General features: G+C 41.9%; 1 protein-coding gene across 1 annotated transcript; it reads right to left on the bottom strand.

The window, feature by feature from the left end:
* Positions 1 to 19,901: 19,901 nt before the first annotated feature.
* On the bottom strand, positions 19,902 to 58,222 carry SH3BGRL2 (SH3 domain binding glutamate rich protein like 2). The gene is made up of 4 exons (XM_072332426.1): positions 58,043 to 58,222; positions 38,427 to 38,612; positions 22,231 to 22,311; positions 19,902 to 21,359 (listed from the first exon to the last, which is right to left on the bottom strand). The coding sequence occupies exons 1-4, from the start codon at positions 58,085 to 58,087 to the stop codon at positions 21,351 to 21,353; spliced, it is 321 nt and encodes a 106-aa protein (XP_072188527.1). The 5' UTR covers positions 58,088 to 58,222; the 3' UTR covers positions 19,902 to 21,350.
* Positions 58,223 to 58,699: the final 477 nt, after the last annotated feature.

Here is a 58,699-nt window from a genome sequence, read left to right as displayed (position 1 = left end):
ATACTACAGGGCTGATTTCAGGAAATATATGAAATATAGGCATTTTGAATTAGAATAGAAATAGGTGTTGGAGTAGGTACTGTGGAGTAAACTTCCTTTTTTTTTTTTTTTACTACCTACTTCAGAACTAGGATATTTTACTTGAAATAAGATACTCTTTGTCTTTCAATGAAAAGCAGGCTCCAACCTTGCTACTTCTTTGTGACTGCACTAAGAAATCCTCACAGGAGCAAATCACCCAGAGAAACAATGTGACTGTTTTCCAGCAGAGATAACACATGCTAATAGAGCAGAGCTTTCAGTGAAATGCTAGGAGCCGGTTGCATCCCCTGGCTTTATAAAAGATACCTTTCAATCACACAGCTTACTTTCCTGCTGCTTTATCTGTGGCAGTCAACTAAAAATCATGCAAAATGGATTAGAAGTATGGCGTAGACTCCTTCTGAGAAACTACTTTGTGAGTTAGTTGCCAGAAAATGGAAGATAGAAGGAACAGTAAATGACAACTAGATTTAGGACTTCAAAGCTGTAATTATAAAAGATGAATGCACTTGGAAAATGGAGAAGACTTTGATAGAAGCCTCTCTCAGAAGAGGAGAAAGAAATGATCAGCAAGCCTGCAGGTCTGCAAGTGTTACCCAAAGAAGGACAGGAGATGGAATGTCTAAAAGTCTATCATGAAGAGAAAGGGAATTATCCATTCTCGTGTCTATAGCGAAAAGGATGAAGAGAATGAACCTTAGCCATGGGGAGCTGGGAAGCTGCAGCTGAGAGATCAGGAAGAGCTCTCCAGCCATGAGGGTGGTGAAGCCCTTGCATGGGTCACCCAGGGAGCAGGAGGGATCTCCACCATGGAAGATTTTAGGTTATCGAGACCTCTGTCGAGAATACTTTGGGTATGCTGGAGGGTGGGGTAAATGGTCTCCAGGGAGAACATTTTTTTTAGCTGTACATTCTTAATCCTCACTAGCTACAGTAAATCTGAGTTCATCACTGGAAATCAAAAATACAAAATATATCATTAATTTTAGCCATCTCAGAGCTGGTACTCAGTCATTTAGTATCTCAGGCACGAGGGACAGGACTGATCTAGAAGTTACCATATTGTCCTCGCAAAAGACTCACAGTAGCAATTATCAGAGGCACAGATCAGTCCTGGAGATCAGCCCACACTGTGCTGCCCAGGCCACAGCTAAATTCCATCCCCTCATAGAGCTCAGGCCACTCATTCAACCTCTGTGTTCAAATTTAATTTGTGAATAATAGCAACACATAATTCTTAAACATGGCTCTCATGCTGCATTAATCATGAAATATCTTCCCATACTGTTGAGGGGCTGAATTCACAGTTCTCATTCTCACATGGCCGTTACCATCTGCAGAGAAGGAATTTTATACCTAAGGCCTATTAAAGCAGAGTATGTTTTTTTTTGCATTACAACAATAGTTATGGAGATCAAATGAGAGAATGGAGACAGAGGATTGGAAGAAATATGCGGGTAGACTTAATAATACGAACTCTTATTAGTTAATATTTCTACTCTTCTCTGCCCAGTGATTTAAATTTGTGCTGTGATTTTCTAAAATACATAGTTTGGGAATCTGACTTCATGCCTCCCCTACTGCAATGGATGCTCTTGGCCAGTCCCTTCTGACAAACCATTTCACAATCAGCTTTGATTTACCACTCAGTATATACTAAGTCATCCACAATGTGCTGTTAGTAGTACCTTGATATGGAAAAATCAATTCTGTTCTTAAAGTTCCTTCGATTTAGAACTTGAAGTAAACATTTTTTCTTTCTTTTTTTTTTTTTAAAACTGTATATCTGTTTGTGCTCATCTAGTCCAGAAACTCCTTATGCTTTGAAAAATTGCGCAGTATTCTCCATTTGCAAATACAATCAGCGACACTCACTTTTGGGAGTTTAACAAAAGCCAGGTTTTTAACACTTTATCCCACGAGGTTTCCTCAGTCTGGAAGTGAAGGAGCAGGCCTGGCTGCCTGAACAATATAACACAAATAACTTCTTTGCCCCTTCGCTTTGAACGCTTTCATCAATTACACACAGTGTTGAGAGGCAAAACTGGAATTTTGTGGAAACTGACTGGTTAAAGACAGGAAAGAAGCAATGCGGAGAGACCTAGACTCACCATTTATCCTCTCCATCACAGACTTGGCAGAGGAGAGGCTGAAGCATACATGTGTGGCAGAGAGGAGCTGGGAGCAAGATTGTGTTAGTTCTGCCACTGCAACATCGTTTCACTATAAATAAGAGATTTCTGCAACAGATAGGAGAGGAAACCAGAGGCGTATTTCTAGAAGATAAAAACAACTACAGTTATAACCAGCATTGTCAAACGCATACTGAAACAGAAATTATAGAACAAGGGCTTGAAGTGCTTACTTTGGCTTTAAGACCTGCATTATTGATAAACCAGAGATTTAAAATCTGTTTATAAATGAGATATCATTATATGGAGGAGAAGCACAAGTGCCATAATATTTACAACAGCTCCACACACACTTCTTACCTAACAAATATTTTCTTGCCTGTGCTGGAGAAAGTGGTGACATCACACAGAATGTTTGCAAAGCCCCTTTTGTTAGATAAGAAACTGTGAAGTTGTACATCAGTGAACAAACGAGTGCCTACAGGAGTTCAGATAAACTCAGAAGACATTCCCAACTCTTGCAGAAAGTCTTGCATAAACTGCTGTGGACATTGCCTACGGGAGATTTTGTTGTGCCCATTTTGTTCTCTCCTGATAACTGATCTGAATGCTTCTGAATAACTCAAGTTTTGTACCACAGGAGAAACATAATCAGGCATTACTTACACCAGATTTTAGATACTGAATTCACTACCCTGAATGTCATTTCCTTTTGATGCCAGGGAAATGAAGTACAAGAATATAAAAAATAGAAACTGAGAATGTTTTACATTGGAAGGAACCTTAGGGACCATCTAGTTCCAGTTCCCATGGCATGGGCTCTGATGCCTTCTACTAGATCAGGTTGCCTAAAGCCCCATCTAACCTGTTCTTGAACACCTCCAGGGATGGAGCATCCACAGCACCTCTGGACAGCCTGCGTCTGTGTCACACCACCTTCATAGGGAAGAATTTCCTCCTTATATTACCTCTAAATCTACTCCCTTCTAGTTTAAAACCATTACCCTTTGTCCTGCCTCTACACTCGCTGATGCAGGGTCTTCTTTTAGGCATCCTTTAAATATTGGAAGGTTGCTATTATGTCTCCCTGGGTTCTTCGCCAGTCTAAACAACCCCAGCTCTCCCAGCTTGTCTTTTAAGAGCTCCACATTCTTCTCTTTCTGGAGGTCCAAGAGCTGACCGCAGTACACCAGGCAGGGTCTCAAAAGAGCAGAGAGAGTAGAGGGTAAGAATCACAGAATCACAGAATCACAGAATTGTAGGGGTTGGAAGGGACCTCCAGAGATCATTGAGTCCAACACCCCTGCCAAAGCAGGTTCCCTACACCAGGTTGCACAGGTAGGCATCCAGGTGGGTCTTGAATATCTTCAGAGAAGGAGACTCCACCACCTCCCTGGGAAGCCTGTTCTGGAATCATCTCCCTTGATCTGCAGACTACAGTGCAGGCCAGGATATGTTAAAAGTAGTAATCAATGTGTAAATTTGGTCATTATCTGCAGGGGAAAAAAACTATTGAAGCTGCTAGAAGAATTCTAATGATCTAGACCTACACACATACAACACTTTCTTCCCACTGGATATTTAGGAAGAACTGTACAGTCTGTCTGCAAGCAAAGGCACATTTACCATGTCAAGACATAGTATATCAGAACACGTAGAGTTAGTAAAAAATAAATGATTAAAACGAACTGATCCATATGCTTCTCTTCAAGTGTGGATCTTAAACAAACTCAGGGTCTGTATATAGCTGATAAAATCAGAAATTCCCATCACGGTTTTTTTGGTTGTTTGTTTATTTTAAGATCTGTGTGCAGACTCTCAGAGAGCTACATGAAGTACACATCAGCAATGCCTTTTTCATCTCCAGCCTCTCACCAGAGAAAGTACAAAGGATCACTGGCCATCAGACAGTGCCCCAAAAATGATGAAGGTAGTACCATTTGTTTACCCACACAGTAGTGTCTTGTACTGTTCAAGGTATCACAGGATGTCTGAGATGCCATGTGGTGCTGCTAGCAGTGGCCCAGGACTAGGGCAGGTAAAGGCCTGGAGCATCCTGACACACTAGACATACCTTTATAGGCAACCAAGCCAAGGCCAATCTGTTCTGTCAAGCCAGAATAGCATGAACTTGAGAAAAAATGAAGTCTGTTCTTTCAGAGAAGTGAGGATTCTTCAGGAGGAAATCCATTTTTGCAGCAAGCAAGGCAGTCTGGTTTACTCGGCTTCTCAAAAGCTTTCAGTATTCCTGTTGTGAAGATGCTGATAGAATAGAGCCCAAGAAAAAGGACACGATTTCAGAATGGTGAGAGGTCTGTTTAAATGGGAATCATAGCAGGTGTCTGCCCCTTCATATTGAGATGTTTTGAACTTCTCTTCTGGACTTAGTACAGGTTTTCCCCACAGGGACCTGTAAGGAGTTCTGTGTTAATGTCTGGGCAAGTTGGCAGAAACAAAGTTTGCTATGAGCACAAGTAATTCAATCTGTTTTCAGAGGTGAATGGATGAGGCACAGCAATGTTTTTAAATTGGGAATGGAGTTACAATTCTTGTAAAACCGTGACTAAATCTTGCCCAAATCTTTGCCAAATCCAGCTTAAAAACAAACAGAAATTCAAGAATTCCTGGCTCCCAACATACGGAAATCTGTCCCCATTCTCCTCTTCCCACACACGCTGGTTTCTCATTTCTCATTTATGTGTAAGATGAGAAATAGTGTATGACTTCATTTCACAGGAGCATTATTTTTTTCCTTCAGCTATACTTCAAAACTTCAAAAGGTCTGTGGCAACTTCATCAACCTCTGGAGAAGCCTCTGATCCCCTCTGACCACCAAACCACCAACCTCTGACCACCAAAATAATTGTTTCACAGTAGACTGGCTTCATACAATACTGAATTGTCAGTACTCTTCAGACCCAAAGACACTTGTCTAGGCCAATATTCCTCTTATCCAGACCACATTCTTTCCCCAGTTCTGCTATCATTCACTAAGGTCCACGCTATAAACAGATGAGGGAAAGCTAAAAATAAGCCAAGTAGCAACACTATGCAAGTGGCAGCAAACTGTAGTGCCTGAGGGTTGGATGGGGAAGCCAATAAGGTGAGCAAGTGGCCTCAGGGAAAGGCATTTGGATGGGAATTCTTCAAGCCAGCATCACAGCAACAAGAAATGCATCCTGTAAGAAGCCCTGTGAGATGGCAAAAAACTCTGAAAGGCCCTTCAAGAACCACAGCAGTGTGAGGGCCATCAATGCACAGTCCAAGCAATGCAGGGCCAGGGATGGATCTGAGGGTTTCAGTCTACTGTTCTCCCATAGGAGTGAAATGTGTGCCTCTGTAATAATTTGTGCCTCTGGAGAAAAGTCATAAGGATGATAAGAGCAAGAATATAAATATTTTTATATTTTTATTGGAAGAAAAACAAGTGATCAAAATAAAAGAAAACAAACAAATAAATCAAACAAAAACAGATAAATGAAACATTTCAGAGACAGAAAAAAAATGGTTTCAAGCAGGGAAATATTTCTGCTGAGTGTTTCTAATCCATGTTGATCAGCTATACAAAAATGAAGTCTCTGCTGGAATATAGCTCAGATGGAAAGAGATGTGACAAATTTAATCCCTCCAGAGCTGGATCCAGTAAAGTACATAAAGTCAACAATAGCTATAAATGGCTTTTTAAAGTGTACTAGCAGCAGAGGTGACGTCAGTATAAATAATATAGGTTTGCTGATGAATGAGAAAAAGGGCATAGAAAAAGCTGAGTTCAGTGCCTTATTTCCTTTGCCTTTACTGGTAAAACCAGCCTCAAGGAGCCCTATGTCCTCAAAATTCTGGAGCAAGGCTTCACCTCCATGGAGGATGATCAGGCTAGTCAATATGTCAACAGACTGGGTATACACAGGTCTGTGGGACCTGGTGGGATCTACCCAACAGTGATGAGGATGCTGGCCAATATCAGAGCAAATGCCAGTCTGGAATATTCTTTGAAGAAATTATTGAGTTTTCTGAGGACTGGAAAAGAACAAATGCCTGTTGTCAAAAAGAGTGACCATCCAGAGACCTATAGGCTGGTCAGCCTCACCTCAGTCACTGAGGAGATGAAAAGAGATGAGGCACTCAATGATTTCTCTTAATTACTTGAACTTTATTGGTAAAACTGCCCTTCGAGAACCTATGGGATTGAAGGCAGCTTCCTCCATTGAATAGGAAGTAAAAAAACAGGTCACTGGTTCCTATAGCTTACACATCTGAGGTATAAATATCTAAAATAAGGAAATAGAAGATCAGAAAGTGTCAGATTTTCAGTAGTAACTTGAACAATGATGTAATAATTTCATATCACACTGAATTTTCAAGAACCATAGCTTTTTTCACCCTAACCTAACTGCTTTGGAGGTATAGCTAGCCAACAAGTTAATCAGCCCCCTTGAACTGGATCATATGTCGATATGCATTTCAACTTTGTGTTGATTTGCTAGTCAATTTTGGCAGCCTCCTCGAGCTAACAGCATGACTTGCTGTAGCAGGGAGGTACCTGCTTTAGCAGGGGGGCTGGTCATGATGATCTCCAAGGGTCCTTTCCAACCTCTACAATTCTGTGATTCTGTGATCATACACACATTTCTCCTAAATGCTTATGCAAGCCAGAGAACAGCACGTCTCTGACTGATGCACTGGTAGCAGTTCTGAGCCACATTTGTGCAGTATGAGACTCTCCTAAAGTTGTGTGTGGACTGAGATGACCCTCTTGGCAAGGTCAGCAGGAACTCTTCTGCCTGATTCCAGACCAGCTTAATCAGTAAGCAGATTATGGGCAAGCTTGGAGAGTTGGAGTTAACCCAATGAGAGCCTTGCAACATTTTGCACTCACAGATCCATTTTGATGTGCAAAACTACGGTGACATTCGTGTTGTTGACAAGATGATGTTGAGTGTTGAACCATTATCTGCCAGAACAGCTGGTAAACAAGGAACATGCTTTGTTATTTGTTTACCAGCCAGATCATAAATAACGGATGCTACTTTGACGCTTTCTAAATGCATTTATGTTTCACCATTGTTCATGGTAAAGAGAAAAATCCAAATTAGCCATGTATCTGTCAACAAACGTTTCACCTTAGCTGTCTACGCAAAAAGAAGTCTATGTTGAATGACAAGATGGCTTTTTCAGAAGCAAGAAGGATCTTCGAAACCCTACAATTTTTTTTCTTTTTTAAATAAGTGATATTACGTTTTTTCAGATTATTTTTTCCCTTTTAGAATGGATGATAGCACTATGATTCTGCAGTGACTGCCAACAGTTTTATTTACCGATCTGTGAGACTGAAAGCGCTAATGGGAAGCTGCTACTGTGTGGCAGGTCGTACCTCAGCCACTTCCATTCCAGTTTGTCCAGACTTGAGATTCACCTGCCGACCCTCAGAAGCTCTGGGCTCCCTGTTCTCAGCTTTGTTTAAACTCTGTATCCCCCCCTACATCTGATAGAAGCTGCCTGCCTCCACCCTGCTTGTGCAAAACTGCTTCTGCTTTGAAATAAAGAAATAGTTTGTCTTTACTGCTGACTTGTATGCTTTTTTGCAGGGGTGCTTTACAGACGTTAGGCTGGCTGGCTTACTGCTGCCTCAAGGGCCAATTCTCCCAACTATTTTGCAGATTTGAGAGATTTTTGAGAGGCAATAATGCTTATTGACTAACCATCACAGTACTAAAAATCTAATAAACCAATTACCTGATCAACAAACTAATAAAAGCAGAGCATTTTCACTGACTCAAGTTCTATCAGCCTTTACAGTGGTACATGCAATTTCTGAATTACAGTTTAATCACCTTCGTACTTGCTCATTAAGCACAATGACCACTGAATCCCAGCTCTGCCTTTCACATCAGACTGCTGCACTCCTCTCTCTGATCTTCCACACAGGTTTCTCAAACATACCTGATGGAGAGTCCAGCAGCTCACCCAGGATTTTCCTCCAGTGTCCCAAAGAGCATTGGATGTGCCCATCAGCATCAGTTCATATCATATCATAGTATCATAGTATTGTGCGAGTTGGAAGGGACCTTAGAGATCATCGAGTCCAACTCCCGGGATTCGAGCCCTCTGTGTAGCAGAGCGGCACTTCTACCCCCTGCTCCACAGGGGGGATTCGAACCCGGGCCCCCTGGTGTTGCAAACGGGAATTCTACCTCTGCGCCACCGGGGCACACAGTTCTTCATGTATGAATCCACACTCTCACCATGAACTGTCCTACCTTTTGTTCTATAGCTGATTTAGAACCATAGAATCATTTGAATTGGAATAGACTTTTAAAGGCCATCTAGTCCAAATGCCATGCGATGAACAGGGACACTTTCAGCTAGATGAGGTTGCTAAAAGCCCCTGTCAGCCTGACCTTGTATGTATCCAAGGGTGGAGCATACATCACCTCTCCAGTCAGTCTGTCCCAGTTCCTCACCCCTGTTACTACAAAAAACATATTCTCTAATATCCAGTCTATATCTCCTGTCTTTTAGTTTGAAACCATTTCCCTTTGTACTATCATGGCAGACCCTGCTTCAGCATTATATGGCATGAAAGATTTGGTTTCCTAGGCATAGCTGTTCTTGTAAGTCTTTACACTTCAAAATTGCCTCTAAATTCCCCCTGGTTGGTTTCACATTGCTTGTATTATATGCTTTCCGAGAAAGAGCATACTACTTTGGCCTTGATGCCTCTGGTTGGTTCCAGTTGAATTCAAGTACAGTATTTCCTCATATGCAAACCAGCCACATGTCAAAGTTCATCTATTGTGTATTTCCATTCTTCTTGTGCATCCTGCTCTCCCTCAGCTTCTCCATCACAAATAATTGCCTCAGATACGTTAGTTGGATACTGTCCCACTTCCTGTAGATGCATCATCTTGACTGAGTTTGACTAAAGTAAGAAGTAAAACATCTTTCCATATTACTTGCCATCTGATGAGAGCAATACAATTCTCCTTTGTATGTATCTGAGAAAGGTATGTTTTATTTGCGGTTATTTTTCTCGGCTTGTTAATAATTTATTACAGCAATTTCAGCTGGAGAATAAGCCTTGGGTGCCCTCCCTCATCCCTGCTGATCAGCAGTGACCTTCTTAGCAGGGTGATCCCACTGATAGCGAATTTTAGACCAGCAGTACGTGAAGCTGAAACTATCATTAGATAGCCAATGGGAGAGTAAAGAGAAATGTAGGTGAGATTGGGCTTCCTTTGAAGCAAAACTGAAGTGAGAAAAACAAAAAAAAAGAAGGCAGTGATACTTCCTTTCCCAGGTGTGGGTGGGAAGAATTTTGTTTGACTGCTCTTATGGAGAAACTTTATTCCTATGCATCATCATTTATAAAATATTTAATGAAGGGAGTTGGCCACTGGGAAGGAGCACTTGCTCCATACACTTGATCTTCCTTCCCACCAGGTGAAATTCCAGCTCTGCCCATGTCAGATTTTTTTAGCACTGGTGTTATTTCTGCTTGCCTCTCCTGTTCCTTCCTGTTGCTACTAACGCACTGTGGAGAGGCAGCTCCATCCCCAGCAATCTCATCCAAAAGGAGATCATTCTGTATTGTTTCCAGTTCAGTTATACACTGTGGTAACAAGACACAGACAGTGGCAGTATTTATAGAGGTAGTTAGAAAAGGGAGATTAATTAAAGGTCATTTTGAAAGGATGGTCCCACTGCTTTGAAAATATAGAACATGCAGCTGTAACTGCTCAGGAAGCTTTGCTTCCATTTTTAAGACAGATGTGTCTGATGTCATTTAATCATGAATGAACTGGAATGACCGGATGCTATGGGAAATCTTCTGTAAAGGCAGGTGTCTGCTGGATTGTTTCAGTTCCTACAAAGCACTTGTAAACTCCAGAGGGTTGTGGCCTCTTTTAGTCGAACCACTCAAGAGTCATGCATTGTTTATGTTGGTGTGAGAGCAGCAGGAGGTGAAAGTCAGTCATTCACAGTGTTATATGGATATACTCTTGCATTTGGCATTGGCAGATTTTGCTGGCCAGTACCCTTTCATAGGCCATATTTGGTTTTTACTGATGATTATTTGAAGAAGGTAATGATGACGGGGCCTACTTATGAAACACTGCTGAGATAGAGCTCCATTAGATAAAAATATGCAATGTTTGTGAATATTATAAGTGCAAAGTAAATTAACATTTTCTGAACTTGACTTGAACTTATTTTATCTTTATTGATTCTTTATTATTATTATTATTAAGAAGATGTAAACATACAGGTTTAGAGAAAATCTTTTGAGAACAGGTAGGGCTTTCAGAGTTCCTGCAGGTCAAAATTTGGCTTTGGATAGCCTATTATTCTATGCTAATGTTAGGTTTCTTTTCCCCTTCTAAAATACAACCACTGGTAAATCTTCTCAAGCCAGTTTTCCTCATTTCCTTTCACCCCCAAGACCTCCCTTCACAGCAGCTTCACACAACAGCAAATGTTAGGGCTTCTATAGCAGAACAAGCAGAAAGACCTTGAAGGTCTGGAAGCTGCAACAGCAGATGCTGCCAGATGGATATGGGATAAAGTGCAGGAATAAACTATCTTTCCTGTGGAAAGTGGGATTTGGGTTCAGGTTTAGATTCAGGCAGTTGAACAAAGCTTTCTCCAGAAGTCCACAGGCTGTGATGGGAACTTCGTTACCTTGCTCATACATAAAAACATGCTTTTAGATATCTCAGTACGGAGCTAACTATTTACAGCTTATGAGGTAGGAAGATCATAAAATCATACAAACATGAATGACTCAGTTGGAAGAGATATCAAGGATCATCATGTTCAGACCCCCATGCCGCAGACAGGGACACTAACCTCTGGATCAGGTTGCCCAGGGCCCCAAACAACCTGGTCTTAAGCACCTCCAGGGACTGGGCATCCACAGCCTCTCTGGGCAGCCTGATCCAACACCTCATCACACTGCCAGTAAGGAACTTCCCCCTGACATGTAAAGTAAATGTTCCCTCCTTTAGTTTAAAACTATTCCCTCTTATGCTATCACTACCCACCCATGTAAGAAGTTGACTTTCCTCCTGTTTATTATCTCCCATTAAATACTGAAAAGTCATAATGAGGTCTTCTCAGAGCCTTCTCTTCTCCAAGCTGAACAAGCTCAGTTCCTTCATTCCATCTTTATAGGAGAGGTACTCCAGCCCTCTGCTCATCTACACTTTCTCCTTTGGACCACCTCCAAAAGCTCCACGTCTTTTCTATACTGGGGATCCCAGACCTGGATGCAGATGGGGCCTCACGAGAGCAGAGCAGAAGAGGACAATCACCTCCCTCATCTTGCTGGCTACCCCACTTCTGTTGCAGTCCAGGATATGGGCTACAAGTGCTCAATGCTGACTCGTTAGGTTTTTCATCTTCCGGGACACCTAAGTCGTTCTCAGCAGAACTATCCCCAAGGAACTTATGCTGTCACTCCAACATAGAATCCACCGGATTGGTCAGGCATGATCTTCCCTTGGAGAAGCCATGCTGGCTGTCTCGGGTCATCACGTTCCTTAACACGTCTTCCAGGAGGATCTACTCCATGATCTTCACAGAGGTGAGACTGATTGGTCTGTAATTCCCTGGGTCCTCCTTCCTCTCTTTTATAAAAATGGGAGTGAAGTTTTTCCAGTCCCTGGAGACTTCACCTGACAGCCACAACTTTCCAAATGTGATAGAGAGCAGCTCGGCAACCACATCAGCCAGCTCCTTTAGGACCCTGGGATTGTGAATGCATTTACAGATTTGCTATGATCGTGATTGCACCATTTATGTTCAAGGGAAGTAACAAATACTTAAATATCTAAAAAGATTGAAAATTGTGCTAGTACCATGGTTTGATTTAAAGCAACTTCATCCCTCAAGTTCTGTTGGATTTGTGTCAAACTATGCAATTTTAGCCTGATGCATCTACTAGAAGCATCACTAATCTCAGCCTAATCTGCTGCCAAACAACAGCCACAATATGATTCTCAGGCTGTTCCCCATTTCTGTGTCCTGGTACAAGAAGAGACCTCTTACACATGCTCAATTATAATTACTCTAGAAATTTTATTAGCTCTCTGCAATATAGTTTACTCATCCTTTTGCTATTCTACTCACACTCTTTTATCAGGACACCTTGTTCCTGAGTGCTAGAAAGAAGAAAGGCATGGGGTAATGCACTGACCTTTGTGAACTCCCCAGTTGCTGCAACTTGGCATGATCTAAGAGCTGCTGTGCTCGTGTTCCCCCACTCTGAACAGAGAAGTGCCTCCTTGTCCTGGTGAGACTACTGATCATCTCCTGGTGCAAAACCAGCCCTCCCACCTCAAAGAGCTATGAAGAGTTAAAATGAGACACCAAAGCTTTCTGGAAATTGTACTAATCTCTGCTTAACCTCTTCTGTTGTTTCCCACATCCGCAAAATGTAGGATAAAGACATGAAGAGGTGGCCTGGCTATAAAAACTTTTGTCTTCATCTTAGGTGTGCCGTGAAGAGGACCCTGCTGTGAAAATATGTCTCTAAAATTAAAATTAATTTCCCAGGAGCCTCCCTACTTATTTTCTTTCATTTGAAAAGCTCACTTGGCTTCCATTAACAGAGGCTTCAGCAATATATTCTCTTAACTGTTACAGACATTTTATAGGCAAGCGTAAAATATGCCAAACAAAGAGGTGATGACAGGATCTCGCAGCACTCCTGGCTGCTGTCTGAGACAGTTTCCTCTTCAACTTGTCCTGCAGCCACCTGCTGACACCATGCTCAGCCCATGGTGCCAAGCAAGTGCACACAAGATCTCCTGGAGTTCAGTGTCCATCAGCCAGTCATGTGAAGCCCTTCGGCTTTGGGATCCTGATGGATACAATTAGAAAATGTCCACTGGTGCAAAGTTGGTTTGGCCAGCCTCTGACTTTGTGTCCTTGTCCAGAAGAGGACACTGAGGCTGCTGCAGATCCCTGGAAGAAGTAGGAGTGCTGGTATCTCACAGGCCAAGAATTGTAACATCAGCATTTTAGGTGGGATGCTTAAAGGCAATCTGAGCACCAAAATGGCTTTTCTGTGGCTGACCACTCACTCATGAGAGGATGATGAGGTTCTTAGTGGCAAAGCAGAACCTGAAAAGTTCCTGTGATCAAAATCCTCACCAGTTTATAAGTTGAGAAAACAAACAAACAAACAAACAAAAAAACTGAAGTAGCCACCATTTGGTCTGATTTTTAGGTGGTGCTGTGTGGAGCCAGGAGCTGCACTCAGTGACCCTTGTGGGTCCCTTCCAACTCAGGATATCGAGGGGCCCTGTGACTCTATTTATTTTAATGGTTTATTCTTGGTGAATTTGGAGGGCATCTGCTACGTTATTTTTCTTGGTTATTATTAACCATGAGAGGCCTTTTTCTATGGGGTTTGGAGAGGACAAACCCTACTGCACACTGCAGGCAGTGACATATCTGCTTCATGGGACATCAGCCACTGCTTGGTGAGAGATGATTCTGATGGATGGTGCTCTGAAATGGCCACCAATTATCCCAGGAAGAAAGTGGTCAGTGTGCTTAGTACAGTTTTGCCTGCCGGACACCCCACAGCATCTCACCTGCCTTCATTGCCTCCCAGCTGGTGATGCCAGGTGGGGAGATGGGCATGCAGGGTGACCAAGAGGCCTGACCACCACACAGAGGCTGGATTTGAAGCCAGGACTGAGAGTGAAGCAAGGGAAAGATAGAGAATAGACCAATAAACATTCTGGAAGCCCACTTATGAGATTAATACATGACAAGAGATGTTAGAGTAAACACAACAAGAGCAAGAAAAGAAAATACGGTGATTTTGGCCTGACAGGCAGGCAGACATGAAGCGAAGATGTCCAAGGAGTGGGAAGGGGCAGAGCTCCTCACAGCTTCCACCGACAGCACTTGGCTGCTGTGAGAGACACAGGTTTGGTACATGGCTGGGGAGAGTGGAAGGGCTTTTAAAAAGACTGCTGCATATTTCAGGTCTTCCCAAGGTCTTCGTTTTAGCCCTGCAGCTGGTGTAAGTTCAAGGAGCACATCCCTGTCTATTGATTTTTCTGACATCTCGAATTAATCAAAGGTTAAAGTGTGTCAAGAGAATGTTTAATTCATGTATTTAGCAAGTGCAGCTCTTTCATCTGCCCACACAACATGCCCTGGAAATATGCTAAACTGGAGCATTAGCTCAGGCAGAGCTAAAATGAGTAACTGTTAAGTGACAAGGCTTCTGCCAAACATTGAAAGCAAATACCAACACCGTCTCTGTCTTTGTTTCATCTCTAAATCATGAATTCTGCTCTCTGCAGTAATTAAAGCACCTGCTTTCCCACTTTTTTTCCTATGGAACCACCAGTGATTTTTGGTAGTGCACACATATTTTCTTGCACCAGGACCAGAGTGTGTGACATCTGTAATGGGCTGAGCCACCAGAAGCAGTGACAATTGCCTTCAGGTGGGCTTCTTAACACAGGCTGTGAAATGTTGGTTCCCTGAAACATAGTCACTCTGCAGATGTCCGTAGGTGTATGATGGTCCCCAAACTGCTCAGAGGTCCATAGGACTGGAAATCACCTCTGAGGGCCGAAGTGTTTCAGACCTGCTGGAGCAGCACTGGTGCTGCAGTAAAGTGCCTTCGTGACGCAGGAGTGCTCTTCACAGAAATGCTGTGCAACAAATCTGACCTGAAAGACCCTTCACAGCTTGAACCAAAATGTGTGCCACTCACTGAGAACACCTAAAAGGGAAGGCACAGCCAAGAAAATAAAAAGGAAAATGGAAAGAATTTAAAGGATATGAAAACCCTCAAGAGAAAGCATGGTGAAGGAAATTTATATCACTGGTGCTAGTGATTATAAAGGTGGGCTGGAACACCTCTCTTATGAAGACAGGCTGAGGGAGCTGGGCTTGTTCAGCTTGGAGAACATTCCGGGGAGACCTCATTGCTACTTGGAACAGCAAGTATTGGAAGTACTTGCAGGAAGCTTAAAAGCAGGAAGGGGAATCACTTTTTATGCCATCTGGTAGTGATAGAACAAGGGGGAAAGGCTTTAAAGTAGAAGAGGAGAGATTTAATCGTTAGGTGGTAGGAAGGAATTTTTCATTCAGGGTGTGATGAGACCCTGGCACAGCTGCCCAGCAAGCTGTAGGTGCCCCATTCCTGGGGACACTCAAGGCCAGGTTGAATGGGCCCTGGGCAGCTGAGCTGGTGACCTGCTCTTGGCAGGGGGTTGGAACTGGGTGGATTTAAAGTCCCTTCTAATCTAAGCCATTCCGTGATTCTATTATTCTATGATCATAATGTGCAGTCCATACCAATGGGTCACAGCACTGGAGACAGCAGACCCCAAGGGGCATCTGAGAGACTTCAGCATAGCAAGGGACCAGCAATAAGCCACAGGGAAAGTCCTAACACCAAGCAGCCTCCAAGCCTGCTCACACCGGCTCCCTGAGCAGCTTTGCTGTGCCATCTGGGTGCCAAAAATAATTCTGAAGGCTTCTCCTGCTGCCACCACCACTCTCTAAATCACTCTGTGAGAAGCGTGCACCAGCAGGTTGGTTCTGCCAGACTTGTTTCACATCTTGGCTTGTGTGAGCCTGGGCTTTCCCCACACAGAGAAAGAAACTTAGTGATCAGGAAAAAGCTGTGCATCTCCTCTGCAACGCCCATCCAAGCAGAGAGAATTGCAGTGTGTAAAGAGAGGGCACTGAGAGTGTATTGGGAAAGGAAGTTGAGGCATAAAGTACTGATAGGACAAGGGGAAATGATTTCAGACTTGAAGGTTGGAAGATTCAGTTTGGTTATAAGGAAGTTTTTTATGATGAAGGTGGTGAAGCACTGGAACGGGTTGCCAAGAGAGGTGGTGGATGGGGCATCCCTGGAGACATCCAAGGTCAGGCTGGATGGGGCTCTAAGCACCTGATCTAGCTGGAGGTGTCCCTGTTCATTGCAGAGGAAATGGACTTGATGACCTTTAAGGGTCCCTTCCAATTCAAACGATTTTATGATTCTATCATAAAGTTATATCCTCTCCAGATATAACTTTAATTAGAAAGTTTATAATTAAACGATAAAAAATGTATATATGAACATATTAGTATGCTGCTCATATCGTGCTTAAAAGCGACTGAGCGACATTAGCTCCCACAGCCAAAAAGCCAATCGGTACATCATCCACCTCTGCCTCTTCACAACCGCATTCTTCCCTCCTCTTCTCGCTAGCACACAAATTAAGAGCAGCAAAAAGAAAACAAGCCTTCAGCTATACCTCCTCCAGGCACTGTGGCACAGCGAGGTGCCGCAGGCACTCCCAGTACAGCTGCTGGCCCAAGCCACCCCACATTTCCATAGTAGGTCAATTATCCCAAGCCGCAGCACCGGGCTGTCACCAGAGGGAGCTGCAGCAAGGACAAAGAGCGGCATTTCTCCATCGTTTTCATTGGCGCACACAACACAGCCCAAACGCCTTTTCCGAATTACATTTTTTTATTATTATTATTAGACGAACACAGTTTTAATACATAATTTAAAACTCCACGTGTACACAGTCTAGGATGCAACGTGCTCCCTCCCGCACCGAGATACACAACACCGAGGCCGTGTCGAGGTACCAGCTCTGCTTTTGCAGTGTTACAAGCAGTGGGGAGCAGGAGCTCTGCACACAGGTCTGCACAGGATGGGATGAAGCATAAGAGGATGAGGCAAAGAACAGGAAGAAGGGAGTGAGGTGGATCTGCCCTGGCTGAAGGAATGCCCTCAAGAAGCTGCTCTCCATTTCCCCTCCCAAATTCCTCAGGGTGAAGGGGCGAGCAGCCCTTGCTTACTTCTCCCTGCATCGTTCACACAAAGCTCTGGTGAAACCAGCGGGTAAGTTGCTTAAAAACCGATGGGATTTGGCACAACCTGGTGAAGATTGCAGTCTTGTGCTCCTGTGAAGGAGGTTCTCTTGCCACAAGTCACTGCCTAAAGTCTCAGGCTCCCACTTTGCTACCATGGGATTCCAACAGGAACTGGACTCCCTTAATGAAAGGCCTGACTGGGTTGTGGGGACTGGGAGGAACAACCAAGAAGCCCACAATGGAAAGAGCTGGCAGCCTCTTTCCGTTTCAGTGATAACACTCGGGCTGCTCAATGCTTCCATAAGAGAGTTATTTTAAAGCATAGAGATGGATTTAGGGGCTTTATTCCACATCTGCTTCCTTGAAAGGTTTGATTCTAAACAGCCAAAGCACGTGGCCTCTTGACTCAGGCCACAAAATCAACATACTGAATGATTAAAAAAATAGAGATAATAGAAGCTACCCCTTTGTGAGTTCAAAGCTGAGCACATCTGAGAAGACCCGACAGTAATAGTCCCCTCTTTGGCAAGGCACTATCCAGCAGTGTGTGGCACAAGCAAAAGCATCTCTATAAAGCCACTGATACAGTGAATGTGTGCGTGCACATAAGCCCACACAACGACTTCAGCTAGGTATAAAGATTTAAAGTGTAGCTCACACTACCCTCTCCTCTAAAAAGTGGGGGTGATTACAAAGATCAGCTAAAAATTGGGATCATTTCATACCTTTGTATGCAAAATATTTTCAACAAAATTAGGGATTTCCTATTTCTTTCAATAAACGATTCATTTCCACAGAACTGCTCCATTATCTGACAGCTACATCTCATTATTACAAAACTGGTTTAAAAAATTCCAGATCATCTTGTGTAACAAACTAGAACTCTACTTGCTTTAATTACAAAAATAAGGCTGTTGCACAACAGACAAAAATCACATTCAAGCTACATATATACTTTCTGGCTTATAGCTAGCCGCTTGTAATCCAAAAGCAAACATTCTGAGGGACTTACACTGCCAATCCATGCAAACAAGCAGGATATCTTTGGAGCTAGCGTTGTCCTCCATACAACTGATTATACCCACAGGAATGCTCCGAAGTAAGCTACTTTCACCTTTTGACTGCAACAGAACTCGTTCTCCATTCAGCTGGAGATTTCGATTCTACAATTACCAAAATTCAAGAGAAATTCTGTAAAACTAATTTCATCCCTGGAGAATTCAGCGAGATTTTGTCTGTTGCAACAGACAGCTGGGGATTTCCCCTAGGATTACTCAAGTGGATTTACTCACTTGTGTGAATTTTTCAAGAGCGGGACTTCAGGCAGTTTTCTAAGTTTACAATATATCAAGTACATGATAAATCCAGGATGGCTTCTCTGTAATTAACTGAATTTGTGTAATTATCTGAATTTCTATCTGTATTCTTTTTCAAAGTTAAAGAATCTTCAACTTAAAAATATATCTATATTACATAGAACTTGTTAATGTACAGCTCTACCTCGTGTCACACTCCCTTCTTATTGTAAAGCTCAAGTCTCATGAAAATATGGGATTGGTGACAAGAGTGAAATAATAACTTACTACATACAACATAAATCCTAAAAATGCATGTACACATACTTGTATACACAAATACATACATATGAATGTTATCAATCCCCATTAAAGGGTCCTCTAGAGAAGGTGCTCTAACCAAGACTTTGACTAGTAAATACAGCCATGAACACAAAATCTGTGTGTGTGCTCTTGCTCCATCTAGCCCCTCCAGCTGAGCTGAGGAGGCACCCAAGGGTCCAAAGAGGGACCAGAGGGGGGTCCAAAGATTTATGGATGGATATCATTTTAAAGCTTAACGTCTCCTTTTATAAAGCTTTCTTGCCTTTGTGCTAAAGGGAAAAGTCACACAGCTGTAAGCAGCTTGTAGCTGAGACAACACCAAAAGGAAAGTAACCTGTTCTTTAACTGGTAGTCATGAACATTGTTCAGGTCATACCTCTATAGTCTTCAGTAGGCTCTTGTCCAAAACCCGAGAGGCTAAAGTTCTATCAGTCAGCATCTTTGGCAGGGAGATATTGGAGAAATATCTGGTGTGTATCCTCAGTAAAACTGAGAACAACATAGAACTTCAGAGGCTGTTAACAGCTGGCAGAGCTTCAGTCCAGGGGGATCTCAGTAACCATGAAGACTGGGCTAACAGAAACCTCCTGAATTTTGAAAAGGACAAAAGTAAAGTTCTGTCCCTGGTGGAGAGGCATCAGCACAGGCTGGGAACATCTGACTGATACATCCACTGAAAGAGACTGGAGGATTTGGTGAAAGTCAGGTTGGGCATAAGCCAGCAATGCACTACTTGGTACTGATGAGTGCTACTTCTAAAACATTTTATCCACTTTTTCTCCAGCTGAAGAAACTGGAGAGAGTAGCCCTCCATCAAACCAAAGCAGCCAGGGACCTGAAGCACAGTCTATGAGGAGAGATTAACAAAGCTGTGTTTGTTTAGTCTAGCAAGGAGACTAAGAGGTGATCTAATGGTATCCTATAACAACCTTGGGGGAACAAAAAAGCAGTGCCAAACTCTTCCTGTGAGAGCTGGAAAGGGAAGCAAAGGAATAGCTGCAAGTTACTACCTGGGAACACAGGCTGGATGCTAGGAGATTACTGCAGCATCAGCATTGGTTAAATACAGGGTTATGAGATCTCCATCTGTGGATCTTTTTTACACTGCTAAACAAACCCACATCTGACCTGAGCTAGTGTTGGTGTTAGTCCTGGTTTATAGAAAGCTGGATCAGATGATTGCTAGTTGTCCTTTCCAACTAACTCATATAGGATGGCATGGTTATTGACTTTAATACAGCATGAGATTTGCTACACAGACAGGGTTCATTTCCAACACCTTTTAGAAGAAACTGGGCTTCAGAGATTCTGTGGTTGCAGAAAGGCTTTCCTACATGATTTGTTGTCCTTCATTTATGCAAAGACATGCGGATGTGTATTTGAGTAGCACTATCCAGTCATTATGAAGTCACTTGAGAATCAGACAGTTTACAACATAGCTCTTATTTTAACAGCCAGACTTGATTCAAAACACAGAAAGCAATTTGACTTCTTTCCAGAACATGTTTTGTGATGGTTATTGGCAAGTCATAGGCCTTGCATCTACTATGTTTGTCAGTACAGTTCTACTGAAACAATCTCCACCTGGCTCCTGTTCCTCAGTTGAGCTGACTGTCATGGCCTTGTCCAGCAAAGTACATGCTCAGCTTTCTCACTGTCTTTGAGGCACCTCCACATTTCCATTAGTGGGGACATAAGAAGGACACCAGCTGGGCAGGTTAGGTATGCTGTCAGACAATGGCATAGTGTTTACCAATATAGGGGACTGAGTGCTCTCTCTAAAAGTACCTCTTTGACCCTTATGTGGCTAATGGTGGAGCTGTGTTTGATTACAGGTCAACTCAAAGTTTTGGCAAAATTTCATTTTTAGACAGTTCAACTATAGAGCTCCAATTTTGGGTGTTAAATCTTTCTCAGAGAAGAGTTAACATGTCATCTTTTGCTATGAGACCTGTTCTTTTGAACTAACCAGTACAGTTTCGCCTCATGATTTCACATGCATTTCACTTTCATTTCCCATGTCAAAATATTTTACTTTGGCACCCCATTCATGATAACAACTGCTTTTAAAGAACCGGTATCATGAGGAAAATCAAGTTTCCATAACAAATGTTAGCAACTCATGTTTCTTACAATAAAAATGATCTAGCATAAACATAACAATAAATAAATGTAGAATAAAAATACAGCAGTTCTTGGCTTGAACTGAGATCTTAAGATGTTAAGACCAACAGTTTTTAGTTTCTGGATAGTAGTTAGCACAAACATTCTAATAACCACCAGCATTTTAGCTGTGCTGATGAGGTGATCTCAAAAACAGTAGTTGGTAGAATTAAAAACATAAGGAACCTGTCTGTATGAATTTATTCATGACAGAAGCCCTGCACTTCCATTTCTTACCTTTAAACCCATGTGTCTATTAGAATATCAGTGCTAGCTGCAAAAGCAATCTGAAGATAAAAGTGATACTATCAATGAGTATTTTTAAAAAGGAAGATGCGTAGCCCAGCCTTAATCCTATTTCACACACATCTTATTAACTCCACATTGATGGGAGAGCACCGTCTTACAGCAAGCAGACTACTACTAAGGATGCATGTTTGCTCTATCACAGTGATCCATAAGTGAAGCTGTCATGTGCTAAAGAACGGGGTCATTCATCCAGAAGATGCAGTTGTTGATACTTCAGAGAGGTTTTCTAGGGTTATGACTCCTATTTAAAAGAAAAGAGAGGGGGGGAAAAAAGAGATAATTAATGCTATGAATACATACTCATTTTCTGAGTCTGTGACTCTCACAGATAGGATGTTCCTACCCCTGGTACACAGAACAGCTAAGGGGACATCCCTCTGAAACAATACCAGACTGATAGAGTGTTCTAGCCAAGCTAGTAATGACAGTCCTCCAGGTTTATAGCAGGCTCCTTCCCAGGAATATAACTGCATACAAGCTGCTATTTCTGATTGCAGTAGAACATCTTTTTCCTAGGACTAATTCTTCAAGATCCAAAGCAAGGCAGGCTGCCAAAATAACCTGCTTTTGTAGTTCTCTGATGAAGTTCCCTCCTACTCCTCTCCTCCAGGCAGTCCAGAAATAAACTCCCAACAAAAGTGTAACTCTGTACATACCCAAGAGCTACCATCCAGGCCTGAAGCAGCACTGCTACCAACCACAGCTACATTACAGCAGCAAAGGGAAGAAAATCCTCTCCTATGTTTCTAATCTAATGCCCAAAGGCACTCTATAAAGCCATTTGAAAGTATCATTCAGGCTTTTAGGTGGAAATAAAATTTCATTTATTATACTAGCTAAAAAAGCCAGTTGCTTTCAATTTACATTGATAATGCGACACAAAAATATACTTCTCAAACTTCATTTATGTGTGGATTCAAATTACCTCATATATGTATGCTTATTTTTTATTTTAATTGCTTTACCTTTCATTGTGACTATTTCAGTTACCTCACTGACATGAATAGCCACCATGGTAGCTGTGCATCTAGATGCAAAATTCATTCAGTTTAAGGAAAGTTCAGTCTCAATATTTCAAGAATTCCTTGAAAAGTCTGCCATATTATACTGACCTTCGATGCCAAACTAGGTTTCAGTCCAAGAAAGGAGAAGACTGTGTTGCTCTCCTTCGATTCAAAAAAGCCATCATAATCCTAGAAGAAAAAAAGAAAAAGAGAGAAAAAAAAGAGAGTCAACATCTGTATTCATGTGTTCCTGCTTGATATTCCCATACTCTGTATCAGAGCAAAGGATGATATGTAATAACACTCAAAAAAATACTGATACTTACCCATTTTCACCTATGCAAACTTATTCTTTAAGGTAATGATGATGCCAACTCCAAAAGAAATGAAACAAACGCATACGTTCTCTAACTGAAACACCTTTCACTACTTTATTTGATAGAGAAATATAAGCATGAACAAGAAATCCATTGCGGATATATTTTAAAGTAGTTAGGTGCCCAACAATGCAAACAAGCTCCTGATGAGGTTTCCAACTTGCATTTCGGCAAACAAAATACAAGCATGGAAACCTCCAGCTGACCTCCTCACTTCTTCTACGGTGGAACAGACTTCACTACCACTCTTGTAAAACTACTACTCTTCTATCATCAGATAAGCTGAAAGACTTCAGTTTTTAAGAGAAACAGTGAAGAACAAAGCACAACTTAGTGAACTGTTTTGGAAAATAGCAAGAAGCCAGGAAGTTTCAGGTTCTCTTAGCAGTTTAGTAAAGACTTCCTCTATGGCCACTGGCAAACAATAAAAGCACCCAGTTCAGATTCCTCTCCTCCCCCACATTACTGTAAAGTGGAAATATTAATCCCTACTTAACTGTTTATGACATGTAAAATACTACGTAAGTGTTGGGAAATTCCAGCTATGTGCTCATCGTTATATAGCAGCTATCTCTAAATATCTAAAACCAGTCATTACACTTAAAAGCATTCAGTAAGAGAAATCCCTTTAAATATTGACTGTACACACATACACTTTCAATACAGAATAGTAGCAGGTAGTCTCTGGACCTCCACATACTAGCCATCTGTGTGATGGTGGTTTGCAATGCTTATGACCTCAAAAGATAGCGCTCCTTATCCTCTGATCTTGTTAGTTTTTGAGACTGATTTCTCACTGTAACAGTTACAGGTGCTGCTTTCCCTGAAATTCAACCTCATTTTTTGCCCAGTAATATCTGCTTTACCCACTTGTTTCCCTCCACTTCTTCTGCCTCCTCCTAAAGCTGTAAACTCACAAACCACCCACAGGGAACATGTAAGTTAAGCAAAAGAAGCTCTAGTTGAAAAGCAGAAATCATTCTTTGACCTGGCTGTTGGTGGAAGGCCATAACGGTGTGTAAGATTAGGAACCTTCTATCTTCCAACCAAAGTTTACTAAAGCCTACCCTACAGTAACTCATGTCTGCATTTTGCCTTCTCAGCTCCTAAGTGAATATCACCTACTTACTTGGCCCTGTGAGAAATGCTAAGTTTATTTGCTTTCACTGCCAAATGCTTGAAGGAATAAAGCCATGCCAGAGCATAGGAAGGTACAGTCTCCTGCATTGATTAGCATCATGGATTGGAAAATAGACCTTGCAGACAGATGCTGCTTATCATTTGAGCACAGAACTATTACCGTTACATTTTAAAATGCTAACATATGGAGATATTCAAGACAGTAATAAGTCCCTTCTTCGTTACTTTTACGGACAGTCTGTTCTACCCAACTTTGACATTAAACATACAATTAAATAGAGGAAACAGATACATGTCTATCAATGAAAAATCCTTGAGGTGATGAGCTGATGCTAATTTCTGATTTAACATATAACTAAAATTAATAGGCACAAAGTAAATCCAGATAAATTTGACAGATCTCACAACTAGGCCATCGCATCAGCTGAAACGTTACTGGAAGCAAACCCAACAATGCCACGGATAAAAAGAGAGCGATGTAATCATTATATACCTAGATGAGTAATAAGCAATACTGAAGCTCTGCCAAAAGATGATCAATTAAACCCTTGACCACTAAGAATAAAAACAGAAAATTACACGGATGCTGTTAAATCTGAAAAGGATCTAGCCTGGCTCTGCTAAAGCAGATGAAAAGCCATGAGGAACATGAGCTGCATAAGCAAAAACATGCGAAGATAGCATCTGAACTGAGAACTAGCCTTTATTTTCACCTTGGGTTTATCCTCACATGTGTCACACTGTTTCTGGAGCCAAAGGTAGGAAAGCAGTGGATGAGTACGACCCACAGAGAGAAAAATAAAGGCATCCTTTTGGTGTTTGGGCAGATTTAAATTGGCTTACGTTACTCTTTATAAACCTGTAGACCGTAAGCAATCAACCTGCAGGCAGGCAGCTACTGCAAGCATTTCTGCAGCTGCGTGGCCGAAGGCAAACATCATTTTCACCACCCACCAGGAGTTTTCCTTCCTTTCAAGAGTACAGACAGTTTTCATGAGCCCCTAGTGCCCTGTTTACCTCACCAGTGTCCAAGAGAAGACTGTTCAGTTGAGTCATCATCTTGCATCACCATTTTCAAGCCATTTATTTTCCCTAATCCTGATGTTTCAATTAGCTTTAAATCCATCACCACTCTAAGACCATGTTCTTTTCATGTTTTCATAAGAAATGTGGAAGAAAATCTGGGTGTGCAAATAGTCACAGCCTAGGATTAATAATCACAAGGATCAGAGCCACATTCCTCGCTCCGACAGTGACTTTGTGACTGGCTCTTGCACCAGTATCTATGAACATTAACCCTCAGAAACCAACCATCAAAAGCTTTCTGCAAGTGCTAATTATCAATCCTTTCTTCTAGAAGAACACTTACATTTATCCCACATTTTTGCTGATTATGAAATCTGGATTCACTCTCTGAAAGGACCCCGAAGATTAACTAATGAGCTGAACTAAGGGTATGATTGCAAGAGCACAAAACCCGATGCATTCATTTGTTTTAAAATGAGCAGATCATTGAACAACCAAAAGGTGATCAGCTGGAAGAAATATCTCCCATGTTTTGAAATATCTGCATTACAAAGCTCACTATAATGCTATCGACACTTCTGTGCTTTACTGGGGGTTAGAAAGAAAAAAGCACCACACTTCCAAATAAAGCAGCAGTAAAATTTCAAACAGGAGTTTCCTTATTAATGTCTGCAATGAAAATATATTACCTCAAAATACTTTGAAAAAAATGTTATATAAAAATGCATAATAGCTCTATAAAATTTGACAGAAATCACTTTGGTAAGGTAGTTTCTTAAGTGATTTTTGAGAAACATGATCTCAAATACTACAGTCACAAGGACTCATCAGTTTAGCTTTACTCCTGTATGTGGCAGGAGTTCAAAGTAAATATCTCTGGCTTTCCTGGTTATATATGAAAGATAACATATTCTAAACACCCCACCTTTCACTTGACGTTTATAAGGAGAAGGTCTGTGGATATTTGTGCAAAATAGAAAGACCACGACTGAGGCTGAGAAAGGAAAACGGTGCCAAGGTCATGCAGGAGCCCAACACATTTGCAATCTAAGGGGTTCCCCCTGAAAAAACTCCATGGGACACATTGTCTCCTACAGGCTCCCTGCTTGGCACTGGGCTTCACTACCAGTAGCAGGTTACTTCCATATCCTCACCATCAAGCCCACAGGCTGTCTTGACCGTGGTACACCCATGCCCTGGAGGCACTCAGAAATCAGCTGATAAACTGAAACACGCACAGATGTGGCAAACTTGCACTCATGGCCCCACTGCAAAAGGCAGCTATGTGCACAGACAGAAATGTGACTGTATTACTTACTACAATCCTTGTGCTTCCCACAGCTGCTAATTACACTTTATTAACATATAAAACCATGGCAAAATTAGTAGCAAATAAAACAAAGGGGACAGAGGACATGAATAATCAATGACAGAGATGCACAATTCCTCTGGAAAAGTTGAAAAGACACAAAAATATCAGTGATAAATCATGAAGATGAGGGTATGAAAGGTTACAGACAATAAGGAGCACTAGACAGGATAAAAAATATATCTCTGGGTGGTCTGAGGGGATAGAGAAGTGATGGGACAACAAATGAGGTTTGTAAAAGGGTATTTCAAGGCAGAAAATGCTTCTTAACAAGATACCAGCCACATGACTGTTTCAGATTTGGCTTCTCACCTGCAAAGGAAGCAACAGCTTGATCACTACATAGTCTGACCAAGATACAGCCCCTCTGTTTTACCACCAGGGCAGTTATAGCAGTAAAGATGCTGGAAGAGCTACTGGAGGACAAATTAGCTGACATAATGAGCTCTCACTTTGTTGAAAATAAACAAAGCTAAAATCACTTAAGTTTCAGCTGCTCACCTTCAGAGCACCGCAAGACCTTGCTGGCCTTTCATGACTGTAGCTTACAGCTCATCTTTGCTTTCCCTGCTCCTGTTGAGTGACTCCAAACCAGGATAGAGGCAGACTGTGGCTGAAAAGATCTTCAAAAGCAAAGTTGCCTCAGCTGTTAATTTACATTCACTACCCAAATGCCACCACAAAGCAAGAGCTGCTTCGTTTTTGACCTGGTGGACAGGAATTCTGGCAATTGGGATTTGATGCTTTATTACAATAAAAATGCCTTACAACTTCCTGGCATTTATGTGGGTTTTATGCCAACTTATCCTGGTAGGAAAGCTGCTGGTCCTCAGGAATTCTCTGCTCTATAGAAGTTCTACTTACAGGGCAGCTCTTGCTCTGTCAGCAGCAACTACCAAGTTGTTCCTGGCTGCAGGAGCAGATGCATCTTGCCTATGATACAGACTCCTTATGTGTGCTGTATTCCTATTGCTATGAGACCAGGTAATTTCAATGATGTGATTACAGACACTGCCATAAGCAATGTGGCTGACTGTTTGTTAAGCAGGTAGACTGAGACTTGTTTAAATAACACTATCATTGCTACTAGAAAATATTTGCTGCACAACAGAGTAAAAATTGATGGTACTGTAGATCAGCGTAAATAATTGTCCTTCAAGGACAATAACAAAAGAGTGATGGCATTGGGCCAAAGTAAAACATTAGCACAAAGCAAATTCATCTACCAGTCAGCAATTACACAGATACTGTCTATACGTTAATGCAACTGAGAATAGAGAACATTTTACCAACTGCAGTTTCACAGACAGTGAATAAAATTGTTTCCAGTAAGTTCTTTTAAAGGAGCAACTTGGTTCTGTTCACCTTTGCTTTAAATTTGTAAGAAGAGAAAGGGGGAACTTGTTAAACATTTCAGATGGATTCTTATTGTTTACCAGGTGTTCACCACACAAAGAAGTAGAAAAACAAGCAGCCTACCCAAATGTAGCCTGCTTTGCTTTTTGAAGCAGATTTTTTTTAAATGTAATCATTCATTGGACAGCATATAAAGAGATCTCTATTGCCAAGCTTTTTTAACTTGTTTCTCTTTAGCAATCAGTTCTTCTATATATGACCATGACTTTTCTATTCTTATAAAAGAGGCAAGGTACTCTTACAAGAAATAATGGACAATTCATAATTTAAATGCATTGAATGAGCGCTCTGCTACTGACCAAGTGAATACTGTGGGCCATTGAGAACAAGCTGTTAGCATCCTTCCTAAAAAGGGCAGCTCAGTTCTCTGGGACAGATGACATTCATTCACTGATCTGATTAGGATTACAATAGAAAGCCTTAGTCAGCACAGCTCTCCTAGGAGAATGAACATATGTGCACATGTATTCCCAGTATTATAAATATAAATAAACAAAAATAAGAAAATAAGAAAAATTACACACAGTACAGTCTAAACATTAGTTTTCCATTAGCTAACTTTCTCATAAGATCTCTGGACAGGATTTTTGAAGAGCTTATATAACTGATTCTGCAAAGTAATTTGTTAGTCCTCTCCCGTGAGCTAAATACTTATTTCAGTAATCTCTCCAGTTGTAGGCTTCCAAAAACAAAGGCTTTTATAAAAAGGAGGCCCATGTCGGCTACAGCTCTATTATTTGGACAGTTACATGCTAAAGTCAGGCTGTTGTTATGTTTGCCATTCATTCAACAACCACAAAAGGATACACAGTCATCAAATACCCAGGAACTAACGTCCCTCACCTCTGCACAGCGAGTCCAAGTGCAGAAGGGCTTCTCAAAATTAAGATATCAAGGTGTCAGAATGTCCACCTGGGCAGGTAATATTTGAGTGTGCATCCAAGAAATATGGATGACAACAGGCATGCCACTTTTGTGCACCTTCTAGCTAATTTTTTTTCCAGCTCCTTTACAGATAATCTTAAGTGAGACCACATAGCATGAGCAGGACAGTTGAGTGATCAGGCCTGGACAGAACAGGTTCATGAAAGGCAGGTCCTGCTTGACCAGTCTCGTATCCTTCTATGATCATGTGATCCAACTGGTTGATGAAGGGAAGGCCATTAATGTAGTCTACCTAGACTTCAGCCAAACCTTTGACTCTGTCATGGTATTCTACTGCAGAAGTTGGCTGCTTGTGGCTTGTGGACAAGTAGACTCTTTGCTGGGTAAAGAACTAGCTGGAGTGCTGATCCCAGGGGCTGGTGATGAATGGAGTTAACTACAGCTGGCAATCAGTCACAAGTAGCATACTGCAGGGGTTGGTATCGGGGCCAGACCTATTTAATGTCTTTATTAATGACCTGGATGAGGGGTCGAGTGCATCCTCAGTATGTTTGCAGATGACACCAATCTGGGAGGAAGTGTTGATCTGTCTGAGGGTAGGAAGGCCCTACAGAAAGACCTGGACAGGCTTGACTACTGGGCCAAAGCCAACGGCATGAAATTCAACAAGATCTAGTACCGGGTCCTGCACTTTGGCCACAACAACCCCAGGCAACACTACAGGCTTGGGGTAAAATGGTTGGAAGACTGTGTAGAGAATAAGGACCTGGGGATCTATGCTTGGCTGAACATGAACCAGCAGTGTACCCGGGTGGCCAAGAAGGCCAATGGCATCCTAGCTTGTATCAGAAATAGTGTTGCCAGCAGGAAAAGGGAAGCGATCATCCCTCTGTCCACAGCTTTAGAGAAGCTATAACATGTTTTGGGCCCCTTACTACAAGAAAGACATTCAGGCCCTGCAGTGGGTCCAGAGAAGAGTAATGAAGATAGTGAAGGGACTGGAGCACAAGTTTTATGAGGAGTGGCTGAGGGAACTGGGATTGTTTAGTCTGGAGAAGAGGAGGCTCAGAGGAGGCCTTATTGCCCTCTGCAACTTCCCAAAGGGAGGTTGTGGCTAGGTGGTGGTTGACTTCAAGTTGCACCAGGGGAAGTTCAAGCTGGATATCAAGAAATACTTCTCTGAAAGAGTGGTCAGGTAATGGAATGGGCTGGACAGGGAAGTGTTGGTGTTCAAGAAATGTGTAGATGGGATACTAAGGAATATGGGATAGTAGGCAATATTGGCAAGTGGACAATCAGACTAAATGACCTTAGAGGTCTTTTCCAACCTTAATGATTCTGTGATTCATCATGTTGTTAAGCTGTTTGGACAATCTGAATACTATCCAATCTGACAATGACAGGAGTTTGAAAGGAGAGAGAGGCTGAAACACCAGCGAGTGAACTGTAGTAGTCACCCTCTCACAAGAAACCACGACTAAAAGACATAAATTAACCATCCCACACAGGAACTCTGCATGCACATATTTCAAGTTGGACATGTTTTAAGGCACCTATAACTTTACAATGGACATGCCAACTATATCTGTTGATTTTCCTCTTAGAACATTTTATCTGTACTGAGATCAGGTGACATCTCAGAGCACTGAAAGAAAAATAATAGATTCCCCTCTTCCATTTGTTTCTTTTGGGAATGAGACTGTCAGAAACATCTTTCAGCCTTTTCTTTGTTTTCTTTGGTCTTTGGAAGAACAGAAATGGCAAGGTATTAAAGAAACAAGAAAGTCACCAAAATTATAATGGGACTGCAATGAATTTATGTAATGTTTACTTATAAATGGACTACAACTGCTTTCAAAGTGTTTCTTATAATTTTATTTATTACATTAGCATGATTACAAGTGGTGGTATAACGGTGTAGTGAATTACTTTTCCTATCCATCTCCAAAATGTATCAAGTCTTTGACAGCTATTACCTTTATATGGTGGGATAATTCACAGGAACATACCTGCTACTTTACCATGAAACAGCTATACATAATATTTAGAAAGCAGAAAGTTCAGGCTAAAACTGCAGTGCTCAGCAGAAATTTACTACTCCACTACAGTAAAGAAAATTTCAGACATTATATGATCTCTGAGCAGTTCACTTGAACTTTTATCTAGAGTATCACTCTTCTGAAGGGTAAACTGGACCACAGTTACTGAGTTGGATAAGCTCCATGCAAGGGTGTAAGGAACCGTATGTAGCCTTGCCAGATACCACATTAGGCTTACAACTGCCCTGGCACCTGAACTGAAAACCCTACAGCAGTCATGCTGGAAGGGCATTATGTCACTTTGCTTGAGGATCCAAAGAAACAGCATTCAAGCTCTGCATAACAAATTCCACAGTGACAGACCAGGGTAGAAACTCTGGAATGATATCCAGCCAGTTTTCTCAAATCCTCTATTTTTCTCTTATTAGAGAGTAGTTACCAGTTCGTCATTTTAAACACATAAAAAAGAGCATCGTAAAAAGAAAAAGACAGAAATTTAACAGTACAAAGAAATCACTGCAACAGTATTTGCCTGCACACTGAATAGTTTCTTGAGAACACTGTCCCCCTTTCAGCAGCCTATTTTATTTCTTTCTTGTTTATAGGCCCTCACTGTTTTGATGGAGTTGATAGTCACATATTGCATTTCAGGGAAGGACAATAAATATCAAATATCTCTGCCTCTATTGCTGTGCCCACTAGACGGTCTATCAGTGCTTACCCTAACACTCTAAACCATCTGGACAGCTTCCAAGAGGAAGAAAAAAGAAAAGAGAAAGAAGAGTCAGTCTGCTTAGTAAATATTTTCTCTTTAACTCCTACCTGGAAACGTATTTATTTTTAAGTTTGATTAGCCTAAATTTCAGACTGTTTCACATCAGTGGCAGATTTTCTGCATAGAAAACTATCTTGAACCTTTATAAGGTTAAAATCAGAGTGCAGCTTCACTGGGAAAGGGTGATTTCTAATCTCCTGTACAGATCCAGGATTCTCTTCTAGCCTGCCTAAGCAGGTTGCGAATTCAATTGTGGAGATATCAGAGAACAGAAGAGGGAGGTGTGACACACAGGACATTCAGACACCACTTTTTCAGTCTGTCTTGCTTGCAACTTTAAGAACCCTCCACGCCCAGTGTTCTGGCTGCTGCTGATCCTGGTTGGATTTGTGTAGCTGTGGCTCCTCACCAACCAGGCAAATAAGCTAAAGTCCTGCTCAGGATCTACAAATTTCACTTCAGAAGCTACATACCCAAAATTAAGGCATTTCATTTATTGACATCATATTATAGTCCCCCCTGTGACTTTGCCCCAAATGTACCAGTTCTGCAATGACCTCTCCATCCGTCTGGACTTTCCTGTGTCTGTAGAAGAAAGATAGCACTAAGCAGGGTAATTACTTATCCATTCATTTTTTAAATAGTGTTTTTATCCTTCAAGAGTGGAGGAGGAAGGTACTGGAGCAGGTCCAGAGAAGGGAAATGAGGCTCGTGAAGGGCTTGGAGAATCAGCCCTACAAGGAGAGGCTAAGGAAGCTGGGGCAGTTTAGTCTAGGGAAGAGGAGGCTGAGGGGAGACCTTATCACCCTCTTCCAGTACCTGAAAGGTTCTTACAGTGAGAGTGGGGCAGGTCTCTTCTCACTGGTGACAAATGACAGGACAAGGGGAAATGGCCTCAAGTTGTACCAGGGCAAGTTTAGGTTGGATATTAGAAAGAACTTCTTTACAGAAAGGGTAGTTAGGTACTGAAATAGGCTCCCCAGGGAGGTGGTTGACTCACCATCCCTGGATGTGTTTAAGAGCCATTTGGATGTAGTGCTCAGGGATATGATTTAGCAGGAGGTTTTTAGAATTAGGGTACTGGTTAGGTTGCGGTTGGACTTGATGATCTTCAAGGTCCTTTCCAACCTGGGTAATTCCATGATTCTATGATTCTAAGACACCAAATTGTTAGTGCCAGTCTATGCTATCAGCAGTTCTTTAGAAAAAAATCTGAATAAGTCACATGCAAATTTACTAATCTGGCTGTTAGAGAAATATACAACGAGAGGCAGAGCATTAGAATTTTTCTTATACTTTGAAAGCAAATAATTTAGCTAGGAAAACTTAGAAAATGAACTACAGTCTTTAATTTCTCGTTTTCTTTGGGTATGGCCTTGATAACGCACCAATGTTCTGGCTATTGTCCAGCAGTGCTTGCATAACATTAAAGTCATTGTTTCTACCTCTGCAGTGAAGTTGGGAAGGGACACAGCTGAGACAACTCCCCAAGCTGGCCATAGGGATATACTATACCATATAACTACGTACTCAGCAATAAATACCAGGGAGAGTTGTCCTCTAAGGCAGCCATTGCTCAGAGACTTGCTGGAGATTGGTCTGATCTTGGGATGTGGTGAGTGACTGTGTTTGCATCATTTGTGGGTTTTTTTCCACCTTTCCTTCACTTACTAAACTGTCACCCCTAACCTACAAGTTCTTCTCACTCTTGCTCTTCCTATTCTCTCCCCTGACCTGCTTGGAATATGCGATGAGCAAGCAGGTGTGCTATTGCTTGGCACTCACACATCAACCCATAGAAGTCTGCTTTGGCTCCTGAACAAGGACACAAGACAGTTCAAGACAGCAAAAGACTTGATAACAGTGTGCTAGAATAAACTTAAAACTCTTCATGTAGCTGTTACTTGTCAGGCTATTACTTGCTGCTGCTGGTCACAGTGCTGACTCATCTGTTCTCAGCATTGTTTTTTTCCATTGCTTGCTCCATTGCTTTTTCCTTTTCTTTCTGTACATCAAATGCAAAGGGTTGTTAATGGCTGCTTTCAGTTTTTGCTGTGTTATCACTTAATTTTGCTATGCCTGGGGAAGTTATGATAAAAGCATTGGCCTCCAGCCTAATCTAGTATGTGGCTCCTGCACTGCTCCCATCCCAGTACTCTGGGAACCATTTTGTAGAGACAATTGGCAAATAGTTCTTTCTCCTCTACTCCAGAAGCCTCTTTGTGAAAGAAGGAAGAATGAAATCTGCTTCTCCAGGGCAGATGCTCCCACCCACGTCACAATGGCCTCCCAGTTTCTTGAATACCCCTATGTAACCAGATTGCTAAGTATTATTGCATGCACTGAAGCTGATTATGACTTGGCATAAAATTAAGAAGCCAGTTGGAAATGCTGTCCACGAACATGACCTGAGAAAATCAATTATTGGGCATCAAGGTGTGTGAGTCTTGTAAAGGAATGGGTAAGTGTGCCAGTGACCAAACCTGAGCTAGTTTTGGTGCCCCACAATCCAACCCTACACCTCTCCTAAATGACCACCATAACAGATGGATTCCAAGTCATACAAAAATGAACTGAATGGACATCTGATGGGGATGGCCCATAGACTAACTGAATGATACTTATGATGCATACATAAAAAGACTAGGGTGGAGGAGGGTGTTGAGAATGTATTGGATATGGGCAACAAATAGTACAGAATAAGGAATAATCTGGCTGGCATAGGGTTGTCTTCATACTATGATGCTTTGTTTTGGGTCTGTGACTGAAATAGCATTGATAACTCACCAGTGTTTTGCTGTCGCTCTACAGTGTTTGCACAGCAGCCAAGCCTTTTCCATTTCTCATTGTGCCCCCTTCTTACCTCCCACAATGAGTGGGCAGCAGGTTGGGAGCATACACAGCTAGGACAGACAATCCAAACTGCCCAAATAGATACTGAATGCCATACAACACTGTACTAAGCAGTAAAACTGGGGAAGGAGTGCTTTTCTTTCAAGAAAGATATTGCTTTCAGACCAGGTTGGCACTGATTCCCTTTTCAAAGTTGTGAGTGATTGCCTTTGCACTACTGTTTTTTTGCTCCATCCTTTCTCTTTTCCTTCACCTATTAAACTTTCTCTATCTCAGCCCATGAGTTCTTTTACTCTTGTTCCTCCCATTCCACACTCACTTGCCCTGGGCAGGAAGCTAGGAGAGGGCAGTGGGAGAAGGGGAGGTGAGTGAGAAAGAATCTGTGTAGGTTCTTAGATGCTAGTGGAGGGGGAGGAAGTCATTGTTCTGTCCTCCATTACTGGACACAAGGATTCCAGTAAAAACTCATCTGACAAATAGTAGAGAGGGATGTTTAATATAAAATTATAATGTCATTCTACACTCTAGCAATGGAGAGAACTAGAATCATGCTGCCGAAAGGCCACATGGTGCCTTCTGAGGAAAAAAAAGTTCAGCTTTTATAGCTTTTCCAAAGCACCTCAATTTTACTTTTCCATATGCGAAGTATATAAGGAGCGTGCACTCAAGCGCTGACATTTCCTAACCCTTCCATGATACTAGCTATAGCAGGATAACTGTAGTCATCTCAGATTTATACCACTGTAAATTAAATGAGGTTTGTGTGTACGGTCTCTGAGATATAGACTTCTCTCACAGACATACAATGTTACAGCAATGTCACTAAGATGAAACAACTGATTGTGAAGTCACAAAAATATGCAAATTATCATAGTGTCACTGCTATGACATAGTACTGGATTATCAGTAAAATGATTTGTGTTATTGTGGGCTCTCAGCTCTTATCGAGCTTGCTCACAGGAAATAAGAAATGATTCACACTGAAAAAAGTTCCTTTTTCAATATCCTATTAGCAAAGCTTTGTACGGAAAAATTGGAGAGTGGATATTAGAAGATTAAGAAAAAAGACAAGATAGATTAATGATCATATCTGCAATTACATCAGCGCAGAAAAGCGTCACTGTCTCACTTATGCTTCAAAACATGGAATTCGTCTGCTAATGTCAGAAAGATCCCTCTCCCTGTGTTCTGTGTGTTTGTCCGGGGGAGCGTCATCTTTTCAAACCTTTTTCCCCTCTATACCAGCTATCCCATATTCAAATGGACAACACCAGCACTTCAGGGGAACTAAATGGAAACACTGAAGACAAACTTCAGTAATGAAGTTTTTCATTTATCTATTCATTTTATTTATTTTCACAGAAAATAAATAAATAAAGTGTGGCTATGAACATGCCATAGAATCATAGAATCATAGAATTACACAGGTTAGAAAAGACCTTGAAGATCATCAGGTCCAACCGCAGCTTAACCATAGTACCCTAACTCTAACAACCCTCTGCTAAATCATATCCCTGAGCACCACATCCAAATGGCTCTTAAACACATCCAGGGATGGCAATTCAACCACCTCCCTGGGGAGCCTATTCCAGTAAAAGTACTCAAGGCTCCTACGTCATACTCTCAGGAATCTCTCTTGAAATTGTGAACAAATGTATATTTTGCTTTTCTGTGCCTAGCCTTCATATTTTTATGGAAACAGCAAAGGATCTGACCAGTCTGCATTCTAAGTCTGCATTGTCAGTGATAATGTGCAAGTAAGAATGAGTACATGGGTAGCTCCTGGTAGTATGCTGAGACTGTAGAAGTGGCAGGGAGAGAAACAGACAGTGTTGGTTAATAGAGCGTATTGGATTAGAAACTGGCTGAACACAAATCAGGAATTATAAGATTCAATTTAATAGAATTTTTTGTAGTTATTTTTTAATTTAGTTTTTAAATTATATAACAACACTTTGTTGCTGTTGTTTCTCATTATGTAAAGATTAACCAATGAAAATCCACACTGTGGAAACTGAAAAGGAGACATGATGTGCAATGCACATTGGTTTCATCTAACTTCTACGGTATTATGAACTTCTTTCTAACACTGACCTCCTTTGTCTCCTACCTAATGTTCTGCTTCCCCTGTTACCTGAGAACTTCATTAAGTAAAGCAAGCAGGATAACTGATGAACTTTGGAGATCCAGCACATACTTTTTCCTTCATCCCAGAAAATATGTATATTTGTTTATTTGTTTTTCAAAGTATGTTTGCTACTTGAAGGGGTTCATGTAGCCAATGAGATCTAGTAATAGGATTAACTCTGCTCAACCAAAAGAGCTATCAGCTGAGCAGATAGATTAACAAGATCATCTTGCATGTTGCATGACATCTTCTGCCTTGATAATTCCAAACTGCAATTTCTAAGACTTGTTTAAGACATACTATAAAGAAATCTGCAAAGCTGCAGAATGTATATGAAACAACTGCTTAGAACACTGTATTACCCAGGTTCACTAAATTCACACTGAACAATATGAATGCTGATATCCACAGGTGAGGAGCTGCTACAAGAGTATAAAAATCTCATCTATGTCCCAGACAACTTTCTTCAGACAACTTTTTATATCCGGAAGTAGGAAGGTATGAGTCAAATAGCTGAGGTAGGAGGTCCTGCATTGGCCTTGTTTATCTAGCAGAGAAATGTCAAATATCTTGCTTCAAAAAAGCCAATTAGCTGCTAATCGTATACAATTTGGTGAAAAGACTGAGAGGGGATCTGGTTAATGTTTATAAATATCTAAAGGGAGGTGGGGGGCAAATGGATGAGGCCAGTCTCTTCTCAGTGGTGTGTTATCAATAGGAATGGCCTAAAACTTGAGCATAGGAAGTTCCATACAAACATGCGATATTTAAGACACATCTAGGTGCCTACCTGTGTGACCTGCTGTAGGGGACCCAGCTTTAGCAGGAGTGTTGTTGGACTCAGTGATCTCCTGAGGTCCCTTCCAACCCCTGCCATTCTGTGTAATTTGTTTATTGCAGAGGATCCTGAATCAGTTCTTGTGCTCTTCCTGCATTAAGCTAGCCATCACAGTGCAGCTGACAGGTTCTCAGCAGATCTGAATGATCCATCAGTCAGCAGCAGCTTACTTGCACTACAGTAGAGTCAGACAGGAGTAAGTTAGAACCAGCTTGGATGTTTCTTCATCTCACTGTATCCACATTTACCTTGGTTCATCTACTACAACCCAGACACAAACGTTCTGGTTTCATCCTCCTGTTGAATTCACATACGAACCTTACAGAATCACTTCTTGACGTATATAGTTTGACACACCAAACCTCCCTGTCTCCCACCAGACAGCTCAGTAAATACCTTAAAACCTGCCTCCTGAAGGACATACAAATCATACAGTTGAAGTACAAATGAATGTAGCAAGGCAGAGTGGACACAACTATGATCTTTTTACACTTTGTTCTAAGGAGAGTCTAAGTTCTGGGAAGCTTTTCCCAGACTACAAGAGCCCCTAAGACTCAGGGCTGCAGCCTAAGTGGGGAAGTAAAACATCCATACGGTGCCATTCATTATGTATCAGCCCAAGGTTACTACTTCAGCTTTCACTAGCTGATGGAGATGTTATTACAGCTCACACCATCAGAGAAATAAGTCCACCCATCAATCTGTTGTCAGATTCACAAGTGCTCAAGATTATTAGTTTTTCAGCAGAAAAAGTGTCAAGCTGCTTTTCCTAAGGGAAAAAATAAAACTATTTCACAAATCAAGTAGCAAATAGCATTCGTTTTTTCCTAGAAACACAGACTACAAAGGCTCTCTGGGCATAAATGAAACGCACACTGTAACAGAAACACAGAGTGAGATTAATTATAATGACAATATGATTCAATCTAGTCAGTGTTCTCATTTGCTGTACCAAAGATTTCCTTCTGAATTTTTTGCTAGCCTCAAGTAGCAAAACAAGAAATCACCAGATTCTGGTGGTCTTACAAAGGAACTTTACCACCAACAGGTTGCGCATTAATCCAGGTGCTACTGAAGAAGCTCAACAGCAAATTTTGCCTATTTAAAAGGCCAAGGGTATACAGTGCCTTTGATGCGGTCCCACACTATGTTCTTATTTCTAAGTCAGAGAATTATGCATTTGAAAGTTTACTGTTAAGTGGATAAAGAATTGGTTGGATGGTTGAAGCCAAAGGGGTTGTAGTCAGCTGCTCTGTGTCCAGGTGAAGGGGCCTTGGGCAAGATGTTCTGGTGCCTGATTTAGTAGTCAGCGATCTTGCCCATAGCAGCAAGGTTGGAACTAGATCATCTTTAAGGTCCCTTCCAACTCAAGCCAATCAAAGATCCTGTAATTCCAGCATACTAAGGTACTAGGGTATACAACCACACTGCCCGTTGACAACTGTAACTGCTACTTACTCCACAGTACCGATCATCACTGAATATCTGTGGTGGCAATGGATTGCCTTGCGCAGGCTGCCTGTCCTCAGGAATGTTTTTATACATCCACTGTCTTTTCTCCTCTGACATCGTGATATCCACTTCTTCAAACTCTATGCGATTGGCTTCCAGAAACCTCACCACATCTTGTTGCCTCTTCTTTATCTAGATGAAAGAAAAAAAACCAACACATCAGAGCAAGTCAACCACAACCCAGATATGTTTACAAACCTGAGTGCTTCCACATGACAGCAAGTCAAGAGCTCAGGAAGAAAGAGGGGAATTTTTATTTGTCAGCTTTAAGTTTTTAAGCATTAAACACTGTTTCTGTGCTGTTTCTCTACAAGTTGACAAAGGTTATACCTCCTCATCCCATTTTTATCAGGCTGTCTCTCCAGTTCCACTGTGGAATTTTCAGCCTTTACTCCCAAGATGAATCTTTAAAAAGATAAATAAATGAACTGTATGAGACTAACAAGTTGAAGTTAAAAGGTATAGTTAAGTTTTCAAAACCACTGGGGGCGACATTTTTGAAGCATAAAGGCAGACAGAAATGTAAGGTAAGCAACTTTGGCAAGTCTGAGATGAGTCCAGTCCTATAGGGGACCACTGAGATAGATATGTTGGCACACATGAAAAAAAAAAACCATCGGTTGTGCTTGTTTGTTTTCCTTGACACCAAGATATCTTTTAAAAATGCAGCTCCATGTTTCCCTGAACAAGTCTTGTTGAGTCTTTCATTAAAAGCATCTGTCAGCATAATGCACGTGTCTAAAAATAAGCATGATTTCACCTCTTGAAAATTAATTTCATCACAATAAATAAATAAATAAATAAATAAATAAATGCATTAGGTACAGACTAAAGGTATGGAGTTTATTCCTTCCAAAGAGATTATCATCTTTATACAGAAGCCTAAAAGAGGCAAAACACCAACAGTTTTTAGCTCATTGCAGCTAACTAAGGTCAGCTCTTAACAGCTTGTAGGGCTTCAAGCAGATCCATCAGGTGAAAACTATCTCTGCCTCCAACAGGATTTGATAGCAAGACAGCAAGCTTTGAAAAGGAAGTCTGCAGGCTGAGGAAAACTATCTGTGCTCATTTGTCTCAACCTGCCCTGCATCCTCTTCAGTTCATTGTGTATTTTCTGCGTCTGCTTAATGAAACAATTTCCTTCAGAAGGAAGCTATATGCTATGTTTTTACAGCTATAAACAACAGCATTATTTGAAGAAAAAACCAGCACTTTAATAATTTTACAGTATTCCTGGAGTGTTGTATCCACACAGTTGCTGACTGGCATAAAGCCCAGGTGGATGAATCATGCCTGCGGGCATCATATGACCCAAATACTATTTGGAAATCAGGATTTTTAAAGTGCACGTGCTAGCTGCTCTTGTCACACTGCCCACTGCATCCACCTAAATGTAGCACAAAAACACACAGCTTTTGGAGGTAACAGTGATGGTATCATGGCTCACTGGAACAAAGAGAGTAGCCATCTCAATAAACCAAGTCTTACTGCCTTTCTAAGTGGGCTTGTACTTGTTTTTTTCGGTTGGTGTTTTTTTTCCTCCCTTTCTTACATAAGCTGTTTTAGTTTTTAGGCATACCATAAAAGAATCTCTTTTTCATACAGGAGGCAGCTCCAAAACTCATATGAAAGTAATACTGTATCAATAACAGGTAAATTACTGCATCGTCATCACTGCTGGCACCAAAACACAGCTTCTATTGCCTCCCTAAAAACTGTGATAAGGAAATCTATGGTCAACGTAGAAGCAAAGCTTCAAGAGAGGACCAAAGTATTATTATTATTTTATTTTAATTGTGATTATGAAGCATTTATTAAAAAAGAAATTAGACACCTAAGGCAACATGTGGAGCTGTCATTTGTTTGCAATGGAAGTACTGCTACAACCAACCTGATTTCTGCCCCTATGGCATTCATCAGCTCCACAGGTTGGGCTAGCCAGCAAATGACACATCAAAATCCCAGTGCAAAACAGCATGCCCTAGCCAAAGCTTTTGGACCTGCACTTCTCAGAGTGGTCGTGCACTGACTGTACAGCGGGGACAATCCCTGGCACACTGTGACATGCAAATCACTGCCATAAGCTGTTTGTGAGGCTAAATCAGCCTTGGGCAAAGCTCTCCATGCCCAGGCCGCATTCTGCTGTATATGTAACCATTTCATCTGCTGCCTTCCAGTACACTATAAAGTGAACTGCAGCTTAGTTTTAAGCAGTTCCCTCACATTTTACCCTTCACACCATAAGAATTCTCCCACAATCACACACTTCATGATCTCTCCCTTTTATTTTTATAAAACTAATTAAGATGTTGAAGGGAAATAAATTGTTGGGGGTTTTTGAGCCAGAGGCTTTGCAATTCTGCACACGACATATGCAAGAGTTATCAGCTGTGGATGTGCCAGCTGTATAAATTGAAACAAAATGCCTTGAAAAATTTTATGCAGAGAAGCAACATCATCTCCTACCCCAAGTGATTTGATTGAAGTTTGTAAACTGGAGCAAGAGAAATACTTACATTAGAAATCCTATTAAATTATGCCTTGTTGTTTAAGATTGATGCTCAGAGTATCTGCCACAACAGAAGCCAGCTGATTGTTCCCCAAGAAAACCACAGGATCTTTGTCTTCCCATACAACTGGATCTGTGCCCCAGGCATGCGTCAGCCTCACAATCCTGCCTGTAGTTCTTGTTTGTGATTACTCCAAGCTAAAAAAGCCTCCAGCATTCAACAGAATGAAGCCCTCAGCAGGCCAACACACCCCAAAGGCCAATGGTAATTCCTCCTACCTCACTAGCCTACACAGAGGACCTGAGCTCCTGCCCAGAGCTCAGGGAAGATCAATGCAGCCTCATATAACAAACTGTCTAGGTGCGTGCTTTAGTCCTCTTCATACAACTAAGCTTTGCACATTGCTTCTTCCTGGCTTTCCAGAGCTTGATGCAACTTAGAGGATCCTGATAAAAGTGTTCATACAATCAGAAATACCATGATCACAAAACCTCAGTTTATGGCTATTTATACAACAATTTGTGAAAGCATTTGTATTCTTATACAACAGTCCGCCTTAACACCAAAACATTTTGCTTTTAATACATCTTAAAGTAGCAGAAGATGCTGAAAGATAAACCATCAAAATAAACACTCACTGTGAAATCTCAAACTCCTCCACACTTCATTCCATATTCCATGAGACTCCAGCTTCCATATGAATCCTATGCACCTCATCTCAGAGGGCAAAATTCAACATAGATTTGTTCTTTTATATTCCCTTGTAGTCATAAAATTAATGTTATCCATAAGTACAAACAGGAACAGGCACTATCATCTCTTTTCATTAAGCAGCAACATTGATTGTGAAACAAAATCAGTGTCCCTTTGCATGATGTTCTCTCTCTATCACGATGGAGAAAATTCTAAGCTAACAGTCTGCAATGATAATCCAGCAGCTGTCTTCTGTGTTCTAAGCAGGATGATTGTTTTCTGAACTGTTTTCATGGATTTAGTCTTGCTTTCAATTTACATTTCTGTTCACAAACACAAGGCAGGAAAGAAACACCCAAAGACATCTCCATTTATCCCTGCACTGGAGAACAGTTTGCTTAGGTGGATTAAAAAACAGCAGTAATTATCTGCGTGTTCTGATATACATAACTGATGGAATCAGTTAATCACTAATTCAGTAGCTCAGTCTACAAAGGAAGCCCACCTCAGCTAATGTACACAGGCCTCCTCCCCTAGCTTTTATTTCTTTGTGCTGATGTTAAGCAAGTACAGGAGACTGCACCACAGTCTGCTTTGCAGAAATGTCTCAAAGGCATTCTCAGGCCAGACGGGACCATTGGGATTATCCAGTCTGACTTTTAGCATCCAAGAATTAATTTCTCTTAGAAGTAGGAAGTTTCTTGCAAATTGTTTTCCTCTAAGCTCCATTCCTGAACCGTAAATGACAGAGAACCTACCATGTTTTTTAAATTGTTCCCAAAGTTCATTGTTTGCCTTTGCTTAAAATCCCTGCCTGTTTCAATTCAGAATTCACCTCACCTGCAGAGTTCAGTCACTTCCATATTTTTTCTGTTAGACTGAAAAAACTCTTCTACCATAGGATTACTGCTTTCCATACAACTTAAATGAGCTCAAGTCACTGCTTAACCATCTCACAGATAACCTGAACAGTGAGATACAGTAAAAACAAAATACCTATTTTTCCCTTAACAGCAGAATAACAGAATGAGGATGTTATCATCACAAATCATGCCCAGGATGGTCTAGAAATTCAGCAAAATTAGATGGGGGACCACAAATGCACTTTGGAAGTCTGACAATTAAAGCAAGTCCATTGAGATCTGGGTATCTCAAGACAGAGTGGGTCCTGCTGTTCCTTCCCTTCTCCTCAAACCCCGTCAGTCTCTCCTGATCCATGCCCTTACCCCAGTGTGCTGCAGCAGCCATGCTGTGCCCTCACTGACTCAGCTGAGAATGGAATGCAATGCATTGGGCAGGGGCACCTTCAGCATGCAGCATGATGACACAGCTAAGCAGATAGTACTGTTGGCTGTCATGGAGGTGGTGCAATATTGCTCCCTCCTATCCTGCAGCTCCTACATCTTCCCCTGCAGCAGGGTAATGTGGGAACCAGTGGGACAAGAGAGAGAGGCAGTCAGGTCCATACCACCATCTGCTCAGTCTTTATCAGTAGCAAAACCACACCCCAAGAATATGGCTCAGCAGAAGCATGACAAGCAACATGTCTCTGAAATACAAACTGAAAAAGGAGTGTTTTGTAACACAATAACACAACCCAGCTCCCTGCCATAGCTGAAAATACCAGATGTGGAGCCTTTGCCTTTTTAAGTCACAAAAATATACCCAAAGGGACTGTTGCACTGAGAAGTAGTCTCACTCTGAGACTAACACGCAGATACTCACAGTTCCACTGTATTTGCAACATGTAGCAGCTGACCTGCTGAACATCTCTCTCTGCCTGGCTGGAGAGCACAAGTAGCCCAGGCAATTTTTATTGCAAAGAGATGGCAGGGCTGCGACACAAAGATTAGTATGATTAATTCATTGTTCTTGGCACAGGAAAATAGAGCTCAACCACATACCTGGGGAAAAAGGTGCGGAGCAACTTTGGCTTGATGGAGGAGGAGGTGGAAAAAAAAAAAGTAAGTCAGCATTCTTTGCTGGTGGGAATACTTACCTAAATGGCTAACAGCCATAGCAGCTACTGCGTTACACATGATAGAAGAGTCTCATCAGAACAGACCCCCACAGAGCACAACATTTCACCCTGAAGAAAAGCTATATATATTCATATTTCAAAATCCTAAATATTGACCCCAGAATATTTCATCCTGAAAATAAATAGAGCAGCCCCTGAGCAGCAGCCACATGCAGCCTGCAGTGCCCAGGGCTACACTAGCAGCAATCAGCCGCTTGCATACAGAGACATAATTAAGGACATACCATATGAAATACTTATGAAGCTGGGAGGACAATCTGCTCAGCTTAATGTAAAATTAGTCTGCAGATCCCTGGGAGCTGCTGAGAGGCTGCTTTGCCAGGCAATCTGCACACCTTCACCTGTGCGCAATACACAGTAGGCTACCTCTGCAAAAGTCCAGCATTTCCAAAATGCAATTACTGTTTGAGCCAGGTTTGGGTTTTAAGACTACTAGCCTCATCTTCATATTGTTAGATGTGGAACTGTGATAAAATGCATTTAAATTGTAGAATGGCCTGGGCTGAAAAGGACCACAATGATCATCTAGTTTCAACCCCCTCCTATGTGTAGGGTTGCCAATCACTAGACCAGGTTGCCCATAGCCACATCCTGCCTGGCCTTGTATAGACATGTTTCTACTAAAAGTTGAAGGCAAAAGTTTGTTATTTAAATCATTTTGTAAGGAAATTTTATTCTCTGTTCAAGTAACGCAAAGGAGTCTTCAAAACAATCGAAGGTGAGTGTTAGCTCATGGGGGTTCCTTATTTCAGTGTAGAGAAGCAGAGATAGATAGAGACCAAGCAGAAAGGGGAAAGACCAAGAAGAAAAAAAAGAGAATCATAAAATCACAGAATCACAAGGTTGGAAAGGACCTGCAAGATCATCCAGTCCAACCATCCTTCCATTACCACTGCTACCACAAGCTACTAAGCCATATCTTGTAGCTCCTCATCCAGAGACCAGAAGGTTCTACAGAAATACCAGCTATCAGCACTGCCATGCAGAGCAACTTTCAGCTGCATGTAACTGAGAAAGACTTTCAAGTCAGTCTCAAGTCAACTTCTTTTGATTTCTTCTGAGGAAACAAGACTTATCAGCGGTGTATGTGAATGAAATAATTGATTCTATCATTTCTTCTCACAGTAGGAGCAATGTGTTCCTGTACTGTTGAAAATCTACATACACATAAATCTGTGACAGAGCCAATGAAACTAGATGCTGTGAGACTCAAATCTTGGCTCATTATTGGTCATCATCTGGATCAATCTTCCAGTTAATGACATGAACTTGTATTCTGCTTCATCTGTGCAAAACCAGAAAATACCACTGCTTGAGGAAATCAAAACTGGCTAATACAAAACAAGACCTGGAGACTTTGCAACAGGAGCTGAACCAGATCTTGGAAGTCCCAGTGACTCTGGGGTCCTGGTGGCCAGCACAGAACAGAAGACAGCATCAGTTGTTAGTGAGCACGGTAGGGATGGGCTGACGGTTAGACCTGAGTGTCTTAGCAGCCTTTTCTAATCTTAATGATTCCATGGATCTATGAGCAGCCTGCAAGATGTTAGGGATTCATAAAGCATGTTTTCAGCTCCGTCTTCCAAAAGAAACCATCCTGCAGGACTAGAATAACTCATTTCGAAATACTAACACTCCAAACCATGGCTGGCAGCTAACTTTGTTCAAGAGATAGATGTTTTTGTTCGTGATTTACCATATGTTTCAGTGATTCAAGAGACTGGTTAAAATGAAGGCTCTATTTCCATGCATTCTTCCAACAGACATCTCGCAAACATGCCAGAGAATAATTTGGAACTCCTGTTTAGTATTCTACATTAAACTTCTTCTCTTTTGTCAAACTGACATGTTTATAGCAAGTTTTTTTTTGCACTGTGAAAGAAACTCTTCCAACAAGAAACATCCATCTTCCTTTTCAAAATGTAAGCATAAACACAAGTATGACAACTGAAATCCTTAGTCATTCACCTCTCTTTAGCGACAGGAGAGTTTGCCTCCTAAGAAAATGCAAGCTGTTCTCTGACCTTCACATTACATCGTGTTTATTCACATGCTTTTTTCTTTTGATTTCTGTAGGTAGATTCTGGAGGTTATCTTTTCTTCCCAGTAAAGTCCCAGTTCAGTAAGGTAGTTGAGAATTGCCAAGTTCAGAACTACTGTAAACTCAATCCTCAGCCTTATAGCACAGAGCAGAAAAACTATCTTTGAATCTCACAGGGTCTCCCCAAGTTGGTAAAGTAGGGAGAGGTCTGGCGTACAGAAGTTGAATACTGCTGCGGCTGAAAATCTGTAGAGTTTTAGAGGTATCACTTAGTGTGAATCATGCTTGTTTGGTAGAATTATGATGTATTTTTTTGTGTGGAAAATAAAGCATGATAGCTATGTCTAGTTTATTTTCTTAGAATGTACTAAATATCTGGTAGTTCCTTAGAGTGAAAAAGCACTGAAGAGAGCCGTTTCATAAGCGTGCTTTGGAAGGCATGCAAGTGTTGTAATGCTCAAATTCTACAAAGAAAAATTAAAGTTTTTACTTTAAAAAACACAAAATAGTCCCCTAACAAATTCATAGATTCTTCCTGTTATGTAATATGTTTATCACCCAGACTTTTAAGATGAAAACAAACAATTGCCTTTCCCCACCTCCCTTTTTTTTTGTGTGTGTGTGTATGTGTGTGTGACATGGTGAGTCAGCAGAGCACAGAACTAGTTCACAACAAGTTCAATGTATTTATCAGCCACATTGTTTTGTAACAATGAAGAAAGCACTCCCAGCTGTATTTTCTGTATGTACTGCAGATGAGATATAAAAGCAAACTCTTTGGAAAAGAACAAAAAGTAGGTCACATTTCTTCCTTCTCATCAAAACCCAGTGGTGCAGGAATATTTATCTATTAGAACACATAAAGGCACCTAGGAACACCCAAGGTGGAGCAAGTAATTAAATTAGCTTTGTTTGGTCAGGGCGGGGTCTCTGGATCTCACCACTCAGGACCTGCAGTGCAGCAACCAGCTGGAGCTCTCACTGTTGCTCATCAGCTCGCTGTTGTCTCAGAATGTGGAGCTACATAATGTCATAGACAGAAGCATCCTCACAGTCTTTTAGAGTTTCAAAGAGACATTAAGGCAAGCTGCAAGACCAGCAGGCCTTTTCAGCTTAAAGTACTGCCTAGCCCAAAAGGACATGCTGGGTTTTATGGAGAACCCTGCTCCCACATCAATACCAGCCTGTATCTGCACACACAGACACCAATCCTCTGTCCAATCAAGGGCCTAAGTCACCTCAAACACTTAGAAAAGACATCTTGCCTTTCCCTCTGAAAGACAATGCTTGCATTTATTTGCTTTCTGATCCTGAGAGATCAGAGACATCAGGATCCCAGAATGCTCCCAAGAATGTCAAAAACAAGATTGTGCAATGAAGTTGTCTAGTCCGCCCTTCTCTTCTGAAAGACACTATCCGCACAGCACAGGCATGCCATTGCCAGCTAGATAAACACACCCCTGATAATGCACTTTGAAGGGACAGCAGCAACAGCAGCACCAGTCATTTGTAATTGGTTGAGCTAAGTTTTTAAGGATATTTAAAGGTTTTCCCAGCAGTATATGGAATAGCAACAGAAAAATGCATTAGTGGCTCCAGATGAATGTCAGGTTTTAGATAAAATAGGGTGGCATTACTGAAAAGTTCTAGAAATATGCTTTCGTGAGGCTAGGATGATGGATTTTGTTGATATCAGTCTCTAAATGAGAGCTGATTGCCATTGCTGTTATTCAGATCAATAACAAAATTACCTCTGTTTCAACTGAGAGCAGAGTGAGGCTCATAACTTTATTAACAAACATCAGTGCTTTTTCTCTATCAACAAACACAGCTATGCCCACATTGCTTATGTCTTCTTAGAGCTCCTGGATGTGCACACAGATTTCTCTTTTATATGCCTGCAGATCCCTTTCTTGATCCCCCCCAACACAGCAGCCACCTGATTGCTATCCCACAAACTGCAGGTACACCTCCTGTGAGGCCAGCTGGAGTCATCTCCACACAGCCGAAGGTATCACTCAGTACAACCCAAATAGTTTCAGATTCCACAGGGCCCAGTGCATGGCATCTTTGTTACAAACTAGTCCTTGCCACAGGCAAATCAGCCTCGCTGAGCAGGAAGGACTTCCTTCCTTCTTGCAGAACAAGGCCATGAGGCAGCTGCCTTCTCTGATCAGAGGCTAGTTCTGCTTCTCCTTTCTAATAAGCATTGGCTTCCTACAAGGCTCCTCCTGAACAATTTGATGCTATCCAACTCCTTCAAATGCTGCTCCTGCCTCTGCTTCCATATGGACATATCAGGTCACTCAGACAGAGATGGTTCAGAAGATTGTCTGACCTTAGGAGATGCAGATCCAGATCAAATGTTTCATGCATGCTTTTTTGTTTGGGTCAGATGGGTGAAAACTTCACTAGCCCCACAGTGACAGAAAAAACAGGTTTTGGTTGATAATACTTTACTGTTTATCAGATCAAAGAAAGCTTTCTTTCAAATTGGCCTATGAAAACTCATTTGCCTTTGTCTGAAAAGCAAAGACCCAATTCAACGATTAAGAAACAAGTCTTTAATTAATCTGTAAGCGTTGAGTTTGAAAGTGTTCCAAATATTCACTCAAAAATTTTGAGAGCACAAATGATACCAAATATCTTACTCGGCAGCGTATGAAAACGTCAAGAAATAAAGTAAACTAACTCATGATCATTGTGATGGAACTTCCATCAATGAAAAATTGCAGATATTTTTCCTGTCATGCTCTCTTGCTCCCAGAGGGATCCACCTGGTTAATTCAGGGGATTTGTGTTAAAAGGTTGGTAAAAAGGATCCCAGTGGGCTATAGGTCCTGGCATGCAAAGGTAAACAAAGCTTTATCTCTCTGTAAAAGCTTGAAAAGCCAAAAGCAAACAGGAAGAATTTATCAGCATGTGTGAGGGACATATACACAATCACGTGTTTTGATTTGGATTTGACACATAGTACATGTTTGCGGTTTCAGAGCTCTGCTTACAAACAAAAACTCCAACAGAAACTCTGCCAGCAGAGTTTGTGACAGAACAGTCCATAAAATGGGATGTTCAGAAAGCCAGATGCCGTGGTTGTTGATGGCTTTGTTGCAAGCAGAAGCTTACTACTCCCCTCTTGCCAACAGCTATCACTTACGCAGCAGTGGCAAAGCCGGACATGTCTTTGTACTCGGATGCTCAGTTTCACAGCTGCAAGTGTTACCAGCCCATTTTCAACAGCCACAAAGGCAGACACACAGGGCTGCAAGCAAAGAGACATTTTTTCCTCTCCAGAGGTTTTACAACAGGCAGAAAAGCAACTCTGAAGTTATCAGCAGTAAGGTCTGAAAGTGCCACTGCTAGCCCTGTCAGAGCTCTTCAGAACCCTGAGATATCCTTTCATTAGAGGAAAGGAAACAGTTATGCCGCCATTTGTCCCAACCAGCCACTACAATTACATTGGTGAATACTTAAATTTGTGTAACTTCTGTGACATTTTGAAGATGTCTCATTTTCTGAAATGAATTACATAAGAAAAGCTCTTAAGCACAGGCCAGACACTCAGAATAATAGGGCTGAGTGAACATTTCAGCTTTAGCACTGTCGTTTACACAAAAGACATACATCCATTTACAATGCTACAAGGTTTAGCCATTCAAATAAATGAATGGTCATTTTTGGCAGGGCCCGGGCAGATACTTGTGCATTTTTGGGCAGTCAGTGTGAGGCACAGCAACACTGTTGTTTTCACTCTTCTGTGGATGTAAAAAAACTGTTTAGATTTAACTAAGTTATCATCTATCATACATATACACCAGGCTAAGTTAGTCTCCATGCAGAAATCCACACTTACATATAAATACTCCAAAGGTAGATCAATAGATTTGCAGAGGTTTTTCCTAGGCATTAGCTTCTACAAGTCTACTCCTTGTACTGAAATGAGAAACATCCTACAGTTTTACAAACTCTCTTAGCAAGAGTGATGGAGATTTGTTCTTTTACCTCAGGATAACTAAAGTACCAACGATTCCTGGAACTGTTAACTGCCAGGACAAGCTCTGTTGCTACCCAGGGGAGATGGGCAGAAACAAAAGGGCATGCTGTTACTGATGATTAACATGAGTCACTGAACAACCTGTGCCTCCAAAGAGCTTCTCTTCACAAATTAGCCAGCAACACAGCTACTCTTTTCTCTGCCAAACTCAATTACTTTGCAGTGTCATACAGTATTAAATGTAAGTGAAACACGCTTGTTCACTGATCTAAAATTCAGTTGTTTCCCTCTTCCATCACTAACAGGAAGACAGAGATAACTCATTTTTGGAAAGTTTCTCATCACTACAGCACCAATCACCTGAGAAGTATGACATCTACAAGCTTTATTCTCAGCCCAGTCTGATTGGTGATGAATAGCTCTTGGAGCAGCACATCCAAATGGAAGGACTTCCATAGCCTTGCAAGAATAGAATCCAAAAGATTTCACCCCAAGATGTTGATCCAAAAGACAAAGAGCTTTGCGCTCACGGTACCTCTCTCTGAAACAAACACCGTGTTCAGTGAGTTCCCATGCTGCTCTTGCACCTCAGTTACCCCCTCCTCCACTCAAAGCACTTGAAGTTGGCCAGCATCTCAAGAAAAATCAGGTCATACTGCTCATCTACAAAAGTCCCACTGAAATTAATCTGATTTTCATTTTCAAACATTAGAATCAAAAGCAATTGCAAACTGCTTTTATTGACAGGGATAAAACATCATCACTGCCTCTATGTTTCCCTTCACTTCACCAAGAATGAAATGTGCCAGCTTCAGGGACTTGCTAAATGTTAACTATCTAAATGTTGAGCTGGTAGAAAAGGCTGACCTGCTGAAAGTTGACAGTGGTTTTGGACACACACAGTAGATTTTAACTAGGGATAGTTTCCAAGCGCTATGACATTTCTGCGTTCATTACTTATCAAACTTACACACCACGTGCAAAACAAAGATCACAGTATTTCATTTGAGACAGATCCCCTCAGGAGCCAGCACTGGAGGCTGCAGCTGAGGAAACCATTGCCCTTCTGTGAATTTGCTGGTAAAATGATACAGCCTAGATTACCAGCTTAGTAACAGCTCTATACCTCCAACTTGACTCAGGCTCCTAGCTAAAGACAAAAGAGGTCCTGACTGTCTGCAGCAAAGAATGTCCTGAAATGCTGATTATTTCTCCACAAATCCTAATTGCTCTTCAGGTACATATGAGTATGAACCATCTGAAATAAATAAACTGGAAAAGTAGAAGAGAGAATCTAAGAGAGGGCAAGTGACAGGATGCATCCTAGAATTGATTTCTGCTTTGATACTCATTAAAATCAATAGCATTCATTTAACAAGTGAAATGGACTTATATAACAGTGAGCATATATAGCATACACATATTTACCTCTGACAAGAACCAGAATATTCAATATATACATTAAAATGCAGATATATATATATATATATATATATATATATATAAACACTAAGTAGTACTTTCTTAGTAACTGCAAGTACTTACAAGTACTAAGAAAGGTTTGAATACTTTGATACTTTGAATAAGTTTATCCTCTTGCAGTGCGGAGATTTGTTTTCTGAGCTTTGGTACTACTATTAACTTCAGCTGTACACTTAACTTTACTAGCATGCCCTTCTCGTTTCTTGAAGTTTACCTATAAATCTTTAAATAATAAAAGTGGGGAAGTATTCAGGAATGCGGAAAACGTGTTTTCACAAGAATTGCAGTTATTTGTTTCTAGTCTACCAGAACACGCACTTTACAGGAAATTAAGGTCTCCTCCAGAAGGAGCCCTGTAAATCACGCAACCAGCCCTCCCTCCCTCACTATGCTTTGCACATAGATAGAGCCTCAGTAGCCCAATACAGCCTTCCCACCAACACTCCAATTCTTTCATCTTAAACAAAAGATTACATCCCCATTCTGCTAGTGTTTGCACTACATTGTTTGCAGATGGTATTAGAGCAAATCAAAGCTGGAGCCAACAGCATTGTATAAAAGTAGCAGAATTCGGTTGAGAGTCCCCTGGCTGAGTGGTCTTTGTAGCAACAAGAAGAAAAACACCGAGCCTGTAGTAAACTGCACGTGGAAAGCTCACTGCCTTCAGTCTGAATTCACCAGATGAGCTTATCAAGTACCAAGAGCTCCAGTTCAGCTTCACTGAAGCAAGCAGTTACAGTGATCCAATATGTTCACAGCATAAGAGCTGCCTGTCCCTTTCTTGGAGCTTGACTCTGCAGGAGCAGTGCTGGCAGAGAATTATGTGATGATGACAGTTGTAAGTGTGGCAGTTTACAAGCTGGTGCCCTAGCACCGGATAACAAAACAAGGATGCCTGAAGAGTGGCATGTGCTTCATTCTCTGCCTCTCCTCCTGGGCTGTGCTCTATGGAGAACAGGCAGGTGAGTCGGGGGCACCAACTGACTTTCAGATCCCAAAACAATGCAGAAAATAAAACATTCCAAAAGTCATTCATACCATTAAACTGCACGCAAGTTAGTTATTACGTTAGTAAATTCAATTACTTCAACTTAATTAACATAACCAGATTCTGCTGTATGCAATCTCCTGTGATCACCGGTACTATGACCAGAGTTATAAGAAAGCTTTTCCAGGCTTTGATGGTATAGCTAGAAGATTAAAGAGAACAGGTCACTATCACTTTCACACTGCTATGCTCTATTAAAAATTAAAATAAACGAATAAAGGGGGGCAGGGGAGAGGAACTTCTTAAAATAAGCAAGTTACTATTTAATAATTTTTCTTTTTTCCTGACAATTTGAATATATTTAAAACAGAGGGCTAAGTGTTTGACGAGAATGGCACTATACAGCAGTTAAAGGCATTTAACCATATGTCTATACAAAGCAGATGAGTATATGAAGATCCAAAGCACACACTCCAGTCCTCGGAAACCCCATCAGAACAATACCTCCTTTGAAGTTTTATTACAGCTACAATAGCAAACAAAGGTCAGTAACAGTCATGCTGCTCACGTTAATATGTAGTTAGTCTCAAGAATTTCTACGAGGTAACGTTGTTTCTGACATAATCTACCTGCCAAGTAGAAAGGTAAATATTTGAAAAGCACTGGAGCAGCACAGAATGGCGCAACAGCTGGGTAATGAATACCACATTCAAAGGGTCTGAATTCCGTATGTATTCTGGTGTCCAGGGCTCTTGCTGGGCTCCCTGCTGTACACATTCCTCCAGGTCTCTGAACCACTGTTTGGAGGCTCTTGGTGCTCTCCATTATAGGGAAGGAGGGTGCACCTGGAACTTGGGCTTCTCTGGGATACAGACTTGAGGGAGATCCACAGAAGGTCCTTAAGGTGAAGACCAGACGGAGCCTTCAGTCCTGGTGAACAAGAAGCTGGACATGAGCCAGCAGTGTGTGCTTGTAGCCTGGAAGGCCAACTGTGTTCTGGCCTGCATTAAAAGAGGAGTGGCCAGCAAGGAGAGGGAGGTGATTGTCACCCTCTACTTGGTTCCTGTGAGGCCCCACTTGCAGTACTGCATCCCAGCCTGGGGCCCCGAGTACAGGAGGGATGTGGAGCTCTTGGAGATAGTCTTGAAGGGCCACTAAGAGGGCTGGAGCACCTCTCCTATGAGGAAAGCTCGAGGGAATGGGGCTTGTTTAACTTGGAGAAGAGAAAGCTCTGGGAGGACCTCATTGTGGCCTTCCAGTACTTGAAAGGAGCATATAAATAGAAATGGCTGTTTACGAGGGTGGACAGTGATAGGACAAGGGGGAATGGTTTTAAACTGAGACAGGGGAGGTTTAGGTTAGATACTAGCAAGAAGTTTTTCACTCAGAGGGTGGAGACGCACTGAAACAGGTTGCCCAAGGAGGTTGTGGATGCCCCATCCCTGGAGGCATTCAAGGCCAGAACCAGGATGTAGCTCTGGGCAGCCTGGTCTGATGGCTGGTAACCCTGTACATAGCAGAGGGGGTTGAAACTAGATGATCGCTGTTGTTCTTTTCAACCCAGGCCATTCTATGATTCAGCACTGACCTCCCCATCTGGCAGAAGTCAGTAATGAGCTCTCAGGCTCCCTCAGCCACAGCAACCTGCGGTCAGGAGTGACAGAAACCAGTAAAGCCATTTGCACTTTTTGGGGATGCAGAGGGGCAAAAACAAAGCCAAAAAGATGGTAAATACTCTAGAAGTGACACATTCTACATCAGTACTGCATGCCACTAAACAAGTACATTCTTCCTGAGAAGTATAATGAGAGATGTGGAGTTACAAGGACTGCACAAATAAGGGTGGAGATGAAAGTCCTCATTATCGGTAGGAGATAAGCTGCACTTTAAGAATGTTAGCTTTTGATTTGTCTCCAATTACATTATCCAACCAACCAAACATGACTGTGATTGCTTTGGCACTCTGATGCATTATACTGTAGTTTAAAATCATCCCAGAAAGCAAAAACTCCAATTTGTTTGCATTTATACATTGATCTACATAATATGCCTAAACAAAAGGAGAGTTGTAGTCTCATAAAACTGATATTTACTATAGAAACAAAGTAACTACAGCTACACTTATCAAGCTTCCTAGTTTATATATATATACCCATAATTCTCTTCAATAACAAGAATCAAAATTCAATCGTCTATCATTCTTTAAAGCCCATTTTTTTTCATTGTATCATGCTGTGCTTTTTCCAAACTTCCAGTTCCCCTAAACATATTCTCATAAAGAACATACCTGAGCAGTGCTTGCTCTTGTACACTAAATAGAATTGATTTCAGTTGTTTTGTGTTCTTGAGATGTGAAAAAAGAAATTTTGATAGGAAAGTGTTTTGGAACTCTCACTAGTCAGAGTAGATTCTACTGTCTCTTCTGCTATACTGGTAACTCCCCTACAATATATGTTCAGCTTAAAGGAAGCTCTAAGGTAATACATTATTACCAGAGAGAAGAAAGTACAAGAGCGACAGTTTTTTTGAGGTTTGTCCATTGAAAGCTCTTCAACAACACTCTTTTTTTACCTGAACTTGCAGTCCTCTAACTGCAAGAGGACTGAAGTCCCCTCCAGTTTAGTATTTCCAGACAGCTGCAGGGATTCCAGGCAGAGTTTGGTAACCTGCTTCCTGTCAAAGGTGGACCTAGCTTTAAAACACTGAAAACCATTTAGCCGAGTCAATACATACTGCACTGTGGATTTCTATTGGTAAATGGAAAATGTGAAGTGGATTAAATTACAGTCACCTCGGAGTTATTTGGTGAAAAACAAGGACAAACTATTTCCTCAAAATATCGAAGCACTGGTAGGAGAGAAAATAACTAATTTTAAAGTGGCTTTTCTCCTAAACACAAAATAACACTCATTCCTTTCAGTAAAGAGGAGCAGCAAAGCCTGCCACCGGAGCCTGCAGTGTGCCTGGAATTTGAGACCCAGATGTCTAGAAACAAATAGAAATTCAGGTCAGAAAAAGCAGAAGATGGTAAAGCTTGTAAAAACATACCCGTCTGCCTAAGCAGAGGCTTCCCACTGTGATTCAGCTGGATCCTTCTAATGCACGCTTAAAACAACATGGTGCTATTTACAAGAGTACACGTACACACAATGCCTCATGCCTCTCTCCACAGCGAGAACCCAGGGACTTTCCTTCAGCATCCACACAGGGTAAACCCACAGTTTGCCCTCAGAAAGCACTGAAGAGGAATGTTTTCATTCAAACAATAACTAAATAACTAGGTTTTGTGAACCATGGGCTCTTTCAAGCTCATAACAAGTTTACACTCACAAGTGTTCTTGTAAAGCAATACTAGTAGTATTAACCTCTCAGTGATCTAACAGCTTTCAAACGTGAGGAAGATGTTGCAGGGAGAAGGCACGACCAAAGGGAGGAAAAGTTCACACTGTTCTCAGTCCCTCCCCATCCACTCCAATAACTTCTCTTCCTCATTCTCCATAATCACTCGCAAACCACTTCATGCACTGAACTCTCAGAACTAGGTACATCTATCACTTATGTTTACCTTTAGCTCGAAACAAACTGCAGCAAGCAACTGTATCAATAAACACATCAAAGTTGCCAACAAAGGTCATACTTATGTTAACAGAAGTGTTTGCTGACTCCAGGACTAGTATATTTCTTAGAAACAGCACAGTTAGACACGTATCATCCAACCTGAGTATTCAAAAGACTAGAAGAGTTAATATATTTACTGCTTCACTTATATTTACTGCTTCAACCCTTTCTCCAGTAGCATAAGGAAATGGCTGTATATTACTTTTATTTAAGTAAACAACATCTTCACCCCTCCCTTTTTGCAAATACATCCAAAGCAGGCCTATTCCAGGCATGAAGAGGAAAAAGGATAGAAATACATCCCTGGTTCAACAGCACACTGAAGGTAGCATGGGAATCCAAAAGCTTGCTCTAGAGACCAGGTGAGCTTTCTGTCTTAAAATAAAGAGGAGTTTAACAAAACATCTCTAGTGAGATTAGAAAAATCCTGTCACTATGACACTGCTTTTAGTTTATCAGCAAACATTGCACACAATTTTCTGGTTACATACTGAAGTCAGATAACAAACTCAGTTACATCCACTCTCACAAACAGCAGCCCTACAGTTTGACACAAGCTGACCTACAGGTAGAAGTTAAACCATAGACTACAACACTGATTTTCTGTATAAGATGAAGTAGCCATCTACTGGGGGTACTAATCTCTCTGGACAGGGATATCGTGCTGTCTCATGAGCTGCATCCCAAAAAGTAGCTTCTGTAGTTTTAATGAAGGCTGGAGCAGGATAAGAATGACAGGATTTTTTGTTTCACTTCACTTCTGCTTGATTATAGTTCTTACGCTCAGGAGGACAAAAGTATATTTAAAATTTCCCTGATTAAAGATGTGCAAATACAGCAACTGCCCCGTTCTCCAGGTGTGGTTTCCTGCTCAACCCACTGATAATAGCTTTTCCTTTGTCATTTTTCTCCGTCAGCAAGCCACAGTCTATAGGCACCACCACAAAACCCACAGAAATAAAGGCCTTGAGATGCAACACTGTGCACAGCAGGACCTTAACCCATGGTGAAGGTTCCCGATGTTGTGGAGACAATGATGAAAAGAAAAACAGAAGAGACAGAAAACAGATGTCACAGCTCTGCTCCTGGCTAACAGTACCTTCCAGCCCTCCATTACCTATTCTTCTCTGTCTGGGTTGCACTCAGACATACTGTGACTATACAAAAATAAGCTGATTATCACCAGCATGCAAACTGTTGTTCTTGTTATATGTTGTTGTGTTGTAAAACACAGGGGAAAAAAAGTCAGCACTGATGTGCATTTCTTTTCAAAGATGGGCTACAGTGCTGCTACCAATAGCATATGCATCCTGTTAGCAGGTCGTGGAAAGGGAGGGCAGAGCCAAAAACTCCAGTGAATAACCTATTTGCAGAGAAGTCAGATCAGGAGATATGGGCGAGTCAATTATGCGGCTCAGACCTCACCCCCTGCAAAATCAAATGATAACACCGGGCAGTATTGTTTGAGATGGGAGCACAGAACAGAAAGTAATCCTCACAGTGCTGGACCACCTGCATGTGCACAGGAGATGTTCCTGCTACGAATGCTTCACAAACATGACTTGGAGTTCTGAAAGCACTCCATATTCACTCCTTTGGTCACTGAAATGGATAATGAGTTGCTATTAGCTGTAATACAGTTACTTAGCATTCAGAACCTTTCCTGCCAAAACATATCAGGACACAGACCTGTCACGGTGCCACTGAAATGAAAGCAAGTAGCGCACAGTGAAAGGCAAAAGGAAGGGAGCGCACACTGAGCCTTCGGATGGGCAAACACAGCTCTGCATCTTTCCCTCATGTAAAAACGCTCCTGCCTTCACTGCTGAGGCACAGAGAATAGCACCTACATCCGAGTCCTTCCCATGGCTCTCACTGGAAAACCAATTTAATTGAAAGCTTCAATTCAGACTGCCTTCACAGAAGCCAGAGCTGTCAGTTTACACAAAAATACGGTCACGGACATAATTAAAGCTCTCGGAGCTCCGGTCAAGCAGAGAGACTCGGCGCTGTGTTTTAGAAGGGAGTTGGACACGAATTAGACCTTCCCTATCAGGACTGCTCACTCGGAGAGGCGCTCCCTGCCCGAAGCTCCCCATCTCACCGCCCGCACCTGCCGGGTGCCGCCGCTGGGACAGCTCCGCCCGCCCCCCGCACTGCCCCGGCCCCGCGGGCTGAGCCGCACTCGCACTCACCGCCACCGAGCCAGAGGAGGAGGCGACGAAGACGCGGATCACCATCTTCACCTCATGAGCCGCACCGCGGTCACGGGACGGGGCGACGGGCAGCGGGGACACCGCTCCGCCGCTTCTGGGACTGGGCGCGCCGCTCCACCGCCGCCCACCCGCGCGCAGCCCCGGCCGGCAGCGCCTCCTCGGCCCGCAGCCCTCAGGCGCGCCGCTCCGCTCGGCGCTGAGAGGCGATAACGGCGGGAGGCGGGAAAGGTAGGGGCGGAGCGCAGCGCCCGACGGGCAATGTAGTTCTCCGGGGCTGCGGGAACGCCCCGTGTTTGCTGTGCTGTGAGATGGGAACGGAGGTGCGCCGATCCCTAACGCCCGGCAGTGGTGAGTGCTACAGACTGTGTGAAGGCTGCTGTGCCTCAGCGCCCTGCCCGCTTGTTGTGGCTCCACGTGGATGCAGGGGTCAGCTCCAGTGCACAGAGCGTTTGCATTCACTGCTACACCACACAGCTTTGCTGTGTGGGCCACCTCATGTCAGGCCATCCCACCTGGCTGCTCCTGATCCTCCTGCTCTCACTGCACTGCCCTGGCAGGCCCAGGTCTGGCTCTGCAGTCTGCCATTTGCAACAGCGAAGTGGTGAAGAAAAACGTGCCATGTGAGCAGGCCTCAGC

The sequence above is a fragment of the Excalfactoria chinensis genome, chromosome 3 (genome assembly GCF_039878825.1).
Source record: "Excalfactoria chinensis isolate bCotChi1 chromosome 3, bCotChi1.hap2, whole genome shotgun sequence".
In the NCBI taxonomy this organism is placed as follows: domain Eukaryota; kingdom Metazoa; phylum Chordata; class Aves; order Galliformes; family Phasianidae; genus Excalfactoria; species Excalfactoria chinensis.
The sequence above is the reverse complement of the archived record's forward strand: the minus strand, read 5'-3'. Positions and strand labels throughout refer to the sequence as shown.

Coding starts and splice junctions, on each gene's coding strand:
- SH3BGRL2 (XM_072332426.1), bottom strand. CDS start 58,087: ATGGTGATCCGCGTCTTCGTCGCCTCCTCCTCTGGCTCGGTGGCG. Junction 38,613..58,042: donor CCTCCTCTGGCTCGGTGGCG/GTGAGTGCGAGT, acceptor TCTTTCATCTAG/ATAAAGAAGAGGCAACAAGA. Junction 22,312..38,426: donor GTGATGATCGGTACTGTGGA/GTAAGTAGCAGT, acceptor TTTTTCTTCTAG/GATTATGATGGCTTTTTTGA.